Below are 72089 nucleotides of genomic sequence, written 5' to 3' on the forward strand. Positions count from 1 at the left end.
CATAAAGCTCAACTGTTTATTGTTCAAATGTTAGTAGATTCTTGTGCATCCTCTTCAAGAAAATAGAGGACTTCTAATCATACATTCAATTCAATTCTTTGATACCTTAGTTGAATTTTTGTCAAAAGAGAGTTTGCATTCTATTTCTGGCCCAAAAACATTGTTTTTACATTTGGGATTTCTCCAAAAACTCAGATTTAGATTGGGACAGAAGAAGCATGAGTTTCTTGACATTTATCACTGGATCCACCAAATCATGGCAGCCAGCCATGACTGTAAACACAACAACTGCAGCTTATTGGTTAAACTGGAGGGTGCTGCTCTGTTCGTTGTGGGTGCTGATGTCGATGGTGTTCGCCTCTCTTCTTATATCGAAGCATGAATGCCGAAGGAGTTCACTAGAAAATGCAGAGAACCAGGAGAAAGAATTACCCGGATTCTTGCATGAAGATGAGGTGTGGAGACCGTGCCTTCGAAGCATTCATCCTGGCTGGCTCCTCGCATTTAGAGTGTTCGCCTTTCTGATGCTTCTGTTGATGCTTATACTGAATGTTGCTGTTGACGGGGGGAGCATTTTTTACTTCTACACACAGTAAGTCTTCAAATTTCTAGCAATTTTTTTTACTATCCTTCTAATGATAAGTCATTTATTTGAATGAATAAGATCTTCAACATTCTGTTTTAGTAGTTAAATCTCTAACTTGTTCTATTCAATAGGTGGACTTTCACACTGATCACAATTTATTTTGGGGTAAGTGAATAATGGACTAATTCACTATTTCCCAACATACATAGATTTTCATTCCTTCTAATCCTTTCACATTCAAATTTTATGTAGCTTGGATCATTTCTGTCAATTCGTGGATGCTATGAATATGACGACAGAGGTTATGCTGAGGAGCATTTGGACACGGAGCGTGGCAAGGGCAAGGAGGGGAATCAACAACAAATTGTTCGCCAAGAGGCAGGATGCTTGGCATATATTTTCCAGATCATTTTTCAGGTGAATGAATGTCAGAGATATCTGATTCATAACATGCTTATCTTTGATGACCTCTAAACAGCTTATTCCATTTTTGTTTCAATCAGATGAATGCCGGAGCTGTAATGCTGACAGACTCAGTCTTCTGGTTCATACTAGTGCCCTTTCTTGTCATCAAAGATTACCATTTCAATTTTGTAAGTACTATTTCAATTAGATGCTTCATTTGTCATCTCACTTTCCCATTGTTTTCTTGTGTAACAGTTTTCTGATCCCAACTTTCTTGCAGTTGATCATAAACATGCACTCAATAAACGCGGTGTTTCTGCTCGGGGAGACTGCTCTAAACAGTCTAGTAAGTTACAATTAGTTATATCTCCTATCTATACTACAAGCAACTTATCGCGATCCTTAAACTGGTGCAGAGGTTTCCGTGGTTTAGAATCGGATACTTTTTTCTGTGGACTTGTGCTTATGTTCTGTTTCAATGGATACTACATGCCTGTGTCTGGATATGGTAAGATTCTGATATTCCCCATTTCTTTTCCATCATAATGCATTTAGTGACATGAATTCTTTTATTTCTGAAATAGGTGGCCTTATCCCTTTCTTGATCTCTCATCTTCCTATGCACCATTGTGGTAAGCAAAAAGCAACCTTTCCTTTCCTCAAACTATCATTTTATTCTAAGAAAAAGAAGACTCTAGAAACCCGAGCACAGAACATGGACCGTCTGCCTTGAGCACTCACTCACACACGCGTGCAACTGTACTTATCGCGTTTTAGCATCTAAACATGCTACACAAACAAGCATTGTTATTTAGTACTCTTGATAAGTTTCATAGCTAACAAGAATGTATGTTTTTGATAGGTATTCAACTGTGGCATTGATGCAAATACCATGCTACGGCATTTTTGTGCTAATAATGAAGGGGAAACATTCTTGTCTAAAGAAGTGGTTTCCTGAGTCATATTGGTATGCTCACCTCTGAAATACCGTGATTGAAGACTTCAATTCTAATTCCAATTCCAATTCCAATTCACATCCTCGTACAAAACGGAGCCTAAAAAGTTTTGAGCTTTTCGAAGGAAAACAAAGTGGCAAGGTGAGGCCATTTCAATCGTGGTTAGAAACAAGAGGTGGATTAGTAGATTTTGAGAGATGTGCATGCCAGTACAGATTGTTACTCCATAAATGTATGTAACTAGAAATAGATTTCAGACACGAATATAGGGATACATATATATATTCTTCAATCTTCATGTAGCCGTCGCTTTCATTCTTTGTCATACCACTGCATGTCTTGAAGCTTACAAGCTATGCACGTTACATTTGTCAGCAATCTCATAATGATATAAAAAACTTTTTACAAGTTGTATAATACTCCCTCTGTCCCATTAGAAATGCAACGTTTTCCTTTTTGGTCTGTCCCATTAAAAATGAAACGTTTCTAAAAATGGAAATAATACTCTCTCCATTTTTTCTTCTCTCTTACCTTACTCTCTCTTCATCAACTCACAAAACAACACTGCATAAAATCTCGTGCCGAAAAGCAAAGCAAATGTTGCATATTTAATGGGACGGAGGGAGTACTATAGTACTATTAGATTACAAATTGCACAAATTATAGGAGTACAATAGTACTATTAGATTACAAGTTGCAAGAATTTGTATAGGAAAATAAAAGTAAGGGTCATATACGTATTATCTGTCTACGAAGAATGACCTAAATTTTTTATTACTATTAAAAATACTTTGTTTATTTTGGCGGACTATAAGCAACTTCTAAAAACTAGTTCACATATAAAGAAATTTAAGACTCCATTCTCACATGATTTTATTATTAATAAAAACAAATAAAAAATTCATTAATGGTTAAATTTTCTAGTCTTGGGGTATGTTAATTTAATACGAAATATTTTAATAATATTAACAACACATCTATTCAAAGCTAATCTATTGTACGTAGTAAATAGGAGCAACAAAATAGTTCCACGGACTTAGAAGACAAGACCACTAAACAAATAATATAATAGAACTGACTCTGAAACGAAAAATATAAATAACTTAAACAAAAAGTATAACAAAATTATAGTCCATCTGTCCCTGAATTTTGTCACATTTATTTATTTTCATATGTCCCACAAAATTTAATTACAGAAATAAAAGGAAATAAAATTCGATTAAGATTTTGAAAATATAGTGTTTTGTGTATATCCTTGTTGGCAATTTGCGTTAAGATTGAAAAGGTTCAATTATTTTGAAATTGAAATGGAGGAGGTGACAAAACTCTTGACGTCACGAAGCAAGAAAGCAAATTCAGGCAGTTCGGGAAAGGTATAAAAGGCATGAAACGCATTGGGATAGTTGGCCACCACCACTCGTTTTCCACAGCTCTCCAACCACTCGGCATACCTGCTGTCCCAATCCTGCAGCGGATCATTCCCTCCCACAACCACCAAACTAGCCGGAAACTCGAGCTCCTTCAGCGGCACCTTCCCAAACACATTAGCCGCCGGGTGATCTCTGTCCGCCCCCTCCGGAAGAAACGCCCTCCAATACTTGTCCGTCTGCTTCACACTCAGCACCGGCGCCTTATTCCCCAGCCTCACCTCCGACTCCGTCCGTTCCTCTCCCCCGAAAAACGGCTGCACCGCCACCACTCCCACGATTCTCATTTTCTCAAAGACTACTTTCCTCTCCGCCACTCTCACCGTCACGTGATGCGCTATGTTGCCCCCCGCGCTGTCGCCGCCGATGAAACATTTGCTCACATCGGCATTCGCCGGTAGGATGTTGTGGCGCCGCGCGTCGATGAATTTCAGCGCCTCCAACCCGTCCTCGTATTGGGTGGGCCACCTACGTTCACAATTTAAACTCTCATTTACTTTTTTCATTTTACACTTTACTTTCTATACTAATACTAGTAGTAGTAATATAATCCTTAAAAATAAAAACTTTTGAAACAATATGAATTTTTAATACACAATTAATTGGCACAGTAAAAAAAATTAATTGGTTAAATAAAATAGAAGGAGAAAACAATGATTAAATAAGAGATATGAAAAGAAAAGTGATGAAAGTAATGTAAGCAGATTATGGAATACAGTTCCTAAAATAAAGAATTTTGAAAAATTTTATTTTTAAAGGACATATCGAAAAATGGAAATAGTAGTAGTTACTATTTTTAAGAGATCGTGGGTAGTATAAAAGTGAGACCTATATTCAATTATGAGTAGTGATAAAATGCAAATTTATATATTGTATAAACTCAAAACTCCTCAGCACAGCTTTAATGTTGTTTCAATACAATATCAACACAGTGTAAAATTTCAAGATTTTAATATAACACAGTATCAATATAATATCAACACAGCATCAATCATTGACTACCGTTGAAATTCAGTTGACATTTTTCTGTTGATGATTTTTTGTGATCTGTTGACATTTTTCAATGGTCCAAATCATAGTTTTGAATTTGTACAATATTTAGAGTTTTCATTTGATCACATTCCATTCAATTACATGGTATTTATATGCACATGTAAAAGGAAAAAAAGAAACTTTTGTTCACAATATCTATACCTGTGGTTGGGGGTGAGGCGGTAGTTGATGGAGGCGACGACGGCAGGGATGGCGACGGCCAGGTGGCTGCAGAGGTGGTCGAAGTACTTGGTGTCGGGTCCGTAGTTGGCGAATCCGCCGCCGTGGAAGTATACGAGCAAGGGGAGGGGCTCGGAGGCGGGAGTGGCTGGGATGAAGAGGCGGAGCCACAGGTTGCGAGAGGCGTCGATTATGATGTCGGAGGTGGAGACGCGGGTTTTGTTCACGACTTTGGTGGCTGGTGCTCGTGTTTTCGAGTCTATGAGGCCGAAGAGGAATGGGTTGATCGTGCCGTCGCGCCGTGTTATCAAATCTAATAGAAAGAGCTTTATTCTTGTCACCAATGGCAGTGAAGCCATTCTTGTATAAAAAGGAGAAGCAAGAGAGGTCTATGCGTTCTTAGGAAGACGAAGTTTGGCAAGTTGGTGGCCTTACTTGTAAGCATTTATGATGAGTTAATGGGATGTTTTTGGACTTTTGTATTGATGATTTATCTTGGAGTTAAGGAAATGTCGCTTACATCTGTCCGCATTTGGCTTATGTGAGCATCGAGAGTGTCGCAGGCGGCTTGTAACCGAACATTTGGTGACTTCAATTAATCTTATTTCCATGATGTGTGTCGACCGGCAATAACGGCTCATGATGACGATGATCGTTCAATAAAAGGAATCAATTTATAGCAACTGCAACCCAACAAGATCAAAATAAGGACCACTTTGTAATTAAGAGGCCAGTAAAATGGTGAGATATTATTTAACATAAAAAGTTTTTAACTTCTGGAAATATAATTAAGAGGCTTATTTATGGACGACACAAGTTTTAGAGAAAGAAAAAAACAGATACAATAAAAAAGACAAGGAAAAAAGTAAATAATACTCCCTCCGTCTTAGATTTATAGTCACATTTTGCTATAAAAGTCCGTCTCACATTTATAGTCACATTTAGAATTTTCCATATTTGGACATAAAATTTTACCCCATTATTCACTAAAATTACACTCAAATGTCATTATCTACATTAAAATAAATCAAAACAAAAATAAAAACCAACAAGTCAAAAAGTGACTCATCTTCAACCAACTCACTTCATTTATTACACACTCCATCATCTCACTCCACCATCTAATTTCATTTATTACACACTTCACCTCTCACTTCATTAATTACACACTCCACCTATTCTTTGAAACTCATGTCATAACTAAATGTGACTATAAATTTGGGACGGAGGGAGTATATGGGAGGGGAGTAGAAAAAGTGGATAAAGTATGAGAGAGAAACTTTCGATTTTAAAAAATGGGTCTATTTTCTGTGAACATCTCAAAATGAAAAAATGAACTATTTTTCGTGAACGTTGGGAATATATAAAAATAGGACTCGCATTCTACAATTTTTTTGCAATCGACTTTATATTACATTTTTTAAAATATGTGTTAGGTTAAAGAATAACAAATTACTGGGGACAAAGAAAGTAACAAACATAGCTTTAAATTTATAACGTAAATTCATTATTGTACTCATCTAAACAAAAATTGACCCGAATTCTGAATTCTGACTGAAGTTGAAAATTTGGCCTAAAATTTGGCCTGAATAATAAAATTTGCAAAAACAAATAACAATAAACATGAAATGGACTAATGATAAGGCTCGTTTCATGCATCTATCTTGGGGTGAAATTCTAAAAATTTTTGGAAACTAATGAATGAATTTAAGCCAGGCGTGTAAACAAATCTGCTGAACATGAACTGCATGAAGGAAATAAGCGGACGACGGATAAAGGAGGAAATAGAGCATTTTTACACCTGTTGTGAACTGATCAAGTGAGCGGAGAGTGGAGGCAACCAAAGGAGATGAAGCATATTTTAAAGATCCTTAGGCGAGGGGCAGAACTGACATTTTGGAAGAGAAGTACCCTAGTGATTTGACCCTCAAGCCTCCCTATAAATAGGGAAGGGAAGGAAGATAAAAAAAAGGAACTTCTTTTTTCGGCTCTCTCCTGAGCTGAGTCTCGAGCTCATAGTCACTCTCCATTTCTATCTATCATTGTTCTACACACTTGGCGAAGGGTTTTCATGGCTAGCGGTGGTTGTTTTTAGTTCCTAGCTAGTTAGTTGATGTGAATCAAATTGTAGTCATTTATTGCATTATCTTAACTCACTTTATAAGGTGAAAAATGGACTCATTTTGATATATTGTAGACAAAAGACCAAACTATAAGAGAGAGCGGAGAAAGAAAACATGGTCTGAATCTGAACAGTAATCAGCCCTTCAATATCAATTTCTAATGCTTCTACAAGTCCTCCAGTGCATTCACCTTCGAAATAGCTTCGCGTGGATACCTTGCATGCCTCAATCGGAGTCCGGATGAAGAAGATATGGCTGTTTTACGAAGACTTCGCAATGTAGTGCAAAACGCGCGACCGTGTCGAAAATCAGAGAAAACGCTAGATCGCCCGATCGGGCAATTGGTACTGGGCCTATTTTTTTAGCCCAAACTATTTAAATAGCTAGGGCACGACTTCCAATGGATCTTTGGCGGCTGGGGAACGAATTTTGAAGAGCATTTAGAGCTTGGGAGCCATTTTTGGAATGAGAGAGAAGATCAAGCCCACTTCTACCTAAAATCAAGCCTCATATGGTAGCATTTACTTATCTTCTTGTATTGTTGCCCACTATGAGTGGCTAGATTTTAGGGATTACTTCTAGTTTGTTAGAGGAGCTTGTAAATATGAATACATGACTTTGTTTTGATAGATTTTCATGTTTTGGTTCTTATCTATGTCTTTATTTCTATCCGTATTGGGTTTTTCTAGAAAACTTAATCTGATAAAAGCCTTAACTTCAATGCGTCTTTAACTTGGAGTGGAGATCTAACATAGATAAGGAACCCTAGGCTAAAACTGATCAGGGGATAGTTCGGGGTGGATCTTATGTGTTGAACGTTTGTAGAAGCCAATTCCGAGCTTACTATGCGACTGTAGGAGTGAGGGGTTGGTGAGTAGAGCCTAGGAGACGTGATCAGCTTATCCTAGGTGTAAAATTCCACGATCAGTGATCAGCTGCGTGAGAGCGTAAAATTAACACGATCCCGAAAAATATTGGAAAGTAATTAGATTTTAGGATTCATGTGAACAAGCAATACGAAACAAGCTAGGAGTAGTCTTTCCTCTCTATTGTGTTTCTCTTGCATTTTTTTTTGCCTTCTCGTTTAGTACTTCACTCGCCTCTTGATCAAAAAACCTCAAAATTAAGCTATTTTACTGCTTTTTAGTTAGGTTTAGTAGTTGTAGCAATTAATCTCCTCCCTGTGGGTTCGACACCTTTTATACTGCATTGCACATCTGTATACTTGCAGAAGTAGTATTTTTAGAGAATTATTACTTGTTTTGTGTACTTAAATTGCACCCTAAAAATCACAACATTAGTCGTATCTGTGTTTCACCGCCCGAGAAGGGCGAAAATACAATCGTTTAATTTTTGTTGCTACAATTTAATTTCGAAGCTTTCCTTAGTCTAGAACTTCGTATTTTGTGAGGCAACTTAGTGTTTCATTGTTCTATTCATCTTATGTGTGCCATCTTCATTTTGAGTTGAATCTATTGATTTGTCGATGTTTAAGTCATGAATGTTTCACGGAGTTTGTTGGTTTACACTTCGAACAGTGATAAGGCTAATTTCATGCATTGGTTATAGGGTTAAATTCTGTAGTTTCCTGGGTCTAACACAGTTTATAAGCCAGGTGTGTAGAGAAAAATGTCAGATCCAGGAAGAAAGAAGAAGATTGCCTGAAAAAGGAGTCTGGCAGAGAAAGTGAGCAGAAGGAGAAGAAAATCACCAGACGGAGGAGGATTATAGATAAATGGCAGAATGGAGAATTCAAAGAAGGATCTAGAAGCTCAACTCCACCCTTATAAATAAATGCACGCGACACGCCTGAGGGCATCATCATCAATCATCGCTCCATCATTCATTTAGCTCTTAGCTCATTTCTCCCACTCTACACACATTAGGGGTACCAAATTGGGGTTTTCATAGTTCGTGTTCAGTATCATCGTGTACCACCGTCTCTACGAGAGACGAAGAAACAATATACAGTTTCCTGTCTTTAATTTCTGCTTCTGAATTCCCCAAGCCTTCGTTGTTCGAAGCTCGGCTTTATTTTGTTGAATCTCTATTCAATTCGCACTATTTAGCTATGGAAATCTTTGCTATGTTATCGTTTCGTGCTTGTGATGCTTTTTGTTTTACTTTGGATGCTTTACGCATTGATCTGAGTTGTTTGAGCTGAACTGTGTTGGATTGTAATTTATCGGTTGAGATTTGGTTGAATCGGTATAATCGGAGTTGGAAATTGTTGTGGGTTGTTGTGGATGGCTTGAATCCGGAGTGGATGAAGCGTCCGAAGCTTAGATCTGTTTAATTCTGCATGAGTTTTGATGTTTAGTTTCTGTTTTCTCATTTACCTCGTCTAGTGATAGTAGATCTGCTTTAATTTCTTAGATAATCATGGTTTGAAGGTTTAATTCATCTTGCTCTGTTTTGAGTTGTTGTTTACTCTGTTTTCTACATTTTGTGATCGAGAATCGTTGTTGAAGGTGAAGATAGTGGTTAGTTAAATCCTTAGTTAGTTAATTGCAGTTTTTCATCCGCACCTTTACTATTTTTGGAAATGGTCCCCATGATCTGTTCTTCATCTTTAAGGAATTTAATTCACTAGGTCTGGTAAAGTTCGGAGTCTTGTGCTGTTGCATCTCTGTTTTCGTCATGCATGCTCGTGTTATGTTTTCCTAGATCTAGCTGGTAGAATAGATCATTTAAATTTCCCAAGTCTAGTAGTCAGTTCTCAACCCAAAATTTGCGTGGCAGCAACCAACCCTTGTCCAAAGTCTCTTGAATGCTTTCTTACGCTTCCGTGTCTGTGGGATTCGATCCCTACTTCCTTATACTAGTTTAGTATTGTGGGTTGAGGGTTTTTGAAAGGCAGATAAAATTGTGTGCCCAACGACCGACGTCTTTTGAGGGTTCTCTGAGTTCCTAGACCTCGTGATCTACCGGATTCTCTGGATCTGAGAAAGCTGGCCTTTATTTCGAGTACATCACTATCTGCAAGTCACCTTTCAAACAACTATTTTAAATCTGATTGGATGCTTTTCGCCATTGATAATGTAGGAGGTTAAGATCTTAGTAAGTTACGTTCAGTTTCCTAGATCTGCTTACTTGTGTTGGATTCCTGGGGATCGATGTTGAATTACGTAGATCTGAAGTTGGGTGTTCTAAGTTGCATGTTTTATGGTTTCCGCTCTGTTTTCAGTTGATCAAGTAATTTAAAAATATTAGGTATGGTTGAGTTTACTCTTACGATCCGCGTTGCAGTCGTTTACTTGTTCTGGATATTCAAGTTTTGAGTTAAGTGCTAGTTTTGGACTGATGTGATGAAGAAGATGTAGTAGTTAGAGATTTAGATCTAGAATTGCAACTTTATTTCTTTTACCTTCTGCAGCTATTCTGATACCTATTAGTTAAGGGATCTGGTCCGCACTTTACTGTTATTCTTGTTCAGCCAAATCATGAAAGTCTATTTTGAGTCAGTTTAGATCAGTTGATTTCTAAGTTGATTAGTTGAAAGATAGGAGTAAGTAGTCAGTTCAAGATTCCATCTAGTTTATAAATTGATCTGTTAGATAGGAGTAACTTCAAGTCATTCAGTCCAGTAGTTTAAAAGAAAAACTTAACCCCACTTTGAAGCGTGGCAGCAGCCAAATCCCAAATGTCAACAACAAATGTGAAAACCGTCATCTCTGATCGACCCTTACTTCCCTTTACTAGTTCATAGTATTGTGGGAAGGTCTTGAAAGGGGCTAGTTTCGTTCGTGTGCGTTCCCAACGACAAGTTAGATTGGCTAGGAGTTATCTTAATCAATCGATCAGTGTCTCTTGATCAGTCTGTGATGTTCTCTTCGTGCTAAAATTGCGTAAACAAACTAACAAGTTCTCGCTCTTTCAACTAATTATGAGTTGGTTAATTTTTTGTCCATTCATAAAATAGGGGTACTTGAATACTAGGCATTGTATTTACTGTATCTCACTCTTTAGTATTGAATATGATATTTTCATATAGTTTGAATGTATGCAATGATATTTTTTAGAGTGAACTTTAAAAATAGTCCCTGGACTATGAGTTTATCTCGAAAATGGTCCCTGGACTTTAAAAATATAACAAGTAGTCCTTGGAATAAGGGTTAATATAAAAAAACGGTTCTTTTGCACTGTTTCGAGATGAAAATGCCCTTTTGAGAGGTTTTGGGGGATTTGGGCAATTTGGTCTTTTTACACTTTTAACATTTTAAATCTGATATTATTTCAGTTTTGTACTAGATCTGATATTATTTCAAAATTATCATTCTTCTTCCCTTTTGTCATCCTTCACTTTGTTTCTTTATTTCAATATTAGATTTAATTTATAAAATTAAATTTTAAATTTTGATTTTTAAATATCAATAAATTTTTTTAATTAAAAATATTAATTCATGGACACTATAAATATTGATTAAAACTATTAATTTTTGTTATTTAATATAATATTCAGCTGAATTGAAGAAGTACAGAAAAATAATATTAATCATGATGGAAATATAAGGGCTATTCTATTTAGCCTTCGTTCGGTTGTTATAATTGCTTGTGATTGAATATTATGAAGTTGACTAAAAATTTTATATAGGAGTATTTTTGTTGAAATTTTCTAGTCATTTTGATTGTTTTCAAATTAATAAACGAAAATTATATTAGTCTTACATTAGGTGCATATTTATTTCAGAATAAATCGTGTTATATGATCTATTTATGATTAAAGCTATTAAATATTGATTAAAACTAAGGCGTTGTCATATCTTATTGATTAAATATTAGACACTATCAAATATTGATTATGTCTATTAATTTTTTTTATTTAATAATTTTTTTAATTAAAAGAATTTATTGATATTTAAAAATTGAAATTAAAAATTTAATTTTGTAAAATTAAATCTAATATTAAAATAAAGAAAAAAGTGAAGGATGACAAAAGGTAAGAAGAATAATAATTTTGAAATAATATCAGATATATTATAAAACTGAAATAATATCAGATTTAAAATGTTAAAAGTGTAAAAAGACAAAATTGCCCAAACCCCCCAAAACCCCTCAAAAGGGCATTTTCATCTCGAAACAGTGCAAAAGGACCGTTTTTGATATTAAGCCTTAGTCCAGGGACTACTGGTGATAAAAAATTTTAGAGTGAACTTCAAAAATGGTCCCTGGACTATGGGTTTATCTCGAAAATGGTCCCTGGACTTTAAAAATATCACCAGTAGTCCCTGGACTAAGGGTTAATATCAAAAATGATATTTTGAGACGAAAATGCCCTTTTGAGGGGTTTTGAGGGTTTGGGCAATTTGGTCTTTTTATACTTTTAACATTTTAAATCTGATATTATTTTAGTTATGTACTAAATCTGATATTATTTCAAAATTATCATTCTTCTTCCCTTTTGTCATCTTTCACTTAGTTTCTTTATTTCAATATTAGATTTAATTTTATAAAATTAAATTTTAAATTTCAGTTTTTAAATATCAATAAATTTTTTTAATTATAAAAATTATTAGTCATAATCAATATTTGATAGTGTCTAATATTTAATCAATAAGATATAACAACGTCTTAGTTTTAATCAATATTTAATAGCTTTAATCATAAATAGACAATATAACACGGTTTATTCTGAAATAAACATGTGTCTAATGTAAGACTAATATAATTTTCGTTTATTAATTTGAAAACAATCAATCAAAATGACTAGAAAATTTCAACAAAAATACTCCTATACAAAATTTTTAGTCGACTTCATAATATTCAATCACAAGCAATTATAACAACCGAACGAAGGCTAAATAGAATAGCTCTTATTTTTCCATCACGATTAATATTATTTTTCTGTACTTCTTCAATTCAGCTTAATATTATATTAAATAACAAAAATTAATAGTTTTAATCAATATTTATAGTTTCCATGAATTAATAGTTTTAATTAAAAAAATTTATTGATATTTAAAAATTGAAATTTAAAATTTAATTTTATAAAATTAAATCTAATATTGAAATAAAGAAACAAAGTGAAGGATGACAAAAGGGAAGAAAAATGATAATTTTGAAATAATATCAGATTCAGTACATAACTAAAATAATATCAGATTTAAAATGTTAAAAGTATAAAAAGACCAAATTGCCCAAACCCCTCAAAACCCCTCAAAAGGGCATTTTCGTCTCAAAATACCGTTTTTGATATTAACCCTTAGTCCAGGGACTACTGGTGATATTTTTAAAGTCCAGGGACCATTTTCGAGATAAACCTATAGTCCAGGGACCATTTTTGAAGTTCACTCAAAATTTTAAAGTCCAGGGGCCATTTTCGAGATAAACCCATAGTATAGGGACCATTTTTGAAGTTCACTCTGTTTTTTACTACCTCTGTCCCTGAAAATTTGATACAGTTTACTATTTCGGCCCGTCCCTGAAAATTTGATACACTTCACTTTTACCATTTTTGGTAGTGGACCCCATATTCCACTAACTCATTCCTACTCACATTTTATTATAAAACTAATACTTTAAAAGTAGGACCCACATCCCACCAACTTTTTCAACTCACTTTCCATCACATTTCTTAAAACCTGTGCCGGGTCAAAGTGTAGCAAATTTTGGGGGACGGAGGTAGTATTTAAGAGTGAACTACAAAAATGGTCTCTGGACTATGGGTTTATCTCGTCCATAGTCCCTAGACTTTAAAAATATCGTCAGACATCCCTGGACTAAGGGTTTATCTCGAAAATGGTCCTTTTTCACTGTTTTCAGTCGAAAATACCCTTTTGGGTGGTTTGGTCAATTTGGTCTTTTACACTTTTAACATTTTAAATATGATATTATTTCAGTTATGTACTAAATCTGATATTATTTCAAAAAATTTATTCTTCTTCCTTTTTGTCATCCTTCACTTTGTTTCTTTATTTCAATATTAGATTTATTTTTTTAAAATTAAATTTTAAATTTCAATTTTTAAATATCAATAAATTTTTTTAATTAAAACTATTAATTCATGGATACTATAAATATTGATTAAAACTATTAACTTTTGTTATTTAAAATAATATTCAGCTGAATTGAATAAGTACAGAAAAATAATATTAATCATGATAGAAAAATAAGAGCTATTCTATTTAGCCTTTGTTCGGTTGTTATAATTGCCTGTGATTGAATATTATGAAGTTGACTAAAAATTTGATACTACTAAAATTTTTATATAGAAGTATTTTTGTTGAAATTTTCTAGTAAATTTTGATTGTTTTCAAATTAATAAACGAAAATTATATTAGTCTTACATTAGATGCATATTTATTTCAGAATAAATCGTGTTATATGATCTATTTATGATTAAAGCTATTAAATATTGATTAAAACTAAGGCGTTGTCACACCTTATTGATTAAATATTAAACACTATCAAATATTGATTATGACTATTAATTTTTATTATTTAATAATTTTTATAATTAAAAAATTTATTGATATTTAAAAATTGAAATTTAAAATTTAATTTTGTAAAATTAAATCTAATATTAAAATAAAGAAACAAAGTGAAGGATGACAAAATAGAAGAAGAATGATAATTTTGAAATAATATAAGATTTAGCACATAGCTGAAATAATATCAGATTTAAAATGTTAAAAGTGTAAAAAGACCAAATTGTCTAAACCCCCAAAAGGGTATTCTCGACCTGAAAATAGTGAAAAAGAACCATTTTCGAGATAAACCCTTAGTCCAGAAAGATCTGACAATATTTTTAAAGTCCAGGGATTATGGGCGAGATAAACCCATAGTCCAGAGACCATTTTTGTAGTTCACTCTTTATTTAACTATACGATTTAATTGAAATTTACTTGTTTCGATTTTAATATTTTATTTATTTATTAACATGGTAATATGCAAAGACTTTCGTCTTCTCATATTTATATATGTCAATTTTTGAATCATTTTTTATTCATTTATCAAGATTTTTCATTAAGTTCTTCATTGTTTTTATATGATTTTTTTTCTATAATTAAAGTCCTGTATATGCATTTTAATCTTAACTATCTCGTTTAGTTATAACTCATTTAAATATTTAAATTTATAATTTAATATTAAAAAACAATCAACCGCATCCAAAATTAAATTGAGCTACAAGTCATTTTGAGAATTAAATTTATAATTTTAATGTTTATAATTAGAGTGAACTATAAAATTGGACCTGTGTACGGGGTGCGAACGATAGACACTTCTATATCTCAAAAATATCGCCACACACCTCTATGTCTGGACCAAATATTATTTCAAGGACTATTTCACTTTTCACGGACTTTAAAACCTCTTTTCCACTTAAATTTAAGAAAAACGCCACTAAGGGCATTCTGGCCTTTCAAAAACTAAGGGGTACCATACACGATATTGTAATGTTGTTATAGAAGTACCTCAAATGAAATTTTAATATTTTATTGATACCTGAAACAATATACTCCCTCCGTTCCAAAGTAATATAGAGGCTTTTCGTTTTGAGCTCTCATTTTGAAAATATGATAATAAATAGTTAAAGAGGGGAAAGAGTAAAGTAAGAGATAGAATAATGTAGTGATGAGTCTTATCTACAATATTCTCTCTCTTACTTTACTCTTTCTCCAGTTTAACTATTTATTATTATTTTTTCAAAATGAGTGCTCAAACGAAATGCCTCTGTTACTATAGAACGGAGGGAGTAAAATTTAACACTTTAATTTCAAGGATGTAACTTGTCTTCATGTCTACACGTTGCACATAATAGATAATAAAATAATAAATTATTATTTTTTTTTAAAGTTGATTCGTCTTCGTCATCTCCAACGAGGACATCCATTTTTTACCTTTGCAATTTTGATACCAAAATCCAGTTCAGCCTCTTCTACCTATCTAATTTTAATTATTTATTTTCCAACAATATTAACTTGGTGAGGGCTAAAGAAATTTTTTGATAATTTCCAAAATGAAGTAGAAAAAAAATTCTCGAGAGGGCTCAAGCCCTCCATCGAGAGAGAGAGAAGAAGTAAACAGTCCTTTTTATTGGGTGTGAAGTTCAGAAGAAAAGACAATAGACAGAAGTGGCAGACCCCTAGAAAAGAAATGGATCCAGGTTAAAGACTAAAAAACCTTTCTAGTGGCATTTCGGTTAAATTCAAGTGAAAAAGGGCTTAAAAGTCTGTGAATAGTGAAAAATCTTTCAAATTGCATTAGATCCATACATAGAGGTGTGTGGTGATATTTTTTAAACATATAAGTGTCTGGGTTTGAACCCTATACATAGGTCCTAAATTTATCGTTTACTCTTATAATTAATATATTTAAGAATATCATAGTAATTTTCATATTTATTTTTATTTTCTAAATATTTAAGTGAATAGAGCAAGATAATTTAATATAAGGCGATTCTGAAAATAAAGTAAAAAATATCATGTATCAAACTATATAAAAATATCATAATCAATACTAAAGAGTGAAATAGAGTAAATATCATACCCATATTCAGGAACCCCAATTTTATGAATGGACAAAATTGCCTTCCATGCCTTGGAGGCATTTTCGGTTGAAAAATAAGGTGAATAGTGAAAAGGTACCACAAATAAGATTACCACTTGGTTCAGAGACTACCCATGACATTTTTAAATTCTTGGGACTATTGATACACTCGGATTTTGCATTGTTTTAATGTCATTATTTGGTTCGTTTTGAGTGTCAAAGTTGCATACATGTCTATTACTTGCATATTTGATCTATTTTGGTATTTTGAAGTGTTTTGTGAGAAATGTGCAAACGAGACTCATCTCGCGTACGATTCAATATAATAGCAATCCTAGCACCGCTAGATATTAATCACCACTACCCAATATATCAGGATTATTGGGTTACGAAAAACCCGCATTATTTGATAAGTCAAAGTTATGCATAATCAATATCGTATGCTCAATGTTAACCTACATTGATTAAGAAACAAATATTTATCAAGACTTCGCCTTGCAGTAGATAGCACAAAGACAAGTCTTGCTGTTAGATCCGTTCAGTGCTTTACCACACCAATGTCATCTTATTTCAGTAAGGCTTAAAAATATGCGGACTGACATTGCAACCTTTCATGATGGATAGTCTAATTCCATCTAGGTCGTGAAATTCTTCTTTTTCTTTGTATAGAACTGACCGTGTTACCTTAAAGTGGACGCCGTCCACAACCGGTCTACTAAAACAGAGACTTAGACTTTGTTAAGTTAACTTATATATTTAAACATGCAATTAACATTCATTAAATGTAAAACATAACAACATTATGACAAAAATAATCTGTTTTATTCATTGGAAAATAAAATAAGAGTTTTACAGTATTCAATCACTCGAAACGTGATTTCTAGTATACAAACTCTAATCGATGTAAATTTAATGGACTCTAATTTTGTCAATATTTGATGCTGTGATATTTGTGGTGAATGATTGGGTGCTAGTTATGTTATGATTTTTTGGATTTTTTAATATTTATTTAATTTTGGTTTGGTTCGGTTTTTACAGTCTAGTTTTCGGTATTTTTGGTTAATTCAATTCGGTTCATTTTCAATATAAAAATAATAATTATTCGAGCATAAAACCAAACTTAAAACTGAATGGCGACCTTTATCTACAATCAATGGCTTTTATAAGTGTAAATTTTTTTTAAAATATGAATTTCGACTTCCATGTCATACACAATTTCTCCAAATACAAATAAATTGAACAATTAAAAAAAATATTAAAGTTATGATATAATTAGATACTCCCTTCATTCTATAGTAATAGAAGCATTTCATTCTGTCACGAATATTAAGAAAAGATGTGTAATGTATTAAATAAAAAGATAATATTAGTGTTCATATTATTAGTAAGAGAGAAGGGAAAAAAAGTAAGAGAGAAGTTAAAAACTTTCCTTTTTTAAATGTGTTTTATTTTTTATGAACATCCAAAATAGATAAATGTACTCTATTTTTTATACACGGAGGGAATAGTATTTTTTTTTAATTAGCTCTAAAGTAAACATAATTACCTAAATATTGTTGTATATTTCACATTGTTCAGCTATCTTGCGGGTTGAAAAAAGTGTGAGATATTGTAAGTGTATCCAAAGTCGTACAAGTACAAAGTTTTGTTCTATGAGCATCCACAGTGGCAATAGGTTAGCCATAGGCCAGCCACTTTCTCTTCCTGCCACGTCATCAGTACTAAAAATCCACCTGCCACATCATCATTTTAATCAAATTGGCTAGCCTAAGGCCAGCCACAGGCTAGCTGCAATAAAAATATTTCAAAAACAACTACATTTACGGAATTAAATTTACGATAAATTACAGAATTAAATTTACGAGACATATACGGGAAAATTTATTTATTTCATTTAAATAAAAAACAGATACATAGATAAAAAAAAGTACATAATTAAAAAAAAAAAACCGAGCTTCCACACACGAGCCCCGCCTCTCTCTACTCCTCATCGCCGTCGCCGCCGCCCCCCGGGACCTCCACATCGGTGGCATCTGAGCCCGCATCTGAGCCCCCCATCTGTGCCCTCGCGGCATCCAAATCGACTCGCATGCTCTCGAGCATCGAGTGAAGAAAACTCTTCTCCGTGGGGTCAGTGGCGGCCCTCCAATCTTGGAAGACCGTGTACATCTGCTCCCGCGTTTTTTGACGCAAGATGAAGGTGTACGCGGGTGGGGGGGCAGGGGGGCGGGGGCTGCCGACTGGACCTCCTGGGGCGATAGGGGGGAGGATCCCCTCGCTGCCCGTTGCGCCCGCTTTTGGCCAACCGGGCGAGTGCGGCGAGCAAACGATGGAGGGGACGGAAACTCCTCAGCATCCGGGGGGAGGTCGTGGGAACCGCCGCTGCTGCCGCTGTAATCGCCGGAATAGTTCAGCTTCTGCTTCTTCGGCCACCGAGCGTCGACCCCCGCCTGGAACTTCTCGGAGTCCTTCAGCACCGGATAGCAGTTCCAGAAGGTGAACTCATTATAAACCCACGGCTTGGGACTGACTTTCCGCTATCCTCCGGCAGTCCTCCTCAGTCTTCCAACTAGTCATCATGCGGAGGGCGTTGGCGTACAACCCCGAAAATCGGCCGACCGCAGCCCTATTGCGTTCCCACCCCTTCCGGCACTCCTCCCCGCTGCCCACTAGTCATCATGCGGAGGTGCGGGCAGTACCTCTTGTAGGCTGCTCTAATCTTAGCCCACATGTTGACGATCCTCTGGTTGTTCGCAACCAGCGGATCGTCGCAAACCGACAACCACGCCTTGGCCAGGGCGACGTACTCCTTTTCCGTCCACTTCCTCCGTGTTGGGGTGTCGTCAACAGCCGGCTGCGACGACTTGCCGACCACCTTGCTCTTCCCCTTGCTCTTCTTCTTCGGCGCGGCCCGACTACCCCCCCTACTCCCCCCGCCGGAACGGCAGTGTCCACCTCCCCGATATCGATCCCCAGCTCATGTAATGAGAAACAGTTATCCCCAGTGAACTGCGTCTCCACTGGGGTCGACGTGTGTGACGAAGCCGTCAAAAAATCAAGAGTGGGATGATAGACTGTGTCCCCCCCGGTGACCCCTGCATACCGGGCTGCATCCCTCCCTGCCATACCGGCATCATCCCCATCATCTGTTGTAGCATCTGGGGCATACCTCCCCACCCTGTGTTGCCTGCCCCTCGCCCGGCACCCCCCCTGCAACCCCCCCCCCCCCCCGCACGCCCGCCATCAACCCCATCAACTATTGTCAAGGTTGTTGTATCCTTGGCCCATCTGCCCCCATCCAGATCCCACGGGTACCGTGGGAGTCTGAGATCCGCTCGTCGCCGGACTGAACTCGTTGTTGTTGTCCATCGCTCGATATTGCTCTTGTACAGAAATTTAGAGAGAGAGAAAACTCGTTAAAACAAGTGGTGCAAATGAAAATGAAACTAAAATCGTGTATATATAGTGTTTCAAAAATTTTCAAAAATAAAAAATAAAAAATTGCGTTGGCCGATCGCTCGCCGATCACGTGCCTGCAATAGCGGCCAACGCTCGTAAATCGGCGTGCGCTCGCCTATTTTCTCGCCGAAAAGGCGCTGGCCGATTCCAATGGTTCGGCTAGCCGACCGGCTAGCGACGCGAATCGGCTAGCCGGTGCGCTTGCCGCCATTGTGGATGCTCTTTGTTATACAATAAATTGAACTCCATCTGTCACCCGTTACTTGTCCACTTTTGTTGTTTTCGTCCATTTCTCATTAATTGCCTATTTTCACTTTTTGTCATAAATAGTAAGTAGGCTCCACATTTCACTAACTATTTCACTCACATTTTATTATAAAACTAATATAAAAAAAAGTGAGATTCATAATCCACTGACTTTTTTAACTAATTTACTTTTATATTTTTTAATATTCATACTAAAACCAAAGTGGACAATTATTGGGGGACAGAGTAATTAAACATATCTGTTTTGTTTAAAATTAGTGGATCAACCACTACACTAGTTATGTGACAAATAAGTGCTTGATTTGTATCTTGGCTTAAACCAACATTAACGATTACGATTATTTTACACAGTTGCGACAAAAGGCCTAACATAGTAGGACAAAACATTTTATGAAAACACAGCTGTGTCTTCTGATTTGATATATCTTTATACGTGTTGTTTGATTCCATATTAAAATAATTTAATAAAAGTTAAATTTTCTTTTGGCTTTCTTCAAAAGTTGTATTCACACATAACCACTATACTTTATTTTTACAAACAACAGAAAATGAAGAGAAAAATTTATAGGGAAAAAATATTGTGAACTATAAAATACTAGAATTTTAAGTTCGGAATATAAAGGATGACTAAATGCATGATGATCCATATTACACAAATCTGGTTGATTAGAATAAATCTTCTTTTTCTTTTTTAACAATGGCTTTGATCTAATTACAATCAAACTCTGGTACATCTACAGCTTAAAACAATGGCTTTCAAGTACGTGGAAAGTTTAGCAAACAATTCGCCTCAAGTATCAAGATTCATGTTAATTTTATTTCAATTCAATGATACTTTATAAAATTCTAATATTTCGATTGTGCTTGTACACATTTTGAGCCACTCTTCCGACTAATAACAATGGAAATTACACCCCTATCTTCAGTCATATTTTGTAAAAGGAGTTCAAATCGAATTTTATTAGAATATTAATATATTGGATACACTTTTTGAGAACAGATTGAAATAATTGCTGATATGTTTCTCTAAAGAGAATTAAACAATTCGATCGGGAAAATAATTCTAACATCCATTATTGGGAGATTAGATATCGCAATGCATGATGCGGTCGAAATTGGTGGGCGAAGAATAAAACTTTATTAATAGGAAAATGGTCGCATATTGGTCAACTAACTATAACAATTTTTCACTTCAAAATACTTCCCCCATTCCAATAAAAATAAAATACTGATTTATGATACAAGATTTTATATAATAAAATTTTGTGAATTAATGAAAAGAGATAAAAAAAAAGAAGTAAAAATAGAGTTATTTCTATTTTAAGAAATGTTTTATTTTTAATGGGACAACTAAAAAATAAAAAAAACGTTTCATTTTTATTGGAACAGATGGAATATATGTTAGTCTTATGCCATCAAATATTATTAATCCGTTTACTTCAGTCTGCATTACTCACATGGCACCAAATGGAATATTTGGTATGATCAATAATTCCTAAGAACTACATCACTTATCATTTTGGCACCAAATGGAATATTTGGTATGATCAATAATTCCTAAGAACTACATCACTTATCATTTTTTTCACTTATAAGTTATAAATATGCTCCTTAGTCCAAACACTCTATAGAAGGCAACGGGTGACATTATTGGATAACTAATGAAAATGGGAACTTTCGGATTTGATATGAGTTTAATGTCGCGTGGACAGATTTCAAATTTTTGGGAGACGTGACATTCGTAAATAATTTGGAAAACTTTACATCGCACCAATGGATACCTTTTTAGATGTCTCATTCCACGTTAAATGTCGCAATTTATATGTGGTGTAAAAAAAATACATGGGCTAGAAGCCAATTGCACTAAAGATAACAACTTTATATAACTTATCTACATTACGTTATTAAATGAAAACATAGATCAACGTAAGTAGAGGAAGTAAGAAAAAAAAATAATTGACGAATTGATGCGGTAATTTATTTTTCGTATTGCTTACTTTGCTCCTAACATTGTTTAGTAATTCCCTATATAAAAGGCGTGTATTTAAATGTGAAATACTCCATAACTCAGTACAATCAAAATTGTCTCCTAGTTTGTTTTTTATGGCATCAATTCCATTTAACATTATATCAGAGCAATCGAATGTTACAACCTTAGAATCGAATTTATCATATTCACCTAAACCTTTCTCAGACATATTTACCAAAGAAACCAGCCCTTTATAAAAAATGAGATATAAAAAACCAATGAAATAGAAAACCATGGTAGAGAGGAGTGTTCATGAATCTCTAACAATTCACCAACTAACAAGCCTCTTAATAATTGGCCTCGGAACCCAAATTGAAGGCAATTCTAATTTATAACTATTTCAAATTTAAATTAGACCTATGTCCCCAAACTGCAGCGTTACGCGCTACCATTTTCCACCCGCGTCCAATTTAATTATCGAAGACTTGCATCTTCTTTTCGACCAATGATGTGACGCAATTCCATACCCCACAAGACAATTCCTACTAAAAAAAAAAAAAAAAAAAAAAAAAACTACTTTCACTTCACTATGAAACTAATATAACTCTGAAAATTCTTAATTTTCCTGTTTCATGATAAAAATGATTAAAAAAAAATTCTTACTCGATTCTTTCTAAATTACAAAAGAAAAATATCCCATATATATCCTATGTCTTAAAAAATAGAAATTCTTTCATTTTTGGTATATCTCCTAAAAATAGAAACATTTCTTTTTAGGAAAAATTTTTCTCTTTAATAAAGTGGGTACCATTTTCCAATAACATTTTTTTTTCTTGTCTCTCTTTTACTTTACAAATTTTGCATTAAAACCAGTGCCGTTTCAAATATTTCTATCTTTGGGAAACGGAAGGAGTATGCTAAAATGATAATAAATTACGCAAAATAAGAATAGGAAAACAGTAATCTCGTGCTATGTTGGCATGAGATATTCCCCTCCCAAAATATTACCTCCGTCCTAAAAAAAATAGACACAGTTGTAAATGATATGGATTTTAATATACGATTGGTAGAGTACGAGAGAAGTGAGAAAAAGTAAAAAAGAAATGAAAAAGGTAGTGGAAGTAATGTCAGTGAATTGTGAAGTCCACAATATTAGTGGTGTGTAATTTGTTAATAGTAAATGTTAGTAATGCTTTTTCGTTTCACAATAAAAGTCTACTTTTGTCATTTTAGTCCGTCAGAGTCCACTTTTACTTTTACTGTAATGATTAAGTAGGCTCCACATTCCACTTACATTTCATTATAAAACTAATATACTACTCCCCCGTCCCATAAAAGATGTCACACTTTCCTTTTTAGTTTGTCCCACAAAAGATGTCACATTTTCTTTTTTGGAAAAAGTTCTCTCTCACATGAATATAAAAATTATATATTCTCTCTCCATTTAACACACAAAACAAAACCTCCAAAAATCTCGTGCCGTCCCACAAATGTGACATCTTTTGTGGGACGGAGGGAGGGGTATATAAAAGTGTGACTCATACTCCACTAACTTTTTTAACTTACACTTCTTCAAATTTTTTAACTCTTTGTCAAGTACTCCCTCCGTCCCGGATAATTCGGGTCACTTTGACCGGGCACGAATTTTAAGAATTGTAATGAAAAGTGAGTTGAAAAAGTTAGTGGAATGTGGGTCCTACTTTTATATATTAGTTTTATAATAAAATGTAAGTATGAATGAGTTAAGTGGAATATGGGGTCCACTACTAAAAATGGTAAAAGTGAAGTGAGACAAATTTTGTGGAATAGACCGAAATGGAAAACTAGGACGAATTACCTGGGACGAAAGGAGTAAAAAATAGAGCACATTCATTTATGGAAAGTTTTCAACAAATAATAACCCTACACATCATTCCATTAAAACTACTTCTCACTTACTTTTTCTCTTTCTCTTTTACTTTTTTTCCCTTCGCTCTTACTTTACTAATTTTTTCCATTAAAACCCGTGTCATACACCAATTGTTCTATTTTTTGTGGACGGATGGAGTATTTAACTACTCCCTCCGTTCCATAGTAGTGGAGGCATTTCTTTTCGGCACGGAGATTAAGAAAAAGTTGTGTTAGGTGAGTTAAGTAAATGAAGAATAAAATAAGAAATGAAAAAGGTAGAGAGATGTAGAGAGAATAAAGTAAGAGAGAGTAAAATAGGTGGGAAGAAATGTGTTGACTTTTACCAAAAAAGGAAATGACTCTACTGCTATGGAACATACCCAAAATGGCAAAATTACTCTACTACTATGGAACGGAGGGAGTAATATCTAAATGTTAAACCGAAAGTAGGGCTTGGTTATTTAGATTTCGATTCACTGCCTAATCCATAATGTGAGTAAGCTGATCAGAAGTTAAAGTTGAAGAAGTATATAAGTATATTGTTGAAAAAACAGCACCCTGAGGAAGGACAAAGATTTCTTATCTTTTCTGAGCATAAATATACAGACATGGATGTGGTTATATAATAGACACACACTAGTGGAGTTATAAGCGGTCTAGATCATGCATGTGCGGTCCCATATAAGAAGTGGAGACTTACGCAGAGGGTTTGTCGCAACTTCCCCGAATATTACCACATCCTAATTTACTAGCACTACATATATATACTCAATCAAATTCGAAATCAATTCAAAAAGAAGGCAACACCATCACTCTACTCCTTTCTAACTCTCTACCATTAATGGCAACCAACGACGACCCTTGGATGCAGAAAAAGCTGGAGGCTCCAATGCCGTTGATCGGCATGTACGTCGCTTTCGCCTCCCTAGCCTGCTCCTTGCTAATCTCCGCCGATCTCCTCCACGCCTTCCGCTCCAAGAAGCTCTGGTTCCCCTCCTACTTCTTCTCCCTCAACGCCACCTCCCTCGCCCTCCTCTCCGTCGCTCTCAAGCTCCCCGTGGACCTCACCACCAGCATGACCGCCCTCACCGACCGCCTCGCCAAGATCAGCAGCCTCTCCCTCCTCTCCACCTCCATCGCCAACTTCCTCCCCTCCCTCGGTTCCATGTCCGACTCCGACATTCTCCTCAACGTCACCGCACTCACCATCCTCATCCTCACCGTCGTCGCTGACGTCTGCATCCAGGTCGTGGGGACGCGGTCGTTCCTCCACCACCGCGTCCTCTTCCCTGAAGAGATCCTCGCGCTCAGCCTCATGCTCCTCCTCCTCCTCATTCTCGTCTCCACTTCTATAATGGTACTCACCACTAAGAAATGCCTCGAGGCCAAGTACCACGAGAAGCACACCTTCGCCTCCACCGCCGCCGCCCCAGATTTGGGCGTTGAGAAGCTTAGGAATTTTGTGAACAAGTATTGGGTGATGGCGGAGACTAGCTGCCCTCAGTTTGTCATCGCGCGCTCCTCCTCCTGCGCTGCTGCTGGCGTTATCTGTGTCGCCAACGCGCTTACCCTGGCGCAGGCTATTGTGCGCACAGGGATGGCGCGTCGCAGCCTCAGCCTCACCAATTCCAGCTACGGCTGCTCCACGGAATGGATTCTTCTAGTGCAGACCATCGGGGTTATTTTTGGCACAATCTCCACTTCATTCAGATGGTTCACAGCCGTCCGATTCAGATGCTCTGCCAAAAGCTTAGCGCGCGAGTTCAGAGTCGAGGACTATTGGACTCGGAAGCTTCTAGAAATCCAAGCAAGTCCGATACATCCATTCATCACAAACCACAAATGCAGAAGGTTGGTCTACAACGCTAGAGGATTCGTTGTGAACATCATTCTCAGAGCTCAAATGCTTATTGTTCTGTTCAACAAGCTAGTTTTAGTGATCTCGTGCTGCATACTTGGCTCCGTCATCAATATCTTTCAGCAATTGACTACTGATTCTGGTGCAAGCCGTGATATTTTACAAAACGTGAGGCCGAATTCTCTGCGGCTCGAGGGAGAGGCGGATTTTCCGGACTACATGCTGCAGAGCATCCCCAAACAGATGGATGAAGTTCTAGAAGCGTCTAGAAGGAAGAAGCCTTGTAGGCTAATCGAACTCTTGCGCGGTTCGACCTTCAAAGGCGTGGCTGAACTCGAAAGCCTTGGTGTTCCAAGCATACATGGGAAAGAGCCGAAGAGCTGCTGGTCTCTTGCAGTGGTAACACTCACAAGCATCGCCGTCGCCATCCCTAATGTCGAGAAAAGCAAGGTCGATCAGCTGGTAGAAGACGTAAGAGACGGCCTCTTCTTTGTGAAGATTGTGGAAGAGACCTTTTACAGTGATGAAGAGTGGAAGAATATAAGGAAAGCTGGTGATCTATGGCTGAGAGTCGATTTATTCCGGAAATGGCAAGAAATTGATCTTGCTGATATCTGTTTAAGCAGTCCAAACTCCAAGCACGCGCTGCAGAAGCTAGCGCGTGAGAGCGAGAAGATCGCGTCTGGTTTGAAAACAGACGTGCCGGATTGCCCCATGTTCAACCCTTGGAACTGGAAGCCTCGGATCATAGCGGCCAACGCAATGTACAGGATCAGCAGCACGGTTTTGGAGGGGTACTGTGACGAAGAAAAAGCGATGGGAGATGAGGAAGTGTTTGTTCAGTTGAGTAGAATGATTGCAGACGTTTTAGCCGCGTGTGTGACCAATTTGAGGCGAGTGATTGTGAACAAGTGTCACGTGAAGGCGATTGAGGAGAGAGAGAGGAGCGTGCGGCAGGCTGCTCTTCTGTTGGGGAGAAGTGAAGAGATTCTGGATTTTCTAGCTGATCGCGATCTTCCCGCGGGTTTGAGTGAGCTTTCTGCTCCGTATATTGAGGAATGGCGAGGGGCGATGTTACTGGAGATGGAGATGATGAGTTCGGATGCCATCACGCCATCCTGCATTGGCACAGCGTCTTCGGAAGGGAGAGGGAGTTGCTCTTCCAGTGGAGCTGTCATGTTAATGGAGCATTTGAAGAGAAGTTTTCCACCTAGGAATCTTGAGTTTTAAATGTAGGAGATTATGAGTTGTTGTGATTTGATTATTTTTGTGTAGAAACATGAAGAGACATTATTGGTTCATGTTCAAGGCTTGCAATGGGAATGAATGTACATGAAAATTGATATACATTTATGACTATAACAACAAAATGGTTGTGAGCAATTACTCCTCAATGTTGATGGTTACATGATTTTCATGTGGATTATCCCTGTTTAAGGCTGTCATTCTTCAATATGAGCTTCCTGATGAGGGGCCAAGACGGGAGTTCTCGTGCTGTAGCAGTGCAATGATCTCTTCCGTTTCAGCCAGATATCGTGCTGCTCTGCTCACGCCTCTCTCCCTATACTCAATAGCACTGTGGTGACACTTGATGGTGTGATTGCACGTGACAGATTTGTGAGACACGCAGCCAGTATATCCGCAATCATCACTGATAATGTCTCAAACACTTGCTCATCTGTTTTTACCACCTACATGATTGAGCAGAACTGTTTTGCTCACCCGGTACAATGAGTTGGCTGCGATGACCAGTAAACGCGGTTTTGCAAGAACCTATATTTTGGATCTCTTGAACTCGAGGACTCTTGTTTCTGATTGTTCATGAATTTTTCCTAGAAATATGTAGTTGGATAAAAATATAGATGCAAGCCTCTGGAAGAAAAGTTTAAGTGATCAGAATCAAATATGTATGGGGAAAGAATCATCAAAACATATTAATCGATCCTTAAATATAAACAGTCAAGGGTCTTCCATCCTCCCTTCCATGTTCTAGTACAAATTCAAGTCAATTCATTCATATCCTTATTTATCAGAATAAATAATGTAGGATTCAGCTTTGCTAAAATGAAAATAAGTCCATGATGCCTCTCTAAAATACATATTTTGTAGACTGACCCCTTAAAGTTGCACTGAAAAGCATAGTTTGCCTTGCACCTGGTAGAGACATCTCGACTGCTGAACAATCCTGTGCACTGGGCATTCGAATCCCATGTCGAGCATCCTGTCAGCTTAGTCCAATTCCAAATACTTGACATTTTTAAGGGACACTGAGGTAATGAAGGAAGCTGATGAGCTGCACTTATTTCTTGCTTCAAACAGTAACACCCGACTTTTTCCTACCATTTTAGTGGAGCTCAAAAGAACGTCAAGAGCTAATTGAACGATTTTTTTTCTTATGTTCTTCTCGTCAATTAATAGAGTTATTATCAAGAGCCGTAAGTACTCGACTATGCGGCATATAATTGGAAAAAAAAAACAAGATGGGTATTGGATGTTTATGGTCGATCAAGAGAATTTTGTTTTGTGAAAATAGACGAGTACAATGCTCTGTGTTTGCTTTTGTTCGAGGAAACATGATCGAATGAAGATAGACGTGTTTGTTTTGTTGATCAAGTAATATAAGTACGAACTTGGGCCGATAAAGATCAAAGTCCAAGTATTTACAATTTGAGCGTAATTGCTCAAAGTCCAATTTCTCTCCTTCACCGTGGATTCTGTCATTCTGCCGTTGCAAGCGACTCTTCACAATCTGCAATCATACCAATTCCAACAGTTACAATCAGTATATCCGTTACACCCATCTTCCATAGTCTCCATGACTATGTAACACCCCTATTAGTTTAGTGATGGATCAAATGGTGAAATTAAATTTTAAATTCTAGAAATCAAAAGGTAAACACGAATCACAATTTTATATTGTATATCAACCATCAAGTTATTTACTATCAAAACTATTCATCTATATCACACTATTATTTTGACACAATCCGTTATATTGCTAACTATTTAAGTTGATAACTCTATTAACTTGTCAATACAATGTATTAAAAATGTCAGCACGGTGACATCAAACTATCAACACATTATATTAAAGTTCAATAAAATTATATGTTGACATTTTAATATCATCGTGTTAATATTTTTAATACACTGTATTGATGAGTTAGCAAATTAGCAATTTAAGAAAGTTAGCAATTGATCACACCCCTAGCATCTTATATGTCTTACATCATCAAGATAAATAAACATTTCATGTTTACATAAGATCATATATATGACACCCGCAATTTTTGGGCAATACTCCCTCCGTCCTCCATAATTTGTCACCATTTGACCCGACATGGGTTTTAAGAAATGTAGTAGAAAGAAGGTTGAAAAAGTTGGGGCATGTGGGTCCTATTTATATATATTAGTTTTATAATAAAATGTGAGTGGAAATGAGTTGGTGAAATATGAGGTCCACTACAAAAAATGAAAAAAATGAAAGGTGACAAATTTTCAGGGACGGACGAAAATAGAAATAAATGACAAATTTTCAGGGAGAGGGAGTAATTTTTTTAATGCGATATGGTGATTAAAATGGAACTTCTAAAAATACTTCATTCGTCTCATAAAGGGTAAGTAGACCCCACATTCCACTAACTCACTCTACTCACATTTTATTACTAAACCAATATAAAAAATTGGGTCTCATATTCCACTAATTTTTCAAACCCATTAGGGAGTAATATTTAAACTTCCGCACATCCGTCGATAGCTGACTGAACGAAATAACAATCAAACTAAGAAGGGACAAACTCGGTTATATTAAGATAGAGTGAATGAAATAAATACTCTCTTTGTCCCTATGTAGTAGATGCATTTCTTTTCGGTTACGAGATTTAAGAAAAAATATTTTAAATTAGTTATGTCAAAGGAGAATAAAGTAGAAAGGAAAAGATAGAGAGATGAAGAGAGAGTAAAGTAAGAAAATGTAAAGTACTTTTTGCAAAATAAAAAAGGAAATGAGTGAACTACAGTCAGTGGGACAACCCAAAAAAGATTACAACTTAGCTACAAAGGGATGGAGGGAATATGAAATAAGAAACCACTCAGCTACAGGGGAACGGAGGGAGTACGAAATAAGAAACCTAACGTAGGAGGCATATACCAATCGTCCAATTTTAAACTCACCAAGCTAACCCAGATCACTTAGGAGCTTCTTGGTATGATGGAATGGAAGGGTGGAATTGAATGTGATTCATACTTCTATTCTATTCATTTGCTTGGTGTGATGGAATGAATGAGTGAATGGATAAAAATGCAAAGGAAATCCAAGGAAATTGACATTTTATTCATATCTTCATTCCATTCCACCTTCATTCCATTCCATCATACCAAGCATGCCTTACAATGTCGATATATATAAGCTACTGAGATAAATCAAATCAAAATAACAACCGCCGAGATGTTTGCCCCGTCCCTCTCTTGCCGCTAACCCACCATATCCTCTACAATATCTTTAGGATTTCTTGACCAAACGGTCCGCTGCTCTCCTCGCCTATAGACTCGCCACTCTGTATCAATGAACTACCGCTGCTGATTACTTTTTAACCATAAGTTTTTCATTTTTTTAACATTATTTATCCTCTTTTTTCCCACTTTGGAGTCGAAATGTCCAATATTGACATTTCCATGTAATGCACCTAAGGTAGGTAAATTTTTTCACACTTAAACTACTCACTCACACTTGGATTTGAAATAGGCAAAACAAGTTGGGTGATTATATATAAAGAAAAGTTAAAGAACCCATGCAGTCTATATGAGGACTATTTCTTCTAATTTGATATCCTAAATCCTAATGTATTTAGATGCAGTGGATAATGAACATAATAAACGATTTATTCTGATTGCAACTAGCTTCGATTATATGCATATATATGCATCATTTATAGTCATACTTGTATTATCTAGTACTCCCTCCATTGACCATCAAGGAAAAATAATCTTGCGGCCACTATAATTTCACACATTTTCTCGTTTTGGAATGTTCGCCATAAAGGACTATTTTGTTTCTTTTTTTATTTTTAGTAAGTAGGACTCGTACTCCACTGACTCATTACATATGAATTATGAAATTGATAATTCATCTGTCCCTTTAAAATAGACCATATTTATCATTTTGGGATGTCCTTTAAATATAGATCAATTCTATTTTAAAAAATACTTTTATCTCTCTAATGAGATGTGTCCCATTCTCCACTAAACAATACTCCAATAACTCTCTCTTTCTTTCTCTCACACTTTACCAATTATGCATTAAAATCTATGTCGTTTCAAATATTGCCTATTTATTCAAGGATAGATGGAGTATATAAAAGTGAGATCAACATTCCACGAAATTTTTTTACTCATTTTCTTCATAAATTCAAATAATTTCTTAAAACATTGCCTAGTCAAAGTGTGTCTTTAATCGGCAAATGAAAGTAGTCTCATTTTGCCATTTTGAGATGTCCAAAAAAAATTAATCTCATTCTTAAAAATGAAAAATTTCTCTTTTATACTGTATCCACTTTTTCAACCATCTTTCTTATATTCATATTTTCTCTTTCTCATTTTATTAATTTCTCATTAAAGTTGATGGTCTTAAAATGAGAGTATTTTGTAGTTGAAGGGAGTATTATTTACCATATCCTTAGATTTCCTCAAAATTCAACACGTCAATCCCATAACTGACACCTGGAGCGAGCGTGGCACCTTATGAAGCTACTTAAACCGGGCGCGGTACAAGAAATGAGCAATCAAAACATCTTTGGGCGGTTGGAGAGATGGAGAAGAAGCAAGAAGAGGAAAAGAAGAAAAACTTAGAAGGGCTTCCAGTTGAGACAAGCCCATATACCCAGTACAAAGACTTGGATGAATACAAGAAACAAGGTTATGGCGCCGAGGGCCATCTCCACCCCAATCCTGGCCGTGGAGCCGCCGCATCCACCGACGCTCCGACAGCCACCGCTGATGATCCCAACAAGAAACCCTCCTCCACCGGTACCACGAACAGCCAAGGCTTCCTTTAGTGTTGTTTTGATTTTCTTCTATTTACCAATAATTATGTACCTATGCGTTATTTGTTTTATGAAATAAATTTATAATATGTGTTCCTGTTATTTCACCGGGCCTATACTATTTATATAGAGTATTTTATTGGATGGATTTATTTGGTTGTTGAATTTATTTAACCCATTAAATTGTCTTGAAATTACCCACCCTTTGTATACTTATTACCACATATAGTACTATATTAACTAATCCATTAAATTGAAAGGAATTTATAAATTATTAACACTACTTTGAATGTTGTTATACAAATTGGTTTGTGTTTTAATTTTACAAATCACTACTATACCTATCAAAATGGATATCGGGTATCTGAATATGAAAAAAAGTCGAGTAATTGGATATCCGAAATCCGATTTTTCGGGTCTCGGATCGGGATCGGATATTGAGAATTTTGGATTTTCGGATACTAATAAATAGTGTTTTAATTATAATTTGCATATTCTTACTTATTAACAGACCCAAATTGGAAATATGTCGCTTTGTATAATGATAATAATTTCTAATTACTAATATATTAGTTTTAATTTTTAAAGTTTTAGTTAGGGATGTCAGTGTAGTTCGCAATCCGTGGGCTGGCTCGAATAGCCCGTCAAATTTCTAGAATTAGGGCTGGAAATTTCTAATCTGATTAGCCTGCACCCGATTAACCCGCAACCTGTTAGGGCCAGACCCGAAAATCCGATGGGCTGGCCCGAAAACTCGTTAAAATTTCTACTCCCTTCGTCCCACTTTAGAAGTCCCGGTTTACCATTTTTGGGTGTCCACTTTAGGAGTTCCGGTTGGAATATTCCACAAATGGTATTAGGCCCCACGTTCCACTAACCTTTTTCCACTCACATTTTATTATAAAACTAATATAAAAAAGTATGACCCACATTCCACTATTTTTTTCATCAACTTTCCTTTACATTTCTTAAAACTCGTGTCGAACTCAACCGGGACTCCTAAAGTGGGACGGAGGTGTTGGGACTACCGCAGCGGAAGACACGGAAAATAAACAGGTTATTAACGGATCTGTTTAGGTGAATATGCATTCGATTCCAATTTCATGCAATAAACTAGATCTATAGATAAAATACATCAAATAGACACATAATCATGCTTATTGATGTAGATATTGATTGTTACCTCTTGATCCATCAAAGGATCGACGTTGCTAGCTGCACCACCCGGAGTTCTTTGGTTGATCGACCACGAATCTTCAATTCTATTCCATTGTCCTTGATAATTCATCTGTGTGGACGGATCTTGAATGATCAACAATAGCTTTGGTGAGATCTAGGAAGAACACCACACAAACACAAGATTGTCTTGATCTAATCCTATGAATTAGGATTATACAAGAACAAAAATCAAAACCCTAATCTCTCTTGTGCTATGGCATGAAAATCGAGACCAAGAGAGAGAGGAAAAGCTGGCGACGGCAGCTATGGTTTGTGGAGGAGTTGTGAATTGTGTCAGTCGTGTGCTAGGGTTTCCACATCTCATCACTATTTATAAAGACTTATTGGGCTAGAATGAGGATCCATGGAATGACTTAGATGTTGGGCTCCCCCATTAGATAAATATCTAATTAAATTAAATGACCCATGATTTAATATATTATCAATGGAATATTATTTTGTTCCACTAAAGAATAATATTGCACTCTCATCTAAATCACCAAATTACAAATAACTTGGATCCATTTTATTTTACAATATTTCCCGCGTTTAAGATTATCTTGATCCGTCAATTTAATTCTTTTGTCTGCTACGTGACTTGAATCAATTTAATTCTCCAAAAGGTTTTCTAGTTTGAAGCTTTATTTATTATTCATGGAATAAATTCTAACTGCGCAGATTACTGAATAATTAATTCCTTTTCAAACACCTCTTTGGAGATCACCCCTTATGGATCTAACCATACCACACTGGGCAAGCGAATTCTATGAAATAATATTCCAAATACCTTCATGTTATTCTGTAACACCCGTCACTCGATCGTCCGCCGGCCGAGTAGGCGATATCACGATTCTGGTACCGTAAAGTATGACGATTTAAAATTTTCATTTTCTGAATCATTCAAAACCAAATCTTTAAATCAATAATTACTTTTATAATTACAGCGGAAGTAACTTAACATAATATTTAGTGCTAACATGTCACTACTAACAATTTGAAACATCTATTACTAACTGATCTCAGTGACCCGCCAAAGATGCAGCACTGAGACATACACGAACAAACATCGACTGATACTCTCCATTTCCAACTAACCTGTAGCACACTCAACACTTTAGCCAAATTTTTCTTCAAGTAATAATCATACAACTTAAAATTCTAACAATTCTTATTATTATTTTATTTACCAATTATTACCACCTCTATTATATTATTATCATTTCATTAGTTTCTAACATAATATAGGCAGTATTTCCCCTATAACCATCACATGCCCAGAAATCAACAATGAGTAATATCAATTCAGAACATATCAACAGTCATCATTTTCTATCTCATGGAATTTACTAGATTTATAATCATGTATCACTTCGTAAACCAATAGGATAGAATACAAAGTAAAATGCATATCACCAATTACTATTCATACACTAACACGTATATAGATCACCAATATTTCACATAATCAAACACGTATAGCCACGTATAGCCCCATTAAGTGCTTAGTGACAGACTAGGGTACACGGATCAGATGAGAAACAGAATCAGAATCCAGAATTTGAATCTCAGAATCAGATGCAGACGCGGATTTTGTCCTCAAGAGGACTCCGCACAGACCACCCATTTAGGGTGCAGACAGATAATTAGATATCAGATATCGGACAGAGCAGAACGATCCTCGCTTCGGTTATCCAGAAGACGAGTGATCCCAGATAATGCAGCGCTGCTGTCCTATGGCATCCCAATTGTACCCACAAAATACACTCAAGCACGGGGCGTAAACACAGTCAAATACACTTATTTTCGTATCAATACTTATATCCAACATAACACATACAAACAAATCAGACCGACCTCATCACAGATACGTAGATCATACATCATCAGCATAAATCATTTATCATATTCACCTCAATGCTCATTTCCACATTTATCTACGGTCACAATCGTATTCTTCCCTTTGCATATTTCATTACCAACTCATTCAACAGTTCATCATATTCTCATATTAAACTTCATAAGTCTTTTATCACATAATTACTCATAATTTATAAAGACAATATATCACATAATAATCACATTAAAGCACATAAGAGAATTAGGCCATTTAAGTGCTGAGCATGCTACCTAGACGACTATTTCCAAACCTTTCCATTCGTCGTTTCTTCTTTCGCCGATCTTTTTCCTATCCTTTGCAAATATTTGGATTTAGCTACTTTATAGTATTATAACACACATGAGTTTATAAGGAAAGGATGCCACTACAAACTAAACTCTTTCTTTATCCTAAATATAAAGTAATTCCATGATTCATCATTTAACTTCTAATATATCACCTACACTGGACTGATTTCTCATCAACGCGCTATATTCATTCATAAGGCTTTAGAGGCGAAACTTGATATTTTCAAATACCTCAAGAAGTTGAGTTTACTATTCAACAAGATTCACTCTAAGATTCCTAATAGTTTAGGAGATATTCTCATTTTCCCACTAACTATGAAAATGGGACAGTTTCTGTCAATGTTTTTAAACCAATTATTATAAATACTAATTGAACTCCTAAATTCACCAAACTATTCAGGGCACTACTAGACACATCGATGTTGTTTTAAAAATTATTAAACCACTGTTTTCATTGTCTTAAACATGCTAAACAATTCAGAACAGATCACCCGAAAACAGGGGTTTTAAACCTCTTAAATCAAATTTTGTTTCCATTCACTTTTAATCATCCCATAAACCATAAACTTCACCTAGATCGAACATCTAACTACTAAAACCAGAAACCTAAGTTTTACTTTCAATTTTCATTTTAGAGCTCAATAGTTTTTTTTTTTTTTTTTTAAGATAGATCAAAACATGCAATAATCTATCTAGTAATCACATATTTATCGATAAATCTATAGAATTCATGTCACCATTTTCCTCCATCACAGCCTACCAAAATCCCTCAACCTTTCAATTCAATATTTCATCAACTTTCATACTATAGGATAAGATTAGTAAGAGAAAGTTACCTCATCAATGCTATGAGTACACAATTAAATCGATATCTATTGATCAACCTTGGAAGAAAATGGATATGGAGGTTGGGGAAGAGATGAGCGGCGGTTTTGCCGAATGGAAAAAAAAAATGAGGAGAAACAAATGTAGTTCTAATACATAAAAGTATTTCCTAATATTTAATTATTGAGCTGAAAGTGACCCGGTTACAATTCTTAAAAACCCGTGTCCGGTCAAAGTGACCCAAATTATCCGGGACGGAGGGAGTATCTGTTATTTGTGCCAAATTGATTCCTAAATTCAAATATGGATGAGAATTAGGTGAAACCATAAGTTGATTGCAAATAGTATATGATGCAATAATCTTGTTGAAAGAAATCTCATGCCAGAAAAGAAATCAGATGCAATTTATCTTCTCATAAGACTGCTACCGAAAACTGTCTAACTATGGTTCAAATATTCATCACAATCCATCTACAACAAATCCCTCCATCTCAATACACACACGCTCTTCATCCGATTTCCTGATTGGTGAATCCCCATTCCCGTGCTCCATGAACGCCCTCCATTCATCAATATCGGCTGCATTTTCCGAGCACAAGCCCGGAAGATCACGGTGCTGCAGAATTTCAAGAACCTCTAGCGTCTCCCCTAGAAGTATAGCCGCTTGGCTAGTACATTCCTGCCTCTCCTTCACCACATTTTTGTGACACTTGGAATTTATCACACGTACCAAATTGGTGAGACAAGCAGCTAATATCTCTGAGATAATCACAGACAGCCTCTCAAACAAAGCATCATTAGTCTGATCATCCCCATCGTTGTGGGATATCAAGATCGTCTGGCTCACCCTGTACATTGAGTTAGCAGCTGTCACTTTAGACGGCCAGTTCACCGGGTTCTGCATCAAGAAATTGTCAGTGCTCGCCATGAAATCAACCACAGTCTTCTTCGCTGCATCTGAGAGCTTCTGCAGGATCTCCTTCCCTGTTGTCCCCTTTAGGTTCCCAGTCTTGTTCTCCCATTGGCCGTAAAGCTCGATCCCCAGCCACACCCTGTCTGCTGCATTCCTGATGCTTTTTGGGTCTCTAACTCTGTTGAGTGTTTTCTCAATGAGCCCTACGAGGTATAGGCCTTCCCTGATCCCGCGTATCAGCTTCTTAACCCTGTTGGGGTTTATATTCGGGAGTGCTATGGCTATGCTTCCTAGTGTCACCACAGGCAGAGACCAGCAGTTGGGGGGTTCAAGTGAATGCAGGCTTGGGACTTGATTGCTGTCAAACTCTTTCACTCCATTGAAGTTCCTTGATTTCATAAGAAGATCTATTAGGTTCTTGGGCTTTTGTTTCTCACCTGTTTCAATCAGTACATCAAGCTCATTCAATAGGTTGTTCAAGACCTTCTTAGGCAGCTCCGCCTCGCCTTCAAGCAGCAGAACATAACGGCTGAAATCCAGTTCTGATCCGGCCCTTGACTCGCAGCACCCTTCCATATCGTTTGGTGCTCGGCTCAAATGACTCAAACGGTAGAAACACACAAGGACTGCAGTTCCAAATTTACAAGAAGTTAGTAGGATCACTTTGCTGGCTAAAACAAACAAAATCTGAATCCGGATACAGATATTCAGAAGTAATCCCTTTGCATCATGAACGAGTTTCCTGCACTTAGAGCTGTGAATATGTAAAGGAAGAGACGACTCTCTCCATTCCACCAACCTTGAAATCCAATAGGTCTCAACATAAAGCTCATCCCTTGCCCTCTTCTCCCCCAACGCTGAGAGCTTGAAATGCGCAGCAAACATCCATCTGAACATAGGAGCAACAGCACCAAACGCTGCTCCTACACATTGGGTGTACAATATCCAGTTCATGGACCACGCGTAGTTGGTGTAGGTCCAGCCTGGATCATTGTGAATCAAATGGAGGCGAATATGAGCCTCAATCAGAGTGAGAACCAACAAAGAGCATACCAAGCTTGCAGTGACGGAGATGGATGTTCTGGCCAACACAAACTGGAGGGAGCCTGTCTCCGACATCACCCAATACCTCTTCACCACAATTCTAAGCTCGTCAATGGTGTAATCCCCCCACTCAATAGGCTTACTCGAAACGATCTTCTCCATCTGTTTGTACTCTGCCTCCAAATATCTCTTAGCACTAGGCACCATCAAAGAGAAAGAACACAGAGTCCCAAGCAGAAAAAGCATGAGTACAACTGAAATGATTTCCTCCGCCATGATAGTGTCAACAACGGAAAATCCACGCATCATGAAGATATGAATGCTGACATTTGCAGTCAAAGTAATGACTAAAATAGCTAATGCTGTAAGGTTTACTAACATCTCATAATTATCCACACATCCTAAGGAAGTCATGAAATTGGCCATACAAATCGCCATCAAAACGATGCTGGTGATCACCGCGAGCTTGTCATTAACCCCTCTCATGTCGTTGGTGAGATCGGCAGGCAGCTTGGTGGTGACAGCAAGCATTGTTAAGGAGATGGCGTTGAGAGAGAAATACTTACACGGAAACCAGAGACGCTTGCAGTGTAAGCCGCTGAAGAGATCTGCCGCCATAGACAAACAGCAAACAGCGGAGGCGGCTGCGATGTACATTCCGATCCAAGGCATAGGTTTATTCAGCTCCTCCTGGACTTTGTCCATGTAATCATTGTTGCAGTAGTAATTGCAGGTATTACAATCCATCGACATTTTATTTTAATTTATTAAATAGATGTTTTGGAGATCAAAAATCGGACGCAAAGGTATGAATTTCATGCCTAGGGTTTCTGTCGTCTTCTTCTCTCAGATTCCAGCAATAGACACCACGGCCGATTCTGGTGAGAGAGAAGAAACAATCTGGAGATCTGATGCAGCGTTGGTTGGTAGAAGAAAATTAGAGAGGAAAAACGAGTGCATGCACTCATTTCTATCGTAAAAGTAAATTTGAGAAATTTTATTGATTTGATTTTGGATTGGCATAAAGCAATGGAATGCAATTTAATCCATACTTATTTAACTAAAAGAATTTGTTTAACCATTTCTAATTTGCCCAACTTATCTCTTTACTATATACTCATAATCATTATTAGCCTGTTGATATGTTGATCGATTGTAGCGTTAGAATTTGTCACGTGGCGAAAATGTATGTCATTTAGTAATTATAGTACTAGTTCATTATAAAGGGTATTTAAGTAATGATAAGATTTTCGATAACTATATTTCTGCCAATAAAAAATTTTATTTCATTATTTTAGTAGTATTTATTATAGCAATATTTATTTCGTTCGCAGCAATAGAAATTGCATCGCAACAATCTATAATCAAATAATATTACACCTAAGCTCATTTCATTTACGAAAGTTTCAGGATTGTATGTCCTATTCGTCACAAGTTATATCATCACGAGTTAAGTGTCGATTTTTGTTTATTTTTGGTAGATATGATATTATATTTCCTAAATTAATACTCCCCCCCTATTCTTATTAAATCCTCTCATTTGCCATTTTCGTCCAATCACTATTAATCGCCTCATTTATTTTTATTATATTTGATAAATAGACATAATATTCCACTCAATTTTTATATCCATAATTATTACTATAAAACTATATAGGAGTATTTAAAAGTGAGACGCAAATTCCACTAAGTTTTTCCTCCCACTTTTTCTTAACAAAATAAAAACGTTTCTTAAAATCCGACCAGTAAAAAATGGGACAATTAATGGGAACGGAATTGTATTCACCATGTCACATTAATATTGGGATATTTCTTTTGGGTACGAGATTAAAAGTATACACAATATATACCTGAAAATCAGCCTCATTTTCAACTGCACACCATTTTTTTTTTTTTTGCCACATCAACAGTTTTTATTTCAGCTATAAGACCTGCAATAAGGTCAGCCTCATTTACATTCACAACTCATTTCATCATTTTTTATCATTTGTAATATTTTTCTCTTTTAATTTTTGAATTGCAAAATATTAAGAACATAACATTGATTGAAAACATTATAATCTAATTATATCCGCGCAGAGGTCTTCTCCTGTTGGGATTCTACTATGTTGCATCGTTCCGATCTCATCCCATTGAAAGAGTATGTAACAAAGATATTTTGAGTTGCCCAGGTCATGAAATTTATTGATAGACGACCCGGATTATTATATATTGTACGAATTTGGGTGAGAGCAAACTAAAGAAATGGTTAAATGAGAAGAAATTTTGGATTTATAAATAAAATAAGTATATAAAATTTAATGTTCGGAGCCTTTATCCTAGCAGCATGGAGCTTAGATATTACTGTTTGATGTGCTGAGTTCGAGCTCTCTTGATATCATTTCTAATTTCCTCCTTTATATAAGAGTTTTTTTTTTAAATGGATATAAAATTTAATAAAATATTAATAATAAAAATGATGCGGCTGATTTTTGGCTACAGGAGGCGGTCGCATTTTGCGACCTTATTGTGCATGCTTTAAGATAAAAATATTAAGTGAGTTAAGTAAAAAAAAAAGAATAAATTAGATAAATAATGAGAACATAAAGTATGAGAAAATATAATAAGAAATTTCTAAGTGTGTTAGATTTTGTCAAAAATGCATAACAAGAAATGACTAATGTGCTAGACTTATTACCACGAACCAATCTGAATTAGTATCTAGATAAATAATATATTGAGTTGCTTTTAAAAGATATCACTATTTATCATAAATTAAATAGCTAAATGGGATTATAGATGGATGTAAGTTGTCATTTATGGAGATGAAAGGTACTCCCTCTGTCCATTATTATTTAGCACTAGTTTTTTTTTTTTTTTTGTCTGTCTATATTTGTCACACTTATTTTCAGTAATGGATTCCACATTCCATAAGATCGGTCTCAATTCCATATTATGTTATTTTCCCGCAATAAGGTCGGCCTATTTCCATCCACAACACATTCCACATTTTAGCATTTTGTCATTCTCTTGTTAGAGACTAGGACCAACACTCCGCGGGGTCAACTTGTGCCAAATATTGGCAGATGGAGGGAGTAGAATTCAGTATTGATAATAATGATTTAATGTAGATTAACTAGATTAACTTTTTTTTAAAGATAATCAACAATGGTTCCCTATCTAATCCCTTTGATAACTTGAATCTTCTACTTATCAGTTAGAGAGAAAACGTCTTACCAGGTGAGTTGCGCTTTATTGTCAATTAACCCGATTAATTCTTATGTCATTGCGTGTCTCCTATTGTGTTAGGAAGATTGCTGTTATAGGTTGTGTGTCTCCAATTTTGTTAAGAAGATTCCTATATAGGTTGCGTTTACAAAGCCACGTGTCTAGGGATGTCCTAACACGCATAAGATAAATTTTCTTACTTAAATATTCCATGACATTGCATCTATTAATTGAATGTAGTATTTTAAATACAGTATTTTTATAAATTCCATGGCATGGGGTCGCAGAGTTTTCTATTTTTATATTTAATTTTGTTTTGTTCGTCGTCTAGTCAGTCCGAAAATGAAGTACGCCATCTAATGAAAACTACTCCACCCAAAGTAAGTTTCTCATGCTTGCTAACTGTCTGTGTACAGTTGGGTAAATAAACTCGATTTAGCTTTATGATAAATTGCCTAGTCCCATAGTCTCTAAGAAGAGAGTGAGAAAATTGAGTTGAATGATTAGTTAATTTTTTCAAAAAGTGGGCCATAATCTAATTTAAGTGAATTAATCAAGTCAAACACAGTACTACTGTCTACTAGTACTTTATGAAAAGAAATCAATTCATTTATGCATACGCAGATTTTACGCTGTCTCGGTATTGAAATATGTGCCACACATCCTCACGTGGAATATCATATTCGTAATCGTCGTACATAGCTTAACGTGAATCTTATAGATTGAAGACTCATGAATTTGTCTTGAACTTATTCTTATAAATAAATCTAACAAATAAACAAGATAAACCAAGAAATGGAATAAGAAAAAAGGATAAAATGATAGAGGATGGATTAGTGTTATGATTTAGGTGAAAAACAAGAAAGAAATCCCAAAGACACTTTCACATATAAACACATAATGACTCCACAAACTAGCAACACAAGAACTAGCAAACATACATTTACAATCAACCTTAGTCAGGCAAAAGATCGAATGCAATCCGAAGGAATTTAATAAGTCTTCAAAAGATGAAGAATGTGAACTCTCAAATATGGAGAAATTGTCTCTTACAAATATTCAAAAGCTAATGACAAAAACCTTAGACATGAGTATTTATACTAGAGGTTAAAAGTGCTAAATAAAAGAGGCAAAAGGAGCTCAAAATCTCAACTCGCACAAAACGCCCGGTCGGGCGTTTTTCTCCTTAGAAATGTCTGGGTCGGGCGTTTTCATGGTGAAAACGCTCGGGTTGGGCGTTTTGCTTGTGGACTGCGCGACTTATGTAAAATGATCATAACTTCCTCACCCGGGCTCCGATTGAGGCGTGCAAGGTACTCACACGAAGCTCTTTCGACGATGAAGACAATGGTGGTATGAGGATAGAATTTGGACTTTATATTCATAGGCAAATTCTGGTTTGAGTCAGACCTCCGAATCCGGCTTAGCTCCTTACCATATCACCACCTTCTTTTCGGACCTCAATCTACCCATGGCCCTCGATGTCGTTGCATCCTATGATTCTGAATACCCGGATTCACATCATCCTTTCCTTCTTTTTGAAAGGATTTGTCCTCAAATCTGGTTCTTTGATTCTTCTCTATGACACCCGGATTCACATCATCCCCTCTTTCTTTTGAAGGATTTGTCGTCAAACCCCATCAAGTTCACCTACAAAATCAAGCAAGTCCAAATCAAATATCATAGTATTGTGCAAGAGGTTGATTTCACTTCGGAACCCAAAAGACATTTCACTAACAAAGAGATGGTTCTCACAATCATAATCAACGAATCAACTTGCACCATCACATTCAAAATCGAATTTAGCAATGAGAACAAAGGACACCTACATCTTAAGATCATTTTCTTTAAGCTTACAAGGAATTATACCAAGTAAAGAGTCAATGTTGTCAACATGATGCTCACTTAATTGCGCCAACACTTTGAAGAAGTGGTCATTATTATGAGAAGAATGTGACCAAAAACTATTATGCATAGCATGAAGGGTATGCTCAAAACAAGACATGTGAACCTTGTAAAACACCACATGAATCTTGTAAAACATAACATCAATCAACATAAGGAACTTATCAAAATAAGTCCCTCACAATTGCTCTAACAATTTCAAGACATGAGCACACACATGAGAACAATGCATTATTATGACTTTAATCACAACATAACCCACAAAAGACATGTGAGTGGAAAAGTCCTTCACAAAACGACCATAGAACATCCCGATCCCATTGAAGGGTCTAACCATTTTGCAATTAAAATATAGCAAATACCAAGTTCTAAAGTCATCAACAATTTCAGTTCTCTTGGTCCTACTATTCTCATCCACATATTTTTGAAACTTAAAATTACGAACAAGTGAAGACTTAGACATCTCAGTATGCAAGGAATTCATTTCATCTTTTTTTACCAAGAAAGGGTCATCATATAATGCAAAGATAGATTTGGCACCCAAAAATTCAAGATCATGCCACCACATATCACACCAATTATCAATGTCAAAACTTTCAAGCCACATGGAATTTTTAAAACTAATAACCTTCATATGCTTCATTGAATCTTTAGCACAAGTCAAGGTTAGAATACTTGAACCTTGGGTAAGGAGCGGTTCAACTTGGCCTTGTTCACATGAGTTCATTACCGGTAAGAAGTTACTCGGTGCCTCCTCAACTCGGGGTTCACATTCCAAACCTTTCACTTTCTGCATCACAAAGTCATCAAAGATGAAAGACAAGTCGAAAGAGTTAGTGAAATAAGTGTCACTCTTCTCACTATGGGCAAAAAGGATAGGGTGATTTAGAGCACTCCCATGGGTGATCTTAGAATCTAACAAGCAACCTTTTTTTCTCACATGCTTGTGGTTTCTCTCTCTTAAAAGCTTTGATTCACACTCACCCCACCACTCTCTCTTGGCTTTTGCGTCTCACATTTTTGCCTTTTCTCACACTCTATTGGCTTTTGAAGCATGCTCTCCCTCTCTAGCTTTTCCTCTTTTTCTCGATTCTCTCTCAAGTGCTTATTTCCATTAGCAACCTCATGTAGCTTTGGTTTGGTATTCAAGATGTGAAGGGCATTCAATGGCCCACATTCTTCCTCGGCTTCAACTATGCTAGACACGCCATCATTGAAAGTTGGGCGTGCATCTTCTTCATGTATGGCTGTGGACTTGTTTTCATGCTCACATTGCTCTTCATCATCATTGGCAACAAAATCCACCCTATGCTTGGCACGCTCTTTAATAATGTGGTTAACATTGTCACACTCACTTTGAATCAAGCTCTTTGAAGTAGGGAAATTGGATGACAACCACGACGAAACCTTCGTGTGATAGCTAAGATGAGATAGGTCCACCTTCTTTGGTGGGATGCTTCTTCGACTTGTGTCACCACCACCATGTCGAGTTGAGCTCTTTCATTGTTTACTTGAGACTTCCTCTCCCATTAACCACTCATGCACTTTACATTGATCATGATCCTTCATCCTCCTAGAGTGAGACTCTCCATGAAACTTTGTAACTTGTTCCCTTCTACTTCCTCTATCAAGTCCATAATCATGGTACCTTGACTTGTAGCGGATTTATCATGTCTCTATCGGTCACTAGGTGCTACGGAATGGTTACGCCTAACTCGATCTCTAAGGAGAGCTATATCCTCATGGAATGCAGTAAAACCCTGTTGCATAGAATTTATGTTTCTCCGCACCTCGTGCATCTCCTTCATGATTGAGGAAAGCATCTCTTTGAGGGTGTCGTCGGATGTGGACGCGATGTTGTCCCCATCCTCCCTTCTAGGAGAATTGTGCCTAGAATTCCTCGTATGTGGTGGCATTTTTGGGTAGGGATGTCAATGTAGCCCGCAACCCGTGGGCTGGCCCGAATAGCCCGCCAAATTTATAGGGTTAGGGCTGAAAATTTCTAGCCTGATACAACCCGATTAGCCCGCACCTGATTAATCTGCAACCCGTCAGGGCCAGACCCGAAAACTCAATGGGCTGGCCCGAAAACCCGATTACATTTTTATCGTTCTATTTGTTTGATTCTAATTCGACACTTCATTGGTTATTTTATAATTTAGATTACTAAAAAAATAACTTTCAATTTTATATTAAATATATAAATTATATATTAAATTTTTATTAACATAATAATAATAGATACATAAAATAGAAACTTCAAATTCACTAAAAAATATATTTAAATTTCTAAAACATGCTTTAAAATTTCTTGATGTTTTTATTTTATTTTGCATAAATCTCAAATATTAGTATTTGATCATGTTTATGTTTGAGTTTAAGCATATATCTCAAATTTATTATAATTAAATATTTTACATTTTATAAATATAACTAATTTTCACCATTATTTATTAGATTGAACACATGTTAATTTTATCGGTAACAACCTGATTAGCCCGCTAGGCTAGCCCGAAACCCGAGCTTTTAGGGTTAAGGTTGAACTTTTATAACCCGAAAAAATCACAGCTCGACTAGCCCGTACCAGATTGACCCGCAACCCGAATAGGGTTGGCCCGAAACCCGGTGGGCTGGCCCGATTGACATCCCTATTTTTGGGTACCTACAAAGAAGATAAAAAGGACTAGGGACACGACCCTTTTGTTAGTAACACAAACAACGCACACCCCCAAGAATGGGGATTTAACTGAGGAGCTCACTTCCCAACCCACAAAGTATGTCCCCAATTCCCCAAACTCACACCCAGTGTCTCTCGGAAGGCTTAGAGATTTAGTGGCTAGATACTCTTCCTCACTTGCTCTAGATGATGTAATCCCAAGGGTTGCACAAATAGCACAAACAAGATACACAACTAGGCAAATGAAAACTAGTGCAAGAAGCCACAAGATTAGTGAAAGTAGGGTGCAAGGCCAAAGGGACAAAACAACAAACAATTTGTGTGCACAATTTCACTAAACAACAATATACCCAACAAATGATTGAATTTCGGCCTATAACTTTGTAACATTCACATAAACATACCCAACAACACATATGCAAGTTCATAGCTAATGTCTATGGATAGATTTTGAGATATTATTATTTTAATTTTTTTTGCTTACAAGAACAAGAACCAATAGCTCTTGATACCAAATAATGTGAATCTTATAGATTGAAGACTCATGAATTTGCCCCAGACTTATTCTTGTAAATAAATCCAACAAATAAACAAGATAAACCAAGGAATGGAACAAGAAAAAGGGATAAAAGGATAGAGGATGGATTAGTGTTATGATTTAGGTGAAGAACAAGAAAGAAATCCCAAAGACACTTTCACATATAAACACCTAATGGCTCCACAAACTAGAAACACAAGAACTAGCAAGCATACCTTTACAATCAACTTTAGTCAGACAAAAGATCGAATGCAATCAGAAGAAATTTAATAAGTCTTCAAAAGATGAAGAAGGTGAGCTCTCAAATATGGAGAAATTGTCTCTTACAAATATTCAAAAGCTAATGACAAAAACCCTAGACATGAGTATTTATACTAGAGGTTAAAAGTGCTAAATAAAAGAGGCAAAAGGAGCTCAAAATCGCAACTTGCACAAAACGCCCGGTCGGGCGTTTTTCTCCTTAGATATGTCCGGGTCGGGCGTCTTTCTCAGCAATCCATGAAAACGCCCGGGTCGGGCGTTTTGCTTGTGGACTGCGCGACTTATGTAAAACGATCATAACTTTCTCATCCGGGCTCCGATTGAGGCGTGCAAGGTACTCACGCGATGCTCTTTCGACTATGAAGACAATGGTGGTATGAGGAGAGCATTTGGACTTTATCTTCAAAGGAAAATTCTGGTTTGAGTCAGACCTCCGAATCCGACTTGGCTCCTTACCATATCTCCACCTTCTTTTCGGACCCCAACCTACCCATGGCCTTCGATGTCGTTGCATCCTATGATTGTGAATACCCGGATTCACATCATAGCTTACTCCTTCTCATGTTTGTTTTGTTAAAATGAAAATGAATCAATGACTCGCTTTGAGAGACATTACGTGAGAAATATGGTATTTATAAACGAGGACATTAATGAATAAAAGTATTGAAGAGCGATTGGGAGGCAACGAAAAAAAGAAAAAACAAAATGTGTGTTGTGCATGCGCGTACTCTATTTGGCAAGGGGAGTGATGGCAAAGCATGCCTGCTTGACGGCAGTTCCTTGCAGTTGGTGCGAGCCACGGATCCATCTGTGTAACGCTAACGCCATGTTCTCCTACGGTGCGGTGAGACACTTATTTTATAATAGAATAAGAATAAGATGTAACTAGCACGCATTAATAAAATTTTTACTTAATTATTCCATCGACATTGTGATAGAACCTCGTTCTACCGAAATTGAGCACACATGTTTATAATGAGAGCAAAAGGAAGATAAACCCTAATTGAGGTGCTAGGGGCGATTCCGCCAAAACCAAGAATGAGAATAATTTATTTATTACTATTTCTCAATGATGAAAATACTATAGAATTCTAAACCCTAAATGTATCTTACTAATCAAGCAAGATAATTAAATAAGAAGCCTTACAAAAGATATAGAATAATAAATAAAGATAACTAACTAAAATAAAATATATGATATTGGAGATGATCTCTAGCGAGATTTTCTAAATCGAGGATCTTATCAACTCAACCACCGTTGAAAACCACCTTACCCTCAAGGTGGAAGGCAAAATAAGAACAGCTGAACTTGGATCCTGCCATCGGTGCCAATACCCGTAGTTCCGCCCCTTTTTTCTCCTTGTACCGTTTCTGCACAGGCTGGGGAAGACTTCCTTATCTGACGTAGCTACGTCTGCACCACGAGGGGAAGAAGAGCTGCCATGAAACAACAGGGACGTCACACCAGAGGTGGCGCCAGGTTCCGTAGTAGTGGCAACATTGAATGTGGCTAGAGCAGTGGCAACATTGGCTATTGTTACCATAATCTGTGGAGGCTCAACAGATAGGGAAGCATCATCACTATCAACCTTGTGGCCGGAAAACTCACACTGTTTAAGAACCTCGTCGCCAGGAATAGGCACAAAAAGTGAGTCTGTTACAATTTTTGATGCAACAGAAAGAACAACTCCTTGGTCAGGAGCGCCGACATTGCTAGGGACATTATCAGACACGAATTCCAGTGCAAATTCTTTTGAAACATCATCGATGACCAATACCTCGTTGGGAATATTAGCACACAACGAACTGCCACCTAATTGCTCTCCATCGTCTACTTCCTCAGTTAATTCCGGAGCAAAATGGTAACAAACTGCCACAAGAAATCCTCCCACGAACCCTCCATGTCAGACTTTTGATAAATATGAAACCAATCCAATGCTGGTTGTTCAATATTTTTTTCAACCACGGCCAAACGAACTGATTCATCAGTTAAAAAATAATTGAAATAGACTTGAATACCAAAAATCCAACCTAACGGGTCATCTCCGTTGAAGAGAGGTGCTTCAGTCCGAACACGATGGGACAAATTCTCCAGTGGTGCGTGACGGTTGAGGTCTCTAAGTCCGAGTTGATGAAGCGACCATTGGCTGCAGTGTCCGAACTAGCGAGTTGTTGTTGCGGCCGGAGGGAAATGCACGAAGTTAACGGCTCACATCTGGTGGTCAAGTATGCCACATCTGATGCAGAGGTGAGCGCTCGGCAAGGCTGTCCAGAGTCTCCTCGGTCAGCATTTGTTGCTCGTATTTTTCCATCGAGACATTATTTTGAGCTTCAATAATTCTACCTAACTCTCGGGTCATCTCATCAATGGTTGGGTGATGTTGTGATTCATAGTTGGCGAGAATCTGGTAAAAGTGGATTGGGGAAACAATTCGGAGAGAGATAGGAGTGGTATCGTGAGTTTGAGAGAATGGTGAGTTGAGTATGTTAGGGAATTGAAGAATTGAATTTGAGGAAGTGCGTTTTGTTGGGGGAAGAGTTAATCAATGAAAGCGCCAATTGATAGAACCTCGTTCTATCGGGATTGAGCACACACGTTTATAATGAAATCAAAAGGAAGATAAAGTTTAGTTGAGGTGCTAGAGGGCGATTTCTGCCAAAACAAAGAATGAGAATTATTTGTTTATTAGTATTTCGCAATGATGAAAATACTATATAATTCTACTCCCTCCGTTCCATAATAGATGTCACACTTTTCTTTTTAGTTTGTCCCATAATAGATGTCACATTTCCTATTTTTGAAAAAAGCTCCCTCTCATATTAATATAAATATACTATTTCCACCAAACACATAAACAACATCACCTAAAATCATGTGTTAATCCCCAAGTGTGTCATCTATTATGGGACGAAGGGAGTATTATTTATAGAATTCTAAACTATTTTGCTAATTAAGCAAGATAATTAAATAAAAAACCTATAAAATATAGAGAAAATAAATAAAGATAACTAACTAATATAAAAAATATGATATTGAGAGATATGATATTGGAGATGATCTTTACGAGATTTGCTACATTCTAAATATTTTTTTAATTTCCATGACACGGGGTCGCAGAATTTTCAATTTTTATATGTTCGTCCAGAAACGAAGTACGCCTACCTGAAGAAATTTCTTACGTGAGGTGCCTGCTTCAGTTGTGTAAATAAACTCGATTTAGCTTTACTACGTATGCCAAAATGCTAGTGTCATAAAGTCTCTCTCTAACTAATTAATTGACATTGATTAGTTAATTTTTTCAAAAAGTGGGCCATAATTTTGGAGAGTTAATCAAGTCACACAAAATAGTTTATGAGACGAAATCAATCCATTTATGCATACGCAGAATTTACGCTGTCACAATATTAAAATATTTCTCACGTGGAATATCATATTCTTCTCTTCGTACATGGCTTGCTTAATGCTCTTACCATCCTCACCTGAATTTGTGCATATTTTCAATAACCAAACCAAATAGTATCATTTGTAAACTGAATCAACTTTTTTTTTAATCTTATCTCACTGATGCCGTTCGACGGAAGCGCGGAGGATCCGGAGAGGGCTTCCTCGATCGAGAAGCTTCTAGAAGCTCCGCTGCCATGGATCGGCCTGTACGTCGCCGCCGCGTCTCTCGCCTGCGCTGCAGCGATGGCGGCCGACACTCTCCACGGACTATGGCGGAAGAAGCACTGGTTTCCGTCGCGATACTTCTCGATCAACGCAACTTCCCTCACGCTGCTCGCCGTCTCGATGAAGCTGCCCGTAGATCTCAGCACTCGGATGTACTCCGTCACCGACCGCCTCGCCAAGATCAGCAGCCTCATCTTCATGTCCACCGCCATGGCCAATCTCCTCACCTCGCTCGGCTCCATGACCGATCAGGATGTGCTAATGAACGTCACAGCTTTAGGCATTTTGGTGATCACGGTGGTAGTGAATGTGGCCATACAGGTCATCCAGATGCACGCTTATTTAGGCAACCGGCTAGGGTTTCACGAAGAGTTTTTGGGGACTCTGTCGATGTTGTTCCTCCTTCTCATGTTTGTTTCCACGGCGGTCATGATTCCTTCTATGAAGCGCTATTTGGAGACGAAATATCACGAGATGCATCGATCTGCTTTGATTGAGGATGAAATTGATTTGGGGAAAGTGATCACCGTTGATAAATTGAGAGTGTTGGTGAAGAAATATTGGGTGATGGCGGAAACTAGCAATCCTCAGTTTGTGATTGCTCGTTCTGTGACGTGCACCACATCTGGAATGTTGAGCTTGATCATCTGTCTGGTTTTGGTGGAAGTCGAGATTCGGATGGCGATGGGGTTTGGTTTGCTGCAGCACTCATTCTCCAGCTATGGGTGGTCAACAAAGTTTGTTCTTATAGCTCAGACTGCCGGGGTGATCGTTGGCACGATTGCTCCCGCGTCGAGATGGTTAGTTGCTGTGAGATACAGTGCGTTGAATCGAGGCAGAAGGAGTTTTGGAAATGCAGTGAGTGTTGAAGAGTATTGGACTCAGAAGATGGTGGAGTGGAGGCAGAGCTCTTTGTCTTTCCAAATTCGGCATTTCAAGAGCAGGAAGCTTATTCATGATTTGAGAGCTTTGTTTTTGAAATCCTGCATTTCTGTTCAGCGTCTGGTTATTCTTGCTAGCAAACTAGTTCTTCTCATCTCTACCTGTTTCACTAGTCCAGCGATTTCGTGCGTTGACTATTTCACGAGGTTGAGGAGGCAGAATCGCGTAGCGCACTCTGCATCCTCACGCGATCCAGAGGTCTCGGAGAAGGTTGATCCCGAGCTGGATTTGAGCCATTATGTGATGCTGCTGGAAGGGGAAGTAGAGCTTCCTGCAGAGACTCTGGAGAATATCTGCAAAGAAATTGATCAAGTTATTCATAAAGGCAAGTTGAAAAGGCCCAAGAATTTGCTCAAACTGCTCTCCAAATCTTGCAGCTTCAAAGGGGTGGGAGAATTCGACAGCAGTCAAGTTCCACCTCTGCATTCTCAAGATCTTCCCTATTGCTGGTCTCTACCTGTAGTGACGCTGGCTTGCATTGCGCTTGCTCTTCCCAACGTTGAAAAGGCCAAATCCGATCGCCTGCTGAGAAGTGTGACTGAAGGGCTTCGCCTCGTGAAGCTCGTGGACAAGACCATGGATAGAAAAGGCAGTCTGGCAAACATAAGAACCGCTGCAGATGTGGTGTGGGTGAAAGTGGAACTGTACCACAAATGGCAAGACGAAGATCTTCGCGATGCGTCTATTAAAGGGAAAAATGCTGCAGAGATACTGCAAGAGCTCTTCTATAAAGCTGAGAAGACTGTGATCGAGTTCCAGAGAAACGCTCGGGACTGCCTCATGAAGAATCCTCTCAACTGGCCCGCTAATGTGATTGCATCTAACGCGATGTATAGGATGTCCAGAACAGTCCTGCTCAACCATGGAGGTTGTGAAAATGACGAAACAGATGAGGCCTTGTTCGACAAGCTGTCTTTCATGATTGCAGATATACTGGCGGCATGCCTTACCAATCTGGCTCATGTGATAACTGTCAAGTGTCACCACAGTGCCATTGAGGTCAGGGAGAAAAGTGTGCGTAAAGCAGCTATGCTTCTGGGCGAAACTGAGGAGATTTTGGCGCTTCTCCAGCAACGACAAGTGCCAATACTTGCGCCTCGGAAGGCAACGGATATTGAAGAATGGCGCGCCTTTGTCAAGCAGGAAATGATAGACAAACAGAGCTCCGTTACTAGGCCTGACTGAGAGAGAGCTCGGGAGGACTGTGTGATGTTATTGTTTTGGAAAATGTAAATCATGATTTTCATTTGAAGTCTGTTAATAATCTCGTCTTTGATAATTGAACAATCAATTGTATGAGGTGTTGATCAATTATTTTTCCGACAAATTATGGCATGCCAATCATGTCTTTAACTAAAACTGGATAAGGGTCCAACATTTCAGCCCGATAATGGATCTTGATAAGTTTCTATATTTGGAACATGATCTGCTTGCATTGATGCAACATAGACTTGACTTGGTCATAACTGTGAAAGGAGCAAAAATGGCATTGTTCACACAGCAGTCAAATTTCAAGAAATTGACTCCATATGAACAGAAATTCAAATTTCAATTCAAGTTGGATTTTTCTTGGAGAAGAAGAGGAGGATCACTTTTGACTTGTATTCTAATTGCAAAATAAATAAATACACGAAGATTCGAAGAGATTAGGTGGGACAATTACAATTACTTCTCTGAAACCAAGTAGTACAAAAAACCAGATTAATTAAATAATCCAATCATTTTCAATTTTAAGTAGCACGTCCTTGACATCGTTAGCCTAATATTGTTGACTACTATTTCTATATCCAAGTTGAATAAGATTCCAGTTTGCATTATTCATCCACTCCTTGTGGGACCACAAAAAAAAAAAAAAAAAGAGAAAAAGAAAAAGAAAAAGGAGAGATCCAAGAAACATCAGCTCTAGCAATCTCAGTTGGTAAAAGCAACGACCTTGTTGACAATTCACATCAAGGAGATCTGTCGACAATGCCGGGGGATGCATCGGATATCGAGAGGAAGCTGGAGGCACCGATGCCATGGATAGGCATGTATGTTGCCGTGGCCTCCCTCATCTGTGCTCTTGCAATGGCAGCTGATACCATCCATGGATTCAGAGGCAAGAAGCACTGGTTCCCGAGTAAAGTCTTCTCACTCAACGCAACTTCCTTGACGTTGCTAGCTGTGGCCATGAAGCTGCCAGTGGATCTCACAACTCGGATGTATGCTGCCACGGATCGCCTTGCGAAGATATGCAGCCTAGCCTTCATGTCAACTGCTATGGCCAACTTTATCACCAGTTTAGGATCAATGGAGGACAAAGACATCCTGATGAATGTGACTGCTTTAGCCATTCTTGTTCTCACAGTTGTGGTGAATTTCTGTGTTCAAGTCATCCAGATGAGGCAGTTTCTTCGCGGGAGGCTAATGTTTTGTGAGGAGATCACCGCAGCTGCTTTCATGCTCCTATCACTTCTCATGGTGATATCTTCGGCTGTGATGGCGCCCGCCACTAAAAATTATCTCGAGTCCAAGTACCACGAGATGATGAAGATGGCCTCAGACGAACAAATCCTGGAGTCGATGGAGGAGGGTGATTTCATGTTTGATAAACTTAGGAACATGATCAAGAAGTATTGGGTGATGGCTGAAACCAGCAGTCCTCAGTTTGTCATTGCGCGGTCTGTTACCTGCACTGTTTCTGGTATCATTTCTATGCTCACTGCTGTTCTCGTGGCGCAAGCTGAGATCAGATTGGTGATGGAGTACAAGGGAATCGACATAGCTGCCTCCACATATGGATGGTCGACTAAATGGATTGTTCTTGCTCAGTCGTTCGGGGTGGCAGTGGGGGCGGCTGCCCCTGCAATCAGGTGTTTCAACGCGATCAGGTTCAAATGCTCGGAGAATGTGAGCCGGGGGTTCCGAGATGAATTCAAGATCGATGGCTACTGGACACAGATGATGGTGGAGTGGAGACAGAGCTCTCTGCCTATGCAGATCAGAGACAGAAAGTGGAGGAAGTTTTTCCACAAAACCAAAGGCCTAATACTAAGCTTTCTTGTAAGAGTGCAGATTCTGATAGTTCTTTGTAGCATAGCACTAAGATACATATTTTTCTGCTTTGCAACTCCATGCTTCCTCTGTTTGAAAAGATTGAAGAGTGTATTCAGCTCTAGCAAATCACAAGTTCATGGGATTTCTGGATCACAAGAAGAAATTCTAGACCTGAGCCGTTATGTTCTGCTGCTCGAAGGTGAGGCCGAGCTTCCTCAGAATATCCAAGTGAACATATGTGAGGAAGTGGAAAGACTGGTGAGGACCGGGAAGAAGCAGCAGCCGAAGAATCTGCTAAGCCTGCTTCACAAAGTCGGAAACTTTAAAGGGCTGAGAGAAGTGGACAAGAACCAAGTTCCGAGCCTGCATTCTCAAGAGCCTCCCAAGTGCTGGTCTTTGCCTTTGGTAACACTGACAAGCATAGCTATTGCACTTCCTAACATCCCAAAGAAGGAGGTGAGCTGGCTGCTGCAGAGCGTGGATGAAGGGCTGTTCTACGTGAAGCTCATCGAGAAAACACTTGACAAGAAGGGGAATCTAGTGAACAGCAGAAATGCAGCAGATGTGATTTGGGTTGGAGTGGAGCTGTACCGCAAATGGCAGGATAACGATCTCCAAGAGACGTCTCTCAAGGGGAGGGACTCAAAGGAGACGCTGCAGGAACTGTCGAAGCAGGCAGAGCAAGGCGTTGTGGATTTCAAGAGAGAGATGAGAGATTTTGTGATGGAGAACCCCCTAAATTGGCCAGTTAAGGCCATTGCTGCAAACTCAATGTACAGAATCTGCCAGAGGCTTCTCAAGGCCTATGAAGGCGATCATCTGCAAGCGGACGAGAGACTTTTCCAACAGTTAGTCAACATGATAGCAAATATACTAGCAGCGTCGCTTACCAATCTGATGCGCGTTGTGATCATCAAGTGTCACCAGAGGGACATCAAGAAGAAGGAGAAGAACGTGCGCGAAGCAGCTCTTCTGTTAGGGGAAACAGAAGAGATTCTTCAAGTTCTTCAGCAGCACAGAAGAGCTACAACAAGAACGGATCCTGATGAATTGGAGTTTATTGAAAAATGGTGTAACTTGTTGATCAAGAGGAAAGTTTAGAGTTTAAACAAGGAAGCAAATTGGCGATAAAGGAATGAAAATTGTACAGTTTTGTGCAATCTATTTTCAAAAGTTTATTTTGAAATCTCGGATGATACTATTTATCAACAAATTTGGCATCACACACACCAGAGATTTTTAATGTGGTGAAACTTCATTCCATTTGATATGAAGTACTGATGTAAAGTTTCAGTACTTCACATTGTAGTCAAGTCTGAAAATTGGACTTTGCGAATTCAATCACACCACCAGAGCATATATAATCCAATAGTAGTAAATACAATTTGTGAATGTGATGCACACTCAATTTTACATATCTTAAAGAGATGTTTTCTTCTGTTATTTATGAATGAAATTTCATTTTGTGTGGCAACGAGTATGCAAATTGTGAAGGCTTCCTAGCACGGAGACTACAAAGCAAGCAAGAAAATTTATGAAAATGCATTTAGGATTACTTTGAAGGACGACGTACTATCCAATCAAGGTTCAAACTAGGCTCACCATGGCCTGTGCACAATTTTTGAGAAATGCACATCGATTGGACAGAACAAAAATTAAAACTTAACGGCGATGTGAATCATATAAACAAGATGATGAAGTTATAAATGAAATTTAACCTTCTACAAATTGTACATCAAAACACGTGTCGTTTCGAAGTGTCTTCTCCAATTATTGGCCAGACCTGGAGTTTTTAGGGGGCATGATGGAGAAATGAAATAGTATAAACTTGAGAACCGGTACCCACCAGTCTCGTGAACAATCTAGAAAGACGATGGGAAGCTCGCGAGCCAACTCTTGTGCTTTATCGAGCCCCAAAATATAGTGGACCAATCCATTCAAACAACAAACCTTCAAAAAATCAAGACATGAACAAGATCCATCATCGAAATGTTTGATTATTATCAGCTTTCATTGTGTTTTTCTATTTTTAGACATTATTATGGTGTCCTTTTTCCCCTTCAAATGTTTTATCATTTAGACTTTCTTCCATCAACTTTCAAATTGTTGTGGACTTTCTTCTATCAATTCTGTTGTTCAAAATATTTAAACTAAATTAGTCGTATTTCCTATTTGACAATTTGATACTCTCCCGACCCACAATAAGAGTCACATTTTGTCATTTTGGTTCGTTTCACAATTAGTCACATTTCACTTTTACCATAAATGGTAGTAGGTTTTACATTCCACTCACTCACATTTTATTATAAAGTTAATATAAAAAGTGAGTCTCATATTTAACTAACTTTTTCAACTCATGCCCACACTAAATATGACTCCTATTATTAGACGAAGTAAGTACTACATTTTTATTGAGTTTATTTAAAATGAAGGCATTCTTGACCTGTACTAGCAACTAAACCATCATCATATGCAAACTAACCAATTTTATGTAGCAAATTGAATACCAAAAAGAATCAGAACAGAAAATTTAGCAGAAATTAAGTGAAACCACAAAACTTCATTGCTAATATGTCACTAAAACCCAAAAAACAAAGAAAGTCTCATCAAAGCAAACTATAAAGCATCAATGCCTAACAAACTTAATGCATACTATTAGTAATGCCTCAACTTTTTCCTATACTTTTTAGTGGTCGTTCTCGAGAGGAGATTGAATTTGAGGCCGGATTTATTATGAACAACTGAAATCGGTTAACTAGTCAACTAGTTCGGTTAGAACCGCAACCGGCCTAATAAGCAGGTCTAAGCCAAAGTGTGAAACAAATTTCATCTACTCACGCGATTGATAATTCCAATCCTTTTTGTTGCATTTTGTAGCGCCACGCTATTAATTGGCACAATCAATAGTATTTGTTCTCAACTAATCACACCGTCAAGTTCTTTTATTCCCACCATTAATCCCCACTCTATGCACCATTTTATCACATTTACACGCTCCATTATGCACATTAACACCCAACAAATGCGATTGCAATATATATGTGTACGTCCAAATGAAGTCAACAATTCACACACCATCCCACTTTACATTTCACATTTGAGATATTAGAGTGAGAGAGTGATGCACTTTTTATCACCACTAAACAAACAATCACAGATTAGCTATCTCTTGTGGTGAGTACCGGATATCGAACACGAGGAAAATAATCACAGATTGGTTATCTCTTACTATGTTTCATTCACTATTTGGAGACACAATTGATTTTGGTATTGAAAACTAAAAACTTGAAAATTAAAGAAAGTAAATAAACAACTACAAATAAAACACAGATATAAAACAGATGAGATAAGAAAATTCCAGGGATGTGTTGTGCTTTCACAGTTATGCTATATACAAGTTCCAACTACAACACCTTAGCACAGTTCATACTTTACTAGAACGAGTCACATAAATATTGCTCATGCGGCACAAAGTAGATCACACACTAAGGTAGTTAATCCTAGATTTGCAACCCCCAAAATCACATAAGACTCTTATTGTTCCCGCTCTCAATTAAAAGTATCGTTTTAAGGGGAAATAATTGTAGCGTCAACTAAGTTCTTCTAACATTCTCGGTTACTTTGCAAGTTATCACAGAATGTGTCACTCAAACATGAAGCATTATCCCACACTTAGAATTGAAGCAATTAATGAACAATTAATAAAACACAGATATAAAACAGATGAGATAAGAGAATTCCAAGAATGTGTTGTGCTTTCACAGTTATGCTATATACAATTTCCAACTACAACACCTTAGCACAGTTCATACTTTACTAGAACGAGTCACATAAATATTGCTCATGCGGCACAAAGTAGATCACACACTAGGGTAGTTAATCCTAGATTTGCAACCCCCAAAATCACATAAGACATTTATTGTTCCCGTTCTCAATTAAAAGTACCGTTTTAAGGGGAAATAATTGTAGCGTCAACTAAGTTCTTCTAACATTCTCGATTACTTTGCGAGTTATCACAGAATGTGTCACTCAAACATGAAGCATTATCTCACACTTAGAATTGAAGCAATTAATGAACAATTAATAAAACACAAATATAAAACAGATGAGATAAGAGAATTCCATGGATGTGTTGTGCTTTCACAGTTATGCTATATACAAGTTCCAACTACAACACCTTAGCACAGTTCATACTTTACTAGAACGAGTCACATAAATATTGCTCATGCGGCACAAAGTAGATCACACACTAGGGTAGTTAATCCTAGATTTGCAACCCCCAAAATCACATAAGACTCTTATTTTTCCCGCTCTCAATTAAAAGTACCGTTTTAAGGGGAAATAATTGTAGCGTCAACTAAGTTCTTCTAACATTCTCGATTACTTTGCAAGTTATCACAGAATGTGTCACTCAAACATGAAGCATTATCCCACACTTAGAATTGAAGCAATTAATGAAGAATTAATAAAACACAGATATAAAACAGATGAGATAAGAGAATTCCAGGGATGTGTTGTGCTTTCACAGTTATGCTATATACAAGTTCCAACTACAACACCTTAGCACAGTTCATACTTTACTAGAACGAGTCACATAAATATTGCTCATGCGGCACAAAGTAGATCACACACTAGGGTAGTTAATCCTAGATTTGCAACCCCCAAAATCACATAAGACTCTTATTTTTCCCGCTCTCAATTAAAAGTACCGTTTTAAGGGGAAATAATTGTAGCGTCAACTAAGTTCTTCTAACATTCTCGATTACTTTGCAAGTTATCACAGAATGTGTCACTCAAACATGAAGCATTATCCCACACTTAGAATTGAAGCAATTAATGAAGAATTAATAAAACACAGATATAAAACAGATGAGATAAGAGAATTCCAGGGATGTGTTGTGCTTTCACAGTTATGCTATATACAAGTTCCAACTACAACACCTTAGCACAGTTCATACTTTACTAGAACGAGTCACATAAATATTGCTCATGCGGCACAAAGTAGATCACACACTAGGGTAGTTAATCCTAGATTTGCAACCCCCAAAATCACATAAGACTCTTATTTTTCCCGCTCTCAATTAAAAGTACCGTTTTAAGGGGAAATAATTGTAGCGTCAACTAAGTTCTTCTAACATTCTCGATTACTTTGCAAGTTATCACAGAATGTGTCACTCAAACATGAAGCATTATCCCACACTTAGAATTGAAGCAATTAATGAAGAATTAATAAAACACAGATATAAAACAGATGAGATAAGAGAATTCCAGGGATGTGTTGTGCTTTCACAGTTACGCTATATACAAGTTTCAACTACAACACCTTAGCATAGTTCATACTTTACTAGAATGAGTCACATAAATATTGCTCATGCGGCACAAAGTAGATCACACACTAGGGTAGTTAATCCTAGATTTGCAACCCCCAAAATCACATAAGACTCTTATTGTTCCCGTTCTCAATTAAAAGTATCGTTTTAAGGGGAAATAATTGTAGCGTCAACTAAGTTCTTCTAAAATTCTCGATTACTTTGCAAGTTATCACAGAATGTGTCACTCAAACATGAAGCATTATCCCACACTTAGAATTGAAGCAATTAATGAACAATTAATAAAACACAGATATAAAACAGATGAGATAAGAGAATTCCAAGAATGTGTTGTGCTTTCACAGTTATGCTATATACAATTTCCAACTACAACACCTTAGCACAGTTCATACTTTACTAGAACGAGTCACATAAATATTGCTCATGCGGCACAAAGTAGATCACACACTAGGGTAGTTAATCCTAGATTTGCAACCCCCAAAATCACATAAGACATTTATTGTTCCCGTTCTCAATTAAAAGTACCGTTTTAAGGGGAAATAATTGTAGCGTCAACTAAGTTCTTCTAACATTCTCGATTACTTTGCGAGTTATCACAGAATGTGTCACTCAAACATGAAGCATTATCCCACACTTAGAATTGAAGCAATTAATGAACAATTAATAAAACACAAATATAAAACAGATGAGATAAGAGAATTCCAGGGATGTGTTGTGCTTTCACAGTTATGCTATATACAAGTTCCAACTACAACACCTTAGCACAGTTCATACTTTACTAGAACGAGTCACATAAATATTGCTCATGCGGCACAAAGTAGATCACACACTAGGGTAGTTAATCCTAGATTTGCAACCCCCAAAATCACATAAGACTCTTATTTTTCCCGCTCTCAATTAAAAGTACCGTTTTAAGGGGAAATAATTGTAGCGTCAACTAAGTTCTTCTAACATTCTCGATTACTTTGCAAGTTATCACAGAATGTGTCACTCAAACATGAAGCATTATCCCACACTTAGAATTGAAGCAATTAATGAAGAATTAATAAAACACAGATATAAAACAGATGAGATAAGAGAATTCCAGGGATGTGTTGTGCTTTCACAGTTACGCTATATACAAGTTTCAACTACAACACCTTAGCATAGTTCATACTTTACTAGAATGAGTCACATAAATATTGCTCATGCGGCACAAAGTAGATCACACACTAGGGTAGTTAATCCTAGATTTGCAACCCCCAAAATCACATAAGACTCTTATTTTTCCCGCTCTCAATTAAAAGTACCGTTTTAAGGGGAAATAATTGTAGCGTCAACTAAGTTCTTCTAACATTCTCGATTACTTTGCAAGTTATCACAGAATGTGTCACTCAAACATGAAGCATTATCCCACACTTAGAATTGAAGCAATTAATGAAGAATTAATAAAACACAGATATAAAACAGATGAGATAAGAGAATTCCAGGGATGTGTTGTGCTTTCACAGTTATGCTATATACAAGTTCCAACTACAACACCTTAGCACAGTTCATACTTTACTAGAACGAGTCACATAAATATTGCTCATGCGGCACAAAGTAGATCACACACTAGGGTAGTTAATCCTAGATTTGCAACCCCCAAAATCACATAAGACTCTTATTTTTCCCGCTCTCAATTAAAAGTACCGTTTTAAGGGGAAATAATTGTAGCGTCAACTAAGTTCTTCTAACATTCTCGATTACTTTGCAAGTTATCACAGAATGTGTCACTCAAACATGAAGCATTATCCCACACTTAGAATTGAAGCAATTAATGAAGAATTAATAAAACACAGATATAAAACAGATGAGATAAGAGAATTCCAGGGATGTGTTGTGCTTTCACAGTTATGCTATATACAAGTTCCAACTACAACACCTTAGCACAGTTCATACTTTACTAGAACGAGTCACATAAATATTGCTCATGCGGCACAAAGTAGATCACACACTAGGGTAGTTAATCCTAGATTTGCAACCCCCAAAATCACATAAGACTCTTATTTTTCCCGCTCTCAATTAAAAGTACCGTTTTAAGGGGAAATAATTGTAGCGTCAACTAAGTTCTTCTAACATTCTCGATTACTTTGCAAGTTATCACAGAATGTGTCACTCAAACATGAAGCATTATCCCACACTTAGAATTGAAGCAATTAATGAAGAATTAATAAAACACAGATATAAAACAGATGAGATAAGAGAATTCCAGGGATGTGTTGTGCTTTCACAGTTACGCTATATACAAGTTTCAACTACAACACCTTAGCATAGTTCATACTTTACTAGAATGAGTCACATAAATATTGCTCATGCGGCACAAAGTAGATCACACACTAGGGTAGTTAATCCTAGATTTGCAACCCCCAAAATCACATAAGACTCTTATTGTTCCCGTTCTCAATTAAAAGTATCGTTTTAAGGGGAAATAATTGTAGCGTCAACTAAGTTCTTCTAAAATTCTCGATTACTTTGCAAGTTATCACAGAATGTGTCACTCAAACATGAAGCATTATCCCACACTTAGAATTGAAGCAATTAATGAACAATTAATAAAACACAGATATAAAACAGATGAGATAAGAGAATTCCAAGAATGTGTTGTGCTTTCACAGTTATGCTATATACAATTTCCAACTACAACACCTTAGCACAGTTCATACTTTACTAGAACGAGTCACATAAATATTGCTCATGCGGCACAAAGTAGATCACACACTAGGGTAGTTAATCCTAGATTTGCAACCCCCAAAATCACATAAGACATTTATTGTTCCCGTTCTCAATTAAAAGTACCGTTTTAAGGGGAAATAATTGTAGCGTCAACTAAGTTCTTCTAACATTCTCGATTACTTTGCGAGTTATCACAGAATGTGTCACTCAAACATGAAGCATTATCCCACACTTAGAATTGAAGCAATTAATGAACAATTAATAAAACACAAATATAAAACAGATGAGATAAGAGAATTCCAGGGATGTGTTGTGCTTTCACAGTTATGCTATATACAAGTTCCAACTACAACACCTTAGCACAGTTCATACTTTACTAGAACGAGTCACATAAATATTGCTCATGCGGCACAAAGTAGATCACACACTAGGGTAGTTAATCCTAGATTTGCAACCCCCAAAATCACATAAGACTCTTATTTTTCCCGCTCTCAATTAAAAGTACCGTTTTAAGGGGAAATAATTGTAGCGTCAACTAAGTTCTTCTAACATTCTCGATTACTTTGCAAGTTATCACAGAATGTGTCACTCAAACATGAAGCATTATCCCACACTTAGAATTGAAGCAATTAATGAAGAATTAATAAAACACAGATATAAAACAGATGAGATAAGAGAATTCCAGGGATGTGTTGTGCTTTCACAGTTATGCTATATACAAGTTCCAACTACAACACCTTAGCATAGTTCATACTTTACTAGAATGAGTCACATAAATATTGCTCACGCGGCACAAAGTAGATCACACACTAGGGTAGTTAATCCTAGATTTGCAACCCCCAAAATCACATAAGACTCTTATTGTTCCCGTTCTCAATTAAAAGTATCGTTTTAAGGGGAAATAATTGTAGCGTCAACTAAGTTCTTCTAACATTCTCGATTACTTTGCGAGTTATCACAGAATGTGTCACTCAAACATGAAGCATTATCCCACACTTAGAATTGAAGCAATTAATGAACAATTAATAAAACACAAATATAAAACAGATGAGATAAGAGAATTCCAGGGATGTGTTGTGCTTTCACAGTTATGCTATATACAAGTTCCAACTACAACACCTTAGCACAGTTCATACTTTACTAGAACGAGTCACATAAATATTGCTCATGCGGCACAAAGTAGATCACACACTAGGGTAGTTAATCCTAGATTTGCAACCCCCAAAATCACATAAGACTCTTATTTTTCCCGCTCTCAATTAAAAGTACCGTTTTAAGGGGAAATAATTGTAGCGTCAACTAAGTTCTTCTAACATTCTCGATTACTTTGCAAGTTATCACAGAATGTGTCACTCAAACATGAAGCATTATCCCACACTTAGAATTGAAGCAATTAATGAAGAATTAATAAAACACAGATATAAAACAGATGAGATAAGAAAATTCCAGGGATGTGTTGTGCTTTCACAGTTATGCTATATACAAGTTCCAACTACAACACCTTAGCATAGTTCATACTTTACTAGAATGAGTCACATAAATATTGCTCACGCGGCACAAAGTAGATCACACACTAGGGTAGTTAATCCTAGATTTGCAACCCCCAAAATCACATAAGACTCTTATTGTTCCCGTTCTCAATTAAAAGTATCGTTTTAAGGGGAAATAATTGTAGCGTCAACTAAGTTCTTCTAACATTCTCGATTACTTTGCGAGTTATCACAGAATGTGTCACTCAAACATGAAGCATTATCCCACACTTAGAATTGAAGCAATTAATGAACAATTAATAAAACACAAATATAAAACAGATGAGATAAGAGAATTCCAGGGATGTGTTGTGCTTTCACAGTTATGCTATATACAAGTTCCAACTACAACACCTTAGCACAGTTCATACTTTACTAGAACGAGTCACATAAATATTGCTCATGCGGCACAAAGTAGATCACACACTAGGGTAGTTAATCCTAGATTTGCAACCCCCAAAATCACATAAGACTCTTATTTTTCCCGCTCTCAATTAAAAGTACCGTTTTAAGGGGAAATAATTGTAGCGTCAACTAAGTTCTTCTAACATTCTCGATTACTTTGCAAGTTATCACAGAATGTGTCACTCAAACATGAAGCATTATCCCACACTTAGAATTGAAGCAATTAATGAAGAATTAATAAAACACAGATATAAAACAGATGAGATAAGAGAATTCCAGGGATGTGTTGTGCTTTCACAGTTATGCTATATACAAGTTTCAACTACAACACCTTAGCATAGTTCATACTTTACTAGAATGAGTCACATAAATATTGCTCATGCGGCACAAAGTAGATCACACACTAGGGTAGTTAATCCTAGATTTGCAACCCCCAAAATTACATAAGACTCTTATTGTTCCCGTTCTCAATTAAAAGTATCGTTTTAAGGGGAAATAATTGTAGCGTCAACTAAGTTCTTCTAAAATTCTCGATTACTTTGCAAGTTATCACAGAATGTGTCACTCAAACATGAAGCATTATCCCACACTTAGAATTGAAGCAATTAATGAAGAATACGGATATTAAACATGAACCAAAGTCATTACTAACACATTCGTATAATTCTATGAATTTAGCTACTCATTAACAAATAAACTAAACACGTGTTTGTAGGAAAACATAGAAAATATAAGTACTAATATAATAAAAACACAAAGGTTGAATCTCGTAGCCTTGATCTTTTCTTGATTCCATGCTTCAAACTCCTTGGATGGTTGAAAACGGTGATGAACAATAGAAGGAACTCTTAAATATTATTCGTTGGTGTAATATGCAACAAAATGTTCCTTTGATGAAGCTTTAGGGGGGATTTATAGCTTCCAAGTCGTGTACAATGATATGACAATTCTTCAGCATAGTACGGTAAGTCTTTAAGAGAAAATAGGACGAATTCCATGCATCACGTCCCAGTGGGCCGCTAGAAAAAGTCCAGCGGTCGCTGGCCAACATTCCGTAACTTCTGGACTCAAATGAGCAGTCACTGCGCAAGGTCCAGCAGTCGATGGGTGTGTTCTCCTTTTCAACTCAGATTTCTAAGATGAGTCGATCCATGGACAGCGGTCGATGGGCGCTAGCGGCCGATGAGTAAGGTCTAGCGGACAGCTGGCCGACTCAAATGCTCCAGACTTCCAACTTCGACTTTTTGCTATCTTTTTAGGCTTTATTTTTCATATTTCTCATAAAACACGTCAAAGTATCAAAATAGAGAAAACATGCAAATAATGGCCTTAAACAGTACAAAATCCGAGTGTATCAGAGAGGAATCCAGATTCTTTTGTTTACAACGGCAGTGGTGAAGCAAAGCTGATCGAGACGGTGATGGCACTATTGGACTGCTTGACGAATCTCGAACAGTAGCATCATCGACTATGCAACGGTGATTTCTCGGCGGATGAAACTCTGAACGGGCTGATAGCGCTCCGGCGTTGAAATTTATTGAGAGAGAGAGAGAGAGATGACAGGAGCAAGGAAAGGAAAACTTCTGTAGTTATCCGGTGTCGAGTCGTCGAGGCTAGCAGGGTCGGCGGCTGGCAGAAGTAGCATTGTTGTATGTTGATTTTGGAGAGGATGGAGGCGACAAGATTTTCTCATTTTGAGGATGAATGTGGATAGATGTAGAATCGAGAGTAGGGATGTCAATTGGGTCAGCCCAGCGGGTTTCGGGCCAACCCTAATCGGGTTGCGATCAATCAGGTGCGGGCTAATCTGGTTGTGCTTTTTTCGGGTTATAAAAGTCCAACCCTAACTCTAAAAGCTCAGGTTTCGGGCTATCCCAGTGGATTGATCGGGTTGCTACAGATAAAATGAACATGCTATCAATACAATAAATAATGATGAAAATTAGTTATTTATAAATATATAAAAGCCAAGGGGAGTGATCAATTGCTAACTCAACCTTTAATTGCAAACTACAACTAATTTAAAACCATAAGATTTGTCTATCTAGTGGTCTATAAATTTCTATGTGTAATTTCATTTTATTAAAATTTAAAAAGATAATAAAACTACCAAATTTAGGATTTTGGATCAGAATGTCAATATAGCATATCAAACATATCAATACGATTCATTGAATATGTTAAAACAATTTAGTATTGACGTTGTATATATATTATATTTGATCTATTATGATAGCTACATTGACATTAGGTTGTTCTTGAAAATACGAAAAATTGAAGATTTTTTATTTCAAATTTTGACATTGGAATATATGCAAGTTAGATCTCGTTAGAATCCTTATAAAATTATTTTTAATTTGATATATGGTGTGTAAAAATATATGCAAGTTAGTTATAACCAAATTTAGGTCAATTGACATTAATATCCATAATTGACATTTTTTGTGCATTGGATTGATAATCATTGATGATTGATCTTATCTTGATTTCATGATCCAATGTCTACCATTTATTTGTAGTTAGAAGTTAAGGAGTGAGTTAGCAATATAACACACCCCTAAAAGCCAAATACTAGAGAATCCTTTTTCCCGCTCACTTTTATGAAATATCGATAACTTTATTACTCCTTTTGTCCATCAAAAATAGACATAGTTGTGGCTCACTTTTAGGAAGAGTTAGTGATGAATCATAAACCCAGTAGTGAAGTGGCTCTTGACGAGCTAACTTTTGTCACAAGTTCCATTAACCAAAAACAAGTACCAAACGTACAAACTACACCAGTAACTTCAACTTCTACTTCGAGCATTGTAGTGTCGCGTCGTAGTGGGTGGGTTTCAGATGAAATAGATAGATACATTGGTTTGGGGGGGATCTTCGGATCACACCTCGGACAACAATGTATTTGATCCCTGGAATTACGCAGAGGCGCCGGTGAATACTGATCATTGTCATTAGGTAAATACAATGAATTAAGAACTACAATCTATGATAGACAAATACATATACGAATTTTTAGTCCTACCTGAAGGTTGTATTGCCATAGGGAGTAAGTGAATTTACAAACGTATATGTGTACCCGATGGACGAGTCAAGTCTATAAAGCTAGACTAGTGGCCATGGGATATAGCCAAAAGGAAGGTATCATTTATGATGAGACCTTCTCCCCATTGGTCATGCTCAAATCGATCAATATACTATTGTCTATAACAGCTTACATGGATTGAGATGTATGGCAGATGGTCGTTAAGACTACATTCTTGATGGTAGTTTTGAGGAGACCATCTACATGGAACAACCCGAGGGATATAACGTGAAGGTCAAGGAACACATGGTTTGGAAGCTTAAGAAGTTCATTTATGGTCTTAAGCAAGCATCTAGATCATGGAACCAGTGTTTCGATCAAACTATTCAAAAGTTTGGATTCAAAAAGTGCCCAAATGAAAGCTGCATATATAAGAAAGTTAAGAAAGGGAAAGTAGTGTTCTTAGTTTTATATGTAGATGACATTCTTTTAATTGGAAACAATAAAAAGATGTTATCAAACCGAGATGAAAGATATGGGAAAAGCTGGACATATTCTCGGTATTAAAATCCTCCGTGACCGTGAAAAGAGAATGTCGTGCTTATCTCAAGAATCTTACATCGAGACTGTACTTAGACGGCGGTTATGGTTCCGGCGGTTACGGTTCGGAACCGCCGGTTCCGGTATTGGAAATTGTTGAACCGGAACCGAACCGCGGGGATATTTCACGGTTACGGTTCCGGTTCCGAAACCGGCGGTTACAGTTCGGAACTGTCGGTTTTCCGGTGGATTTTTACGATTTTTCACGGTTTTGAACCGCCGGTTTCGGCACGGTTTCACGGTTTTTCGCGGTTTTGGTCTAGAACCGCCCGGAACCGACGATTCCGGCACGGTTTGGATTCGATTAATTCTCACGGTTCCGTTCGAAACCGGGACCGCCGGTTATGGTTTCGCGGTTAACCGCCCGAACCGAAAACCTTAGGCATACAAAACCCAACTCACTTTCAGTATAAGTGGGGGAATCAGACTTTGTTAGCACATTTTTTTTGTATACTCGAAAAGTTGCTTTGAGTATAAGAGCATCCTCATCCGTGCTCATATTTAAGAGCACGGAGGTGGACCCGGACCCACTTTTACTCCTTGTCCTTAGCTAAGAGCACAACACCCACATCCATGCTCTTAGCTAAGGACAAGCTTAAGGGTTCCACCATTCCACTATTTAATTTATATAAAAACATTTCCACAATATTAAGATTCATTAAAAAAACCCGGAATACTATTACAAATTACAAAAAAAAATTAAAATTACATAATTCAAATCCTAATTCAAACCCGGTATTGGCGGCGACATAAGCTTCATAGGCGGCACGATATTGTTCTTGGTATTCTTGTTCTTCGCGCTCCGCTTCCGCAATGAGATCGGTGAAATTCCTTTTTGAATTTTTTTTAGAGAGGGTTTGAGTGAGAAAGAAAGATGTAGATGATTTAGTATGAAAAAGTATGAATGAGAGATAATTTGATGTGAAAAGTGGATGATGAATGTATGTATTTATAGATGATTTTGGGATAAAAAAAAATCCAAAAAATCCAAAAAAAATTAAAAAAAAAACGTTCATAAACGATTCTATTTTTTGGGAATCCAAAAATATATATTTTTTAATTTTTGGTATTATTTCGAATTATTTCTGAATTTTTTTTAAAAAAAAGAAAGAAAAATCAATTTTGCCAATGGCTAAGCCGTTGGCCAATCAAATCGTGACACGTAGGGCTGCTCAGCGGCACGCACTTGCTCTTAGCTAAGAGCAGCGCCGTGCCGCTGGCACGGACGGACGGCTTGCAGCGGCGGACGAGCTCGTCCTTGCTGCTGGCACGGACGGACGGACGGCTTTTTCTCTACCGCTGCGGATGCTCTAAGTGGGAGATTGTTAGAGTTTTGTATACTACAAATCACCTTTCGAGAGATTGAATACTATAATAACTATTTTATTTTCAAAGTAATAAAAAAGATTATTTTTGTCATAATGATGTTATGTTTTACATTTAATGGTTGTTGTTACATATTTAAATGTTATAAGAAATAAACATTTGAACAAAATGGACATTTCTATCTAAAGTGCGGGAAATAAATATTAAACAAAATGGAACCTGGATTCATTGTAATTTCGGATTTGGATAGACAGTGCAATATTATTGTTGTAGTGGTTGATAATAATATTCTAATACAAGCTTATATTAAATTGTAGATTCAATTTAATTAGTAAAACTAATTGGGGGAGCAGACATCCAAACCTTCATAGATCTCTGACTGGATCCAAATATGAACTTAATATAAATAGGAGAATAATGGAGAGACAGAAACACAATTTATTTTACCAAAATTTTCAACCCTCTAAGGAGTTGGCAGTTTTTCCTCTTCCAACACTGAGTGGGAGTTTTTTTTTTTTTTTTTAAGTCCTACTACTCTAATAAGATCAGTCCACACTGATTTTGGAATATAGTTCGGGAACCAGGTAGAAGATTAGTGGTTGAGTATTGAAGAACATCACGTGGAGAAGAAGCAAGTCATCTTCGATTCTTTGGAGAATCAAGAAGGTTTCAATTAATCAAAAGCTTTGGAGAACATCACGTGGAGAAGAATGCTTCTATTCCGTAGAAAGGCATGTTTAAGTTTCAATTAATCAAAAGCATGTTTTAATTCATGTTACGAGCATGATACATGTGATAAGTGCACGAATAGAATTTGTCTGAATAATCTGCTAAATAGATCTAATTCTCTGATTTATTTATGGTTCCGCTGCAATACCCCATCACTTCATTCAACAATATAATATATTCGCTTTGTCCCCAAAAGTATATATTTTTGAAAGGGCGGAGTTTTTAATGCAAAATTGATAAAGTAAAAGAGAGATAGAGGCCACCTCATTAGAGAGAAAGAAATTTTTCAAAAATAGAAAGTTTCTATTTTTAGGGACGGACAAGAGTATACAAACTTTCTCCGTCCCACAAAAGATGTCACACTTGTGGGATTTAGGAGGTGTTGTTTTATGTGTTAAGTGGAGAGAGAAGATATAATATTTATATAATGTGAGAGAACTTTTTTTATTAAGAGAAAATATGACATCTTTAATGGGACAAACTAAAAAGGAAAGTAAGATATCTTTTAGAGGGTTAATATTTTTGTGCACTCGGGGAGTATTTAGTTAATATTTCCTATGTTACACCTTAATAGAACCGTTTCATTTCTGTGCACTCGTTTTGAAAATAGTTAAAGTGGAGAAAAAGTAATGTAAGAGAGAGAGATTGGAAAGACATGAGGGTACACTACATTATTATTCTATGTTTTAATTTAGTTTTTCTCCATTTTAGTTATATATTATTATTACTATTATAAAACAAGTGCAAAAAATAACACACTTTTATTAACATGAAAAGGAGAAAGTATAAATAAAAATGTTTATATATCATTTCAGAAAATAAAACATGAAAAGGATGAAATGGAGAAAGTATAAAATAAAAATGTTTATATATCATTTCAGAAAATAAAACATGAAAAAGGAGAAAGTATAAAATAAAAATGTTCATATATCAATTTCCTCTATACTAACTCATTGTATTCGCATCTCTGTCTATAAAATAATATATCAAATTATAATATTGAATTGTCATTTTATTTTATTTTTATTTTAGATTGGTAGACCTCACACCCCAAATTCTTACACTCACATATTGTTAAATCTAAATTCCACATTCCTTTTTAAGTATATTTTATAAATACATGCAGGAGAATGGAGGAGAATGGAGTATAAAAATTTTACTAATTTTTTCAAATCATTTATTAAAATTATTGGTACATAACAGGACTATCTTACTCGATATTGTGATGTACTCCTATCGTTTTATAAATCAATAATGCTATGCAGCCACATTATGGCCAGCCACACAAGGGTATAATAATAATTTCAGCTTTTAAAATATCAAATATAATAAGTTTACTTGTTAGTGCTGCAGTGGTTTTACTAAATAGCCCTTTTACAAAAAAAAAGTCGTTTCTGATTCTTTTATGCATTTATTAACCAATCTATATTGAATTACTACAATTATTTATCATCTATTCCTTTTCAATTCTTTGCGGGAGAATAAAAAAAAATGTTTTTTACACTATATATTCTCACCGTCACCGACAATCTGCTGAATTCCCTGCTAAATTTCAGTTCGTCTAATTCTAAACTAACCCAATCAAATCAAGTTAATGTCTAATTAAGTTTTAAAAAAATATTATATTTATTAAAATCAGTAAAAAATAACCTGATGAAAAGAATTTGTAGAACTCTATTTTAATGTTAATGTCTATAATTGGTTAGAATCTAGTAATTAGACGTATAATTTTTTTAAGAGTATTTATTTTACAAAGAATATTCATACATATTTTAATTAAGAAATGAACTAATAATTTCAAGGAAAATGATATGCTACATACGTGAACACTAATTTCGTTCGACGCACTTTTAACATTATTTGTTTTATTTTATATATTTAGTTCGACTCTAATACATTAAAAATTATTATTGATATTTTTATTATAATAAAATTTATAAAATTATTTTTTGTAATAGGTCGCGTTAAATATATATTTGATCCTTAAAGTTTAACTAAAACAACATTTTATAGTAACATTTTTTTTATACAATTTGATAACTTCTTAAGAAGTTACTCGCATTACACTACAATAAAATTTAAACTTGAATTATCGTTTTCACTATTAGTGCAAATAAATAAATAAAATAATAAAGAAAATAAACAGAGCATTTGAATTTTATAAATTTTATAAATAAAAATATCAATAACATTTTTTAGTGTATTAGAATCAAACTAAATACATAAAACGAAACAAACAACCGTAAATATATAGTATCAAACAAGTATGATGCTTACACAAGATATGTGAGCAGCGCTTCCTTCGACGAAAATTTAACATTGTTTGTTTCCTTTTATATTTGGCTTGATTCT

The 72089-nt window shown here is 36.6% G+C and overlaps 7 protein-coding genes and 1 pseudogene across 7 annotated transcripts in view; 5 read left to right on the forward strand and 3 right to left on the reverse strand.

Moving 5' to 3' along the window:
• Window positions 1-2249, forward strand: part of LOC125215890 (UDP-N-acetylglucosamine-N-acetylmuramyl-pyrophosphoryl-undecaprenol N-acetylglucosamine protein) — a 2600-nt gene extending 351 nt beyond the window's left edge. Inside the window, exons 1-8 of the mRNA XM_048117472.2 lie at window positions 1-592; window positions 718-751; window positions 839-1003; window positions 1090-1179; window positions 1272-1337; window positions 1408-1499; window positions 1576-1623; window positions 1854-2249. The exon at window positions 1-592 is cut by the window's left edge and continues 351 nt beyond it. Of these exons, the coding sequence (XP_047973429.1) occupies window positions 219-592; window positions 718-751; window positions 839-1003; window positions 1090-1179; window positions 1272-1337; window positions 1408-1499; window positions 1576-1623; window positions 1854-1974 (990 nt within the window). The 5' untranslated portion in view covers window positions 1-218 and the 3' untranslated portion in view covers window positions 1975-2249. The remainder of the gene's footprint in view (window positions 593-717; window positions 752-838; window positions 1004-1089; window positions 1180-1271; window positions 1338-1407; window positions 1500-1575; window positions 1624-1853) is intronic.
• An 897-nt stretch (window positions 2250-3146) lies between these two features.
• Window positions 3147-5016, reverse strand: LOC125216206 (putative carboxylesterase 18). The gene is made up of 2 exons (XM_048117863.2): window positions 4569-5016; window positions 3147-3842 (listed from the first exon to the last, which is right to left on the reverse strand). The coding sequence occupies exons 1-2, from the start codon at window positions 4943-4945 to the stop codon at window positions 3239-3241; spliced, it is 981 nt and encodes a 326-aa protein (XP_047973820.2). The 5' UTR covers window positions 4946-5016; the 3' UTR covers window positions 3147-3238.
• A 19608-nt stretch (window positions 5017-24624) lies between these two features.
• On the forward strand, window positions 24625-26871 carry LOC125210305 (uncharacterized). Its single transcript, XM_048109862.2, has one exon. The coding sequence runs from the start codon at window positions 24625-24627 to the stop codon at window positions 26869-26871; it is 2247 nt and encodes a 748-aa protein (XP_047965819.2).
• Window positions 26872-31403: 4532 nt separating this feature from the next.
• Window positions 31404-31784, forward strand: LOC148931039 (uncharacterized). The gene has a single exon (XM_089066298.1). The coding sequence runs from the start codon at window positions 31449-31451 to the stop codon at window positions 31692-31694; it is 246 nt and encodes an 81-aa protein (XP_088922424.1). The 5' UTR covers window positions 31404-31448; the 3' UTR covers window positions 31695-31784.
• A 4526-nt stretch (window positions 31785-36310) lies between these two features.
• On the reverse strand, window positions 36311-38808 carry LOC125210307 (uncharacterized). Its single transcript, XM_048109865.2, has one exon. It carries the CDS (start codon window positions 38617-38619, stop codon window positions 36370-36372), a length of 2250 nt encoding a protein of 749 aa, XP_047965822.2. The 5' UTR covers window positions 38620-38808; the 3' UTR covers window positions 36311-36369.
• A 3704-nt stretch (window positions 38809-42512) lies between these two features.
• LOC148931040 (uncharacterized) lies at window positions 42513-44894 on the reverse strand (annotated as a pseudogene).
• Window positions 44895-50019: 5125 nt separating this feature from the next.
• On the forward strand, window positions 50020-52251 carry LOC125210308 (uncharacterized). The gene has a single exon (XM_048109866.1). It carries the CDS (start codon window positions 50020-50022, stop codon window positions 52249-52251), a length of 2232 nt encoding a protein of 743 aa, XP_047965823.1.
• Window positions 52252-53034: 783 nt separating this feature from the next.
• On the forward strand, window positions 53035-55203 carry LOC125210309 (uncharacterized). The gene has a single exon (XM_048109867.1). It carries the CDS (start codon window positions 53035-53037, stop codon window positions 55201-55203), a length of 2169 nt encoding a protein of 722 aa, XP_047965824.1.
• Window positions 55204-72089: the final 16886 nt, after the last annotated feature.

Source organism: Salvia hispanica, chromosome 3 (genome assembly GCF_029641045.1).
Source record: "Salvia hispanica isolate PSC_SH4W2 chromosome 3, Shi_PSC_v1, whole genome shotgun sequence".
NCBI classification, from domain to species: Eukaryota; Viridiplantae; Streptophyta; class Magnoliopsida; order Lamiales; family Lamiaceae; genus Salvia; species Salvia hispanica.

Bases quoted from the DNA above. Each gene is read 5' to 3' on its own strand.
- LOC125216206 (XM_048117863.2), bottom strand. From the start codon at position 4,945: ATGGCTTCACTGCCATTGGTGACAAGAATAAAGCTCTTTCTATTAGAT. The intron at 3,843-4,568 runs GTATAGATATTG...TTGTGAACGTAG, and splicing joins CGCCTCACCCCCAACCACAG to GTGGCCCACCCAATACGAGG.
- LOC125210305 (XM_048109862.2), top strand. From the start codon at position 24,625: ATGGCAACCAACGACGACCCTTGGATGCAGAAAAAGCTGGAGGCTCCA.
- LOC148931039 (XM_089066298.1), top strand. From the start codon at position 31,449: ATGGAGAAGAAGCAAGAAGAGGAAAAGAAGAAAAACTTAGAAGGGCTT.
- LOC125210307 (XM_048109865.2), bottom strand. From the start codon at position 38,619: ATGTCGATGGATTGTAATACCTGCAATTACTACTGCAACAATGATTAC.
- LOC125210308 (XM_048109866.1), top strand. From the start codon at position 50,020: ATGCCGTTCGACGGAAGCGCGGAGGATCCGGAGAGGGCTTCCTCGATC.
- LOC125210309 (XM_048109867.1), top strand. From the start codon at position 53,035: ATGCCGGGGGATGCATCGGATATCGAGAGGAAGCTGGAGGCACCGATG.